Consider the following 57,483-nt stretch of genomic DNA (forward strand, 5'->3'; position numbering starts at 1 on the left):
GCGCATTCTGAGCTCAGCTGACAGAGGGGGATGGCAGGGAGTGGGAGGCCGTGAAGAAGAAGACAGGAGGTGGGGGGGCTGGGTTGGGTTTCAGCCAAGTGACATGCCGTGACATGCCATGACATGCTTTCAAGCTCAAGTATGAAGACATGGAAGGCCCAAGAACAACACTTGGACATCATATATTATCTATAAACAGACACGGACACATGCGAGGGCATTCACCCGACGCCACACAAAAACACCGGAAAATCATGGAGCTGCCGCTGTGAAGTTGTTCCTCCAACATCTAATGTTATAAGTTTTTTTTTACATTTGCGTAGAGTTCTACATGAACCTGTTTTTCAATACATAGAGATTATATAAAGTAGGTTTTGGCCTCTTTGAGCCCCACAAAAATGAGTTAAAGCTGTTCATGTTTAGGCCACCAAAAAGCTGGTTGGAGAGACTAACCCAGAAACTGGATTTCTGGACAAATATAAATAAATTTAGGTTAAAACTGATTATTTTTAGAGTGCATGTAGTCTTTGTTGACCTGTGATGGCAATCTCCTGCCTGATGGAGCCACCAGCCTCCCTCACAGTGGAGTTCAACACACTCCACTCACATTAACATTATTTTAAAGAATAATTTCACCATTTCCAGTTTCATCAAATGGAAGCGGTTCAGTAAAGTTCGACCTGGGTGTTGTTTGAGAAACGACACCCAGTCTTATCTCTTTACTAAAAAAAACATCAGAGTTTTTGACACAGTTTTGTATTAAAACTAGAATAAATCTGAACACGGTCCACAGGTTTAGTCATAGCTTTTGGACTTGAAATTTATTTGGTTTTAGTGACAACTTAATCCAGAAATAGGTCAACTGAAACTTCCCACATATCAGTCGACAAAATTTATTGTAGATTTAGTTGATTAGAATACAAAGTCAATGTGGGAACGCATTTAGGAATCCTCTTCAATCTACACACTCAACAAAAAATGAAAAATTTCTTCTCTCTCCCCGAGTTGCAACAACCAAATGACATCACTTTCGCCTTGCAGCTTATTCTTGATGCATGTTCTGGGCCAAACCTTTTATTATTATTTTTTGTCTTGAGTGGTGTCAGAGAAATATGAAGGTGTGCTGCAGTAGGAGAGAGCTATAAAGACTTCCTAGCAGTTTTTGCAACTGAGTTCTTGTGCAGCATTAAATGTCTTGGCAAGGAAGAATGTTGTTCTTGTTCTCGCAGCCTTGGCTTAAACAACACATTTCTCTGCTCTTGCAGAATATATATCAGCATTTATATAGAGGTGAAATATTTACTCTAGAATGAATTGGATTTAGCGATGGTTTGCAATAAGTTTCAAACAACTTCGTATGAACAAAAAATATATATTAAAAAAATATATAGAAAACGTGCATTTTACATGCAAAAACACACAAAATCTTACCAAGTATTTTTGGTAAGATTTTGCAAAACAAAATGTCTTATGTCTAGCAAATGTCAAAACATAAGGCCTTTTTCCCCACTTCCCAAGTTATGGTTAAAATGTGTGTTTTTTCCACTTGCATATTATTTCACCTATAGCTAGTAGTTTCTCATCAATATTAAGGAAACGGTGACTTAAACTAAACACATATACTGAAAACTTACTAGTTTTGTCTTATTTCAAGTGTACTAAGATATTTGCACAGAAACGACCAAAAATACTTAATAGGACTGTGTTTTTCAGTGTAAACAAATTAAAGACAAATAATATTTGCATTAATCTGCAAAATACACACATTCTTCTTTAAATTAAAAAGTCTGAAGGGAATGCCTAAGCAGCATCCGTCTGAAATGCAGGTCCTGTTGACACGTAAACGCCAGGACGGCAAAATGCTAAATGTTTTTTTTTTCCATATTGGCTTCCCGTTTACACCGCAACAGTGTTTTGGCCAGACGAAGACGCAAAGGTTTAACAACAAGACCCAGAAAGAAACTTTTTTAGAAACGCAATGCGAATCCATGCAAATGCAAACCACAAACATTTGGAAATGATGTCATCTTGTGCACCTGGGCTCAGTTTTTGCACAGAACAACAACAACAATGGAGGACATCTGTGTTCTGTCTGAGCTTCTTCACCTCGTCAGGTTATTTGGCGCGTGAAAGTAAAATCTTGTGGTTGCGGAACATTTATGGCATTGGAGAACACTTTAAATGACTCTACTCAGTTACGAAAATACGACAATGGATCAGGAAATTTGCAAAGTTTCACCGCCTCCTACAGGCCTGGCATGCGCACTGCATTTAGAAAAACGTTGGGGATTTTCGACATGGAGATAAAAATGATACATTTTCAATAAGAAAATATGTGCATCCACACACATATTTTCGTGGCATCACAGAGAACGCTGCAGTGAGCATGCCGGGCCTGTCGGTGGTGCTGTAGCGCTGCCACAGAACGACGCTAGAACTATGCGCCATGTTGTTTTGTGGCAGTAAGACACAGGTGGGTTACGGAAAGAAATGGAGCCACAACATCATTGTTTAAAAAAAATAATAACAAAAGAAGAAGATACATAAAACGTAAAACTGTCCTTTTGAATTTTGTCCTTTGCAGATAATCTAATCTTATTTCTGTGCGGACAGGGCCTTTGTCTGGGAATCAGCTCCATAAAAACTCCACAGACTGGAATGGTGGTAGCTATCAGCTACTTCTCCGGTTGACCACATGACCACAGCAAGGAAGCTGTGTCTCCATCCAAAACCCTGGAAAAACTCCCTGGTGGCTTGAGATTTAATGTTACTTTGAATTTATTCAGCTCAACCACTGAAGAAGAGAAGTGTCATTGCTTACTTTTCCATCTCATAATCACGTTTTTGAGAACAAACTTTTTTTTTTGTGAAAAAGTATGACAAAAAAAAAATCAAACACACAAAAAAAAAAACTTCAGCAGCATAATTAACAAGTATCCAACTTCTCCTCCAATAGCATAAAAATCCCTGTATTCAGGTTAAAGACATAACCACAATGATGCCATTTAGGCTATGAGCTGGTCGGACTCCGATGGGGCTAAAGAGAGAGAAGGATGGACTCCATGCAACCATGTCCCGTAACTCTCTGGACTGGGGTCAAAAGGCATTTGGCCGTAAAAGCCCGGACAGCAACCGAGACAGACCCTCTGACCAAACAGGCCCCGTTCCACTCTCTCTCTGTGCAGCCTCTAATGTCAGCTGGGGGAAGAGGCCTCGGCTGTTTAATTTTACAGCACAGTGTCATTCTGTGTCGCGGGCAGAGCCGCACAATGCACGTATTCATCCGGCATGAACAGGACAGTAATGGACCATTTTTAGCACATGAAGCAAGAAAGCCCAAAATGTCTCATCACAAAATAATCGGTTCTTTCAGTCCCCAGCACTGACAGCGGTTATTATTTTTATTTTTTTAGCATTGTTATCACACCTGCTATGACTTCTTCAACCGGATGATCTCATAGCATGCCACAGCTTATAGCAGTAATTAGGAGCGGTGACAGCCAAGATGCCATTTTTGCTGCAGAACGTGTTCGACGAGCTCAACAAGAATATAATACTCCATTGCCAACACGAGAGGTCTGTTGCTTCACAGACAAAAGGCCCAGTGCTGCATGGAAACCAAACAACCGAAGGCTAACGCTACAAAAAAACTGCCAGGTTGTTTCTTTAACACTTGGCTTACGCTGCGAGGGACAGACGTTGGGTAGAGTCAAGAATGGGGCACCGAGACTCATCATTCCTACACAGAATGCCATAATAAACTACATACAATGATCAAACCAGAGTTCACTGAGTCTCTTCTACATAATGAATCAATAATAGATGATAAGATTATGCATTATAACAATGTTAGTGTGTCGTGCGTATCACAAGCTATGGCTAGCTCAGACATCATCTGATGTGAATGTGAAACATAGCTAGCTAGCTAGCTATGTTTCACATTCACACTTTCACCTAAGAAACTGTTATTACCAAAATACATTTTTTTATGTCAATAAAAATCTTAGACATTATGAGAAGGCTATCTTTATTGTCACATAATTCATTTTTACCTGCAAGGTGGTACGGTTGTTAGCGCTGCTGCTTTTTCTTTGAGTATTGAGTATAAAATGATGTGCTATAACAATGTTAATGTCAGTAGTTTGCAGTGTAGCAAGCTGTAGCTAGCTATCTTTAAGATTCACAGTTTCATATAAGAAACTAGCATTACCAAAATACTTTTTTTGAACAAATGTTTTAGACATTTTGATAACACCATCTTTATTTATGCACCTTTCAATAGCACTCATTCCTATCGGCTAGATATGCAAACAAGTGGTAGGCATGTGGTAAGGAAGCAATTGACAACCTTTTTGTCTGCCTTATGTTGCCCCCAGGCAACGACGCCCTTGGCATAACGCCATATTGCCCAAAAAAAGACTCCCTCCCCTTCCCCCCCAAAAAAGACCAGTGGCAGTTACAATTGTGATGAAATTTTAATTGCAATCTGCTTCGTGAGCTGTGAAACACCCCATGTTCTGGATGTGTGAGACAGAAACTGTTTTCGTTTGACGATTTTCAAGTAGTTTTACCTTTTCCATTCATGCTCTGCAACGATTTTTTTCAGCTGTTTCAGCCATGCTGAGGGGAGCTGAATGAAACGGTCTGGGCGGTACCATTATGATTTAGGGGACACTCGTGTTACAAAGTCCGAACATACGCGGCTCCATCGTACAAGAAGACATCGGGATTGTTGTCTGGTGTTTCTGTTTGATGAATATGTCATTTAATTCGGTGTAGGTGTGATTTAAGCGGCAGAGGTCGGTACTGACACGCCACCTTTCTTACCCCCTCCCTTTGTCGGGTTGGTCTGCGCCAAGATGATGTCTGAGCAGCCCTTTAAAGCCGCTGCACTTCCGAGATGAACCGAGGAGGAGCTGCGCCACTCAGTGAGGAGGACAGACAGCCAGACAATCTCTTCTAAAGAAAGAAAGAGAGAGAGAGAAAAAAAGCTGAATCTTTTAGCCTCTTGACAGGCTATGCTGACACAACACATCTGGAATCTGGGATGTTTTCCAACTTGGAATCAAAGGAGATTTCTTTTCGTCTCGATCTATGCGGGACGCTGCGTCTGCAACGAAGCAGCACCCTAAATTAGATCTTCCATCAAAAAAAAGTTCTTGTCTTTATTCTTTTTGAAAGCAAGCGTAAAGAAAACAAGTGCAACCGGGACTACTGCCGTAAAACAGGAATGGTTTATCCTCCCGAAGGTTTATTCTATATCGAAATGGATCAAGCACCACCAGGTAAGTCAGGGTTAAACTACAGGCAGCCATTGTCTTGGCTGCGCTGCGGCTTCCCTAAAAAAAAAAAAAAAAAAAAGCCATCCCTCTCTTCCCGTCCTTCTCCTTTTCTCGAAGCATCGTCTTCTGTCATATCTGTAATAGAGATGATTAAATGCTGCACATGCAGGCGGGTTTAATGACCGTCTCCCGGGTGCCGCTGCGCTCCCCCAGCGGCGTTGCCCGGGCATGCATAGCGCAATTCACTTGGCAATTACGTAATACCCTCTTCGGAGGATCGGGCGCAGGGAGCGAGCTCGCGAGCTTGCTCTCTTTTTCTTTTGTCTCGGCGCGCGCTCGCCGGGCTCGCGGTGACGGAGTCGATTCAGTAGGCTGCGGTCGGCTTTGCTTCGGCATTAGCCAGAAAAAGAAAACAAAAGAAAGGGGGAAAAAAAAAATAAATGTGAGGAAAAGAAGTGGACTCAGGGTGCGTTAATGAGCGACTCCATGAAACGAGTGCTTTGTCCTCCTCCGCAGCCAGCCGTGCTTAATTTGTCCGCCTGCTCCCCTGAAAGTAGGCTACAGGCGAGAAGCGCAGACTGATAGGTCTCGTGACGAACAGGTCCGCTTTGTGGTTTTATTATTTGTTTTTAACCATATGACTATTAATGCGTCATTGCACTTTTATGACAGTGACAATGGCTGTGATTAAAAGTTAAATATTATAGGCCATTACAAACATTACAAATCCACGTTTGTTGAAATTGTCCAAAGGCTCGCATCATTTTTAGCCGCAGTTAATGAGGCGGCTTTTGATGTGCGCGACATGTCTCACCACCCAGGGTGGTGAGGACCCAGGGGGCGGCAGAAGAACACAAGATCAACAAAAAGAAATAGATAATAAAGATGTGGGGTTTTTTTTTTGGTATGTTTTATTTGTGCCTTCCTATTCAGTGAAATGCACATAGAGAATTCAACATTCAAAGTCATGCCAGTTCAAATTCGGTGCAAAGTCAAAGTTGGAACTGGTAGATTTGTAACACTTGTGGATAAAATAAATAAATAAATTATTGAATTTCATATGCACATGCTATCCAACACTAACCCAATCATTACTTTTTCCAGTTCATCATTTTGACATTATATATATTTATATTTTAATTTTACTGATTATGTATGTAAAGGCGCCTACATATATGTGTGTGGAGGAAGGGGCATAGGTTGGGACTTGAGGAAAACTACCAGGGAAGGAAAAAAAAAAAGCTTAGTATGGGTCATACTTAATACTTAATTATGAGACATTGCATTGCCCTCTCTGATCCATTAGCAGGGATGTTGATTTTGGCAGTCGGGGGCTTAGCGTTCTGGCAAGGGATCAGAAAAGAGACAAAGACGGACGAGGTGGTTGCGCAGAAGAAAATTTTTCAGACTTCCAGAGTCTCACCACATTCGTGCCTCCTGCACCTGCCTTTTGCTTATTTTAAGGTCAGAAAAAGAGGTGAGCGGATGCTGCGCGACCGCCACATTTTCTCCCCCCCGACCGCCTCATGAAAGGCACTTTTGTCCAGCCGTGAAATATACCGCCCTTCAACTCCTCTTGATGTGGTTCGCCCTACTTTTTATACGTGTAATGTGTTTATTTTAAAGAAATGCTGACTCTTAGATTTTTTCCCCCCTCTCTCTCTTATATACCTTGAAAATGTACACTATGTAAACTTAATGGATAGGAGGGCTAGTCTGAATTATAATCCAGAGGTTTTCCACACCTGTCGGGACAGCTGAAGTCAGCTTCCAAGAAGCAAAATTAAAGGAGAAAAAAAATGCTGTTTTAGTCTAGTAATAATTACTGTTCCCACGTTTTGTGCAATTAAAAATTCCCGGTTTATCACCACCACTTCTGAAGAGATAATGACCCCCACTCAGAGTCTTCCTAATGATTTGGCCTCCTGACATCTGTTGGAAACATGCCTGGGCTTGCCCTCAGATCCTAACCAGTTTCATCATATGAGGGTGTTTTAAAGAAGTGGGTGTGTGTGGTGGTGTGAACCGGAGGAGTTAATCTTATGGTAATTCCTTTCACCATACATATAAAATGTAACTTTTTTTCGTGTGTGTGTGTGTGTGTGTAGCTCTTCCTCCCCGGTCCACAAAGCCAGCGATGAACAACAACAACAGCTGCCTTTCTCCACCCGTATGTTCGCTTCAGGACGCCGAATGGTACTGGGGAGATATAACAAGGTAATGCAACTTTTTCGGGATGAAAAATGTATTATTATTTTTTATTTATTTATCCAGATTTACTGAATCTGGTTTGTTGGAAAGTAAGACCTATGTCTTCTGATTTATCCACAGGGACGAGGTGAACGAGAAGCTTCGCGACACACCTGATGGCTCCTTCCTGGTGCGGGACGCGTCCACGAAGCTGCAAGGAGATTTTACTTTGACTTTACGGTATGTTAAAGAAAGGGGAGGAAAAGATGGAGAGAAATCTGTCCAATCTGACCGTGACTCTCCAATCTAACTCTCTGCCTTCCAAATTTTTTTTTTCCACCATCGCAGGAAAGACGGACACAACAAGCTAATCAAAATCTACCACCGTGACGGGAAGTACGGCTTCTCGGACCCCTTCACATTCACGTCGGTGGTGGAGCTCATCTGGTATTACCAGCACCACTCGCTGGTGGAGTACAACGCCATGCTGGACCTGATGCTCATGCATCCCGTTTCCCGTTTCCAACAGGTCAGCAAGGTCTGCCACCGTTAATACGTCCTACCATACAGACGTTTAAAAAAAACTGAAGTGAGTGTAAGTTGTACGTCTTTTGATTGGCTGCCGTTTTGGACTTCAGGTGAAAGAAGACAGTGTTGACGTTGCTGGCAGAAAGCTCAAAGAGGTCCACAATCAGTACCAAGAGAAGTCGAAAGAGTTTGACCGTCTTTATGAAGCCTTCACCAAAACCTCGCAGGTAACAGGCTGGTTTTTAGGAGTCGGCATCTTTCGTTAGGACGACAGTGTTAGGGCCATGCAAAGAGCAAACGGAGAATTTAAAAATAACATTACGAGGATAAAGTCAAGATAAAATTAGAATAAAATAATATTTAGAGAATAAAGCCAATGCTACAAGAAAGACGTCGTACAGGAACCAAGTTGAAATGGTACAAGAATAAAGTTGAAATACTTTGAGAGTAAACTCATAAAACTACCAGAATAAAGTCATAATATTACAAGAACAAAGACAGTATTACGAGAGAAAAGTCATAAAAGAATAAAGTTATAGTAGCCTATTACAAAAATGAAGTAATAAAATTCTAAAAATATTTTATTCTCATTGTATTTCGACTCTGTTCTCGTATTATTTTGACTTTATTCTGGTAATTTTTGTTTCCTAATGTGGCTCTAATACTCTGCGGTACATTACAAATGTTTTTTTTTATCTCATAAATCTTTCTTCCTGCCTTTCAGGAGATCCAGATGAAGCGCACGGCAATAGAGGCCTTCAACGAGGCGATGCTGATCTTCGAGGAGCAGTGTCGCGAGCAGGAGCGATACGGAGAGGAGTTCGAGAGGAACAGTCTATCGGAGGGAGCCGACAATGATTTGGAGAGGTACTTAAAACATGATGCGGCTTTAAAAAAAAAATGTAAATGCTGCTCCCTCATATTCATCTTAGTTGGATCCGTGACATTTGCTTCCTTCCTCCCTCCGTAGCTTTCTGATCAATTACGAAAAGCTGAAGTGCCGACTTGGAGAGATTTACGACAGCAAGCTGCACCTGGAGGAGGACTTGAGGACGCAGGTGGAGGACTACAGAGAGACGGACAGGAAGATCAGCAACTTGCGGCCTGACCTCATCCAGCTTCGCAACATCCGAGACCTGTATCTCAAGTGAGTACTTTGTCCCTGGCTACCCATGGAAGCCCTTAAGACAAACCAGTTTGAGTTTTGCTGACGTTGTAGATTTAATTGGGGAAAAAAAATCCTATGTTCTTCCAGCTGGCTTAATCACAAAGGAGTACGGCAGAAACGCATAAACGACTGGCTTGGGATACACAACGACAGCCTCGATGAGTAAGTTTCAACAAATGCTCTTACAGCCAGAAAGTTGTGCTTCACTTTTAGACATATATATTTATATATAGTACAATTCTTGGTCTTCCAGCACATACGTATTGAAGGGAGATGAGAAGAACCTACCACATCAAGACGAGGCGAGTTGGTTCGTCGGGGAACTGAGTCGAACGCAGGCGGAGGAGATGCTTCAAGGCAAAGTTTCCGGAACGTTCCTGATCCGGGAGAGCAGCAAGCAGGGATGCTACGCCTGCTCTGTTGTGTGAGTATTCAGCAGCTGTGGCTACTTTTGATAAGATCCTCACTATGGGTGGAATGAGATTTAATGCCATGAGAAATCACAATGCTAATTTCAATGATTTCTAAGAACTAGCTAACAGCTAGCAACCCCCAAAAATTTGCAGCTAATCTAAAGGCCTGTCAGGCTTTTTTTAATTTTTTTTAGGCTCAGTTCAAAAAACCTGGTCTGACACTTAAAGACTCATGGAAAACCTAGTTTGAGATTAAGAAAGCATTTAATTTGACTTGTGAACACAGAGAAAATGGCATTGCTCAGAGGTCTTTTATTTATAAGCTCCACCCTGAACACATAACACTGCAAAAACACAACATTTTTGGTGTAGTTTCCAGTGCAAATATCTTAGTACATTTAAAATAAGAAAACTAACTTGCATTTAACTTTTTAGTAAAAAAAAAAAAAAACAAGAGCTTGTTTTAAACTAATAATTTATTATCAAAAAAGTACTAGCTACACAGGCAGATTATTTCACTATGACATTTTTTCCTTTGTGTAGGTGAAATCTGCCAATGGAACTTGTACTATTTTGTCAATATTACGGAATTATTTACTTTAAACAATCTTGCTGAAAAGTTATGTGTAGGTTAGTTTCGTCTTCTTTTTTTTTTCAAAGTGTAATGATATGTTTGCACAAGAAACTAGACCCAAATCACTTTATATGCATTGTATAACCACACCTGTAGAAATCAGCCATGTTCCAGACGGCTGTTGCTCAGTGACGCTTTCTGTTTTCTGCAGCGTGAACGAAGAGGTGAAGCACTGCATGATCTACAGTACTTCCCACGGCTACGGCTTTGCCGAGCCCTACGACGCCCACTGCTCGCTCAAAGACCTCGTCCTGCACTACCACCTCCACTCCCTAGCGCAGCACAACGACGCCCTGGACGTCCGGCTGCTGCACCCCGTGCACGCCAAGGCGGCGGACCCTGCTTCCCAGCACTCCGACGAACACAAACTGTTACAGACTCCAAAACACATGCCACCGGGACTCCCGCCCGCAGCCCCGGAGATGTGATCGAGCGGCAAGAGACTTTCCGTCGCGTACCCTGTGAGAAGGACTGCGTTATAAAACGGTGCATCGTGTAGAAGAATTGCACTACCGGTGATTCCATCAGCTTTCGCCAGTGGGATCTTGCAGATTTGAAGTGGGACCGGAACTTGAATGTCAACTTGACTGTTTCAAACTGATTTTCTACTTCAGCGTTTCAGCGCCGTTTGTTCAAAGGCCCTCCCCGGGGCCACCCTTTCTGTCGGGTTGTGGGGCTGTGGGGAGGGGGAAATCCTCGACCAAGAGTTCGTCCACTGGCGTCGGGGGCGCTGTGCCCTCCCAGTTGCTGGAAATGTCCATTTCCGACATTGGAAATCGATTCAGCACTTCAGATTTAACCAATATCCCAGATGTATTGGGGTTGCGACTATAAAGTGCATTTGTGAGGGGGGACAAAAAAAAAAGACACGAGGTCGGTATCAGTTAGGTGGGTTAAAATAAAATGCCACATGTGAATATGTTAAAAAGAAAAAAAAAAAGAAGTCATGGTGCATCTTAACTACTTGCCACCCCCCCTTTTTTTATATAAAACTATTCATATACAATGGATAATTATGTAGCATTAACATACTGTAGAAAACCATTGTAAAGGCATACTCAATGTTATTACCCATTGACCAAAGCACTTAATAGTGAGCAAAAACGACATCCCTGTTTTAGTGTGTGGTAACTGCATTTTGGCAAGGGTAGGGCGCCGTATGTACACCTGCTGACGTGCTGATCGAAACATAATCTGAAGTACTGTATGTTATATTCTGTTACTCAAAGAAGTATAAGCTTTTTGTATTCTATATATATTTTTTCTATAAACACGCCACAAGATGAAAGCTTGAAGAAAGTGCAATCCAACAGTATTTCTATTGTTGCAATGTGTGACGAGAATGACGGAGGTGGCCGACGGTGTCGCTAGTTGGCAAGAGGTTGACATCTGCCACAAAAAAAAAAAAAAAAAAAATGCACTCTACCCCCCTGACCCCTGGTGGTTTTTGTTTTATTTTATTTTTTAAATTTTGTTTATTTTTTTTCGGGATTGCGCGGCCTCCGATGTTTGTGTGAACTGCCAGAGGTCCGGAAGTATCCTGCCTCCATTACTTGAATTGTGGCGTTGCTCCAGCTATGAATGTTCCTTTATTTTTTTGTTTTCTTAACACGCAGCCTACATAGCTTAAGAGGAAAGGAATCCATGTTAAACTCGGCACATTTTTATTGTTTTTGTTGGGGTTTTTTCCAAGGTAAAGGACAACTTTGTATAGAGATGCCATAACATGTGTTGCTCATGTTGGTTGGTGGGGAGGAGGTTGATGACGGATCCTCTTGAGAAATTATGGAGGACTGAGGAAACATCCTCGAGGAAAAAGCTAAGCAATGTGAGATCCTGGCCTTTATCTTGCTGAGAGACAATAAACTGAGAAAAGTTTTGTCAACTTACGGAGTCGTCTGTGTTTTCTTTCAAAGAGTCGTTGCGCGCTTTGTGATTAAAATTGACATTGCAGAAAGAGCTTCAGCGCTCTACGCCAGATGTGTTCAAATGTCAGCCCGTTGAACAACAGTACAAATTTTGACAATTATTTTTTTGTCAAAAAAATTCATTGACTTTTTGGTTTTGTTAATGAAATTTGTGATTTTTTTTTTATGGACTAATTTTACTGAATGTTCTTGTTGCTAGGTGAAGACTAGCAAACCCTTTTATGGACTTACAGTGGTTAGTTCTTTTAAATTAAATATTCCATGTTTTATCTTTTACTGAGCAGTAACTCACAATAAAAATATTCTTTCTATGTTATGGCCCCTCACAATTTTGCAAAATGTTTGGACACCACTGCATTACATTGCAGGAATTTACATAAGTCAGAGGGGGAAATTATGAGGAACCAATAAGACTGCTTTAATTTGTCACATGACTGTTTGTGGATATCTACTCAAATCCCCTTTTGGGGGATTACATCTTTGATAGCTTAGTGAAATTTTATGGCGACAGTGAATCATTATGGAGTCATGTTATTTCAGAAGTACATTAAGGGTTATATATAATACACGTGGTCCATTCATCATGATTTCCCTTTGATCAGTTAAAGGTACATTTCATGTTGGCTGTGATAAAGTAGACGTCAGGCTCTTAGGTTTTTATGCACTGAAGAGGACAAATGTAGAAATCACACTCCATGTTCAGTATCAGGATGAGGATAAAGAGGGTGAAATGCAGTAAAAGGTGCTGTAATAGCCCGAAATTCACTGTAACCAACATTTAATGTCTCTTTGTTAAGCTGTAAATATCTACACTAAATGATGAAGAATAGCTCTACAAGAGACAGTGTTCTTGTTTTCACAGCAGAACGATGTTGCCTTCAGGAAACATTCTGACAAGAACATGCTTCTATGTTTGAATTTTTTTTTTTTTTTTTTTACAAAAAAAGCTAATTGTTTTCTGTTGTGCATTATGTTACAATGTTACCTGCTTTAACAAACCCCACAAAAACTTTTCAAAAGATCTATAATGTCTTTAGACTATGCCCTATTAGTCTATTTTAAAACACAAAAGCACTCAAGACATTTTAATAATGCATACCGTAGATGGTTAACACATTGTCTAAAGTTTGCCGTTTCTCTTTCAGACATCCACTGAAGTCTGAAAACCTTTTTTTCTTGCCCACAAGAGTTCAGAAGGCTTTGTGGGCAGCGGAGGACACTCTGTGGACAGATGTGTGGGTTTTGGGGGGGTGGGGAGAAAGAGAGGAAGTGATGAAGACAATGGCAGGATGTGTGTGAGGTCTCTGTACTCTAGGTGCCATTAAGTCACCGGAAAAATATGTATACCCAGCTAGCTGTGCGAGGAATGCCATATCTTGAAAAATAACTTTCACTTAAACGCTTCGCTGAAAGGAATGCAGGAATGTCATTTTCCACATTGCCAGCTTTAGAACATCCCGGGCTTCCGTCCCACGTTGTGTATTCAGCAGTCGGCCCCATTGTTACCTGATAACAGTTAAACTGTTCCGAGTTTACAGACCGGGCCTCTGCGTCTCAGAAGAGGCCCGGTCTGTAACCCATTGCAGAGATTGCTGTCGATGACCCTAGATGACACTACTACAGGTCCTGAGTGACCTCAACAACAGGTGGCCTCTTTCAAGCATCACATGAGGTCTGCATTCGGTGAGGATTAATGAGGCACAGTTCCAGGGCACGGATTACTCCTCGTTACCTGTGTCAGCTTGGAAGGCTCTGTTGGGATTGACCATATGCACCGAAGATAGATGGACAGGACAAAATGTACCAAAGGTGAGTCATCCTCGGGCTGCGTGAGAGTCCAAACTGACAAATAGGGAGTGGGTGGAGGGACAGGAAAGAGGAGGGACAGGAAAAAATATGTTCGGGGAATAGATTTCACACGTATTTGCCGAAGTCAACTTGCTTAATAAAAAGCCAGGCGTATTTTAGTGGGAGGCTGGTATTTTCTAGGGTTGAGTTTTGTAGCTGTTTGGGCTAGCTTCTAGCATCTACTGCTACATGTGCTAGAAGAAAAAGGTCCACATTTGCAGGGTGTAAATTTTACATCAGACAAGTGTGGATCAGGAAAACTGTAGTGGAAAACTGTAAGCTCTTTAAACTGCTCACCAGAGCTGTCCAGTACTGCATACTTTTGCATTGATCCGGTACAAAGTAAATTACTGATACAAGTACTTTTTATTCAAGTTTTATTTAAGTTATCCTTTGAATGGTTTTGTTCAAACCTACAACAGAATATGGACAAAGTTTATCGACATCCAAAAATTTTTTTAATAATATACTGACATGATTTGTGTGCATTTTTCCTGAACAAACAACTGGGTTTCCCACTATCACCCCTACCACTTGGTTTAGCAGGTTTTCTGGAGGAAACCCAGCACAAAGTGAAAAAACTTATCATTTGAGACCAAATCCAAACTAATTTCATTTTTCTGATAGGTTTGAGAAACTACAGCAAAAAATTTAAAACAAATTCAGGAGGCAATCTAAAACTAAAGCATTGATCTTACCACAGTAATACCCGATACTGATACTGACTTGATATCGATACATTGATAGAAGTGCAAAGCTGGTGGAGACATACCCCAAGGACTTGCAGTCATACATCCCAGAGCAAGGCATGACTCTGGGGGGTCTGAATACAAAAGGATACCTCACTTTTCAGACTTTTATTTGTAAAAAACATGGTAACCAGTGTAGACAAAATCGGCCCTTGGCAGATAGAGGCTTGTCATCTACCATTTTACTAGATATAGAAGAAAACTGATGTGGTTGTTGCGTAACAGCTCTGCTAAACAAACGACTCTTGATGATGTGGTTTGCAGCACCATTCTGCTGTACCGAGCTCGACCCAAAGTTGACTCTGGAATTTATCCTGGCTTCAGTAATGGAAATAAGGGGATCGAAACAACACACCCCCCACGTCACAGAGCCCTCCAAAATAAACACGCCGTTGAATCAACTAGCATTTGTTGTAATTATGGTGGGGATTCTTCCTCTGTGGTCCCCAATAGTTGGCGAACTGATCTCTTAAAGGCCTGCAGTTAGATTAAATATTGTTCTACCAACATTTCAAACAAGACTGGTGTATCATTTTTGTTTGGAAGGGAAGCCAGGGGGAGGGTTAGTGGAAAAAGAAAATAAACCATATGCAAATGTTTGGGAGCAGAGATTTTAACTATCAGAACACTTTTGCCAAGGTCTGAGTTCATTTATATTTGCTCTTTATAGGGTTATAAAACAATCTAAATCTGACCTCAAATTGAGCTAAACACACATTAGATTCCACAGTCATTATTTAGGAAAAAAAAAATCTGAAGCCAAAAAGAAACTATGTGTGAACAACTAATTACATCCTTTCTGCCTTAACAGCAGAAGCTAAATATCACTAATCAATTGGTCATTAGAAACTGAGACGGTATCCAAGGGGGTTTGGCAGTGTGAAGGTCAGGACTCATACTGGTGTTATGTTCAGCATAAGAAAATTTTTTTCTTTCTGAAACAGGAAAGTTTGTCACCGTTTGTGCCCTTCGTCTACATGGAAACAGTGTTTTAGGAGATTCTACGCGTTTGGGATTTCTTCAAACAGGCTCCTCATTGAAAACTTTACCCTGGTGTATTCATGTAGACAGTGAAAACGCCTCTTTTGTGAAAACCAGACGTATTAGCTCTAACTTGACCTATGACCTGAAACGCGTCATAAGCATCGTAATGAGAGATTGCATGTTTGTAGATTCCCTGATTGATTAACTTCACAAAATTATCTGTACGCTGTGCTATTTGACTGAAAAGAGAAGGCTGACAAGTGACATATTTCATGTTTGCATTTTTGTTTTGTTGTTGTATTTACTACTAACTTTGTGTGGAGTCTCTTTACTAATGTCCTATACTTCATGTTTACTGACTATACAGGTGTAGGGAGAGAAAAAAAGCGTTTTGGACAGTTCTCTGTGTTTTGGTGTGGATGAAAACATTTCTGGAAACGACCGTTAGTGTTTCTGAAACTGGCAACTGTTTCCTTGTGGACATGGTCTGAAAGGGAGGGAAGGTATAAGCAAATAACCTCAGAGAAGCAATTCTTGCTACCTATCAATCCGAGAATGACTAAAGTATTTCAAGTTATGGATGGCCCAACAATTTCACCCAGAGGTTGTACCGTGCAATACCCAAACAAACTTGGGTGTTTTCACGCCAGTATACTGGGTTCGATTGGGGACCAAACTTGCAACATTTGTTACATTTTCAACTGGTGTGGTTCACTTTCACGCTGCAATATTTCAAACTAACCTGAAAAACTGTTCCTTCACCTCACCTGTGGTGGGACTGCATCAAGGACCACTGAAGGAAACGACACAAAAATCAATAAAGAAGATACTGAGCGCAACCTCCTTCTTTAAGAAATGTAAACAAAAATCGAAGTGGAATCATATTTTAGAGGTCATAAGATTTCACGTTTGTCGTTGGTAAAAACACGAGGCATTTCTCCTGCTAGCGCTAGAGTCGTGAGTTTGTTTTGGTTCTATTTACCCAGAATGCCCTGTGCAACAGTTCGCTTCTTGCTTTTAGAGCGTCCACTTGGCGTTCACTATGCATTTAAACTGAACTTAGGTTTTTAGGCAGACCAGAGTTCGCTTTTTTTGGAGTTCCATTGCACATTCACACCTCTCAAAACGAACCGGACTTTCTAGATAAACGAACCAGAGTTTGCCTGAAGCGAACTATGACTGGTGTGAAGGGACCCGGAAAAAAAATATCCAAGAGGTCTCGTTGGTAAGTTCATTGTCAATGTTCGTAATACTGGTATTAGAAAAGCACAGAATAAATATGGTTTGTTTGCAAGGGTTGCCTGGGGGTGGGGGAGATTACTGCTAAACTACTACTAAAGTTGGAACAAAAATGACTTCTAGAAAAGTCTCTTAATTCCACCCTCTGTGTCTGAATTCATTATAAAAGGTCTTGTATTAGTCATTCATTCAGTTCTCTCCTTTAACCCTTTTCTCCCTCCCAGCCCGCACGGCCCCCCGTCAGCGAGCTTCCTCCTTTAAAATCCTCACATTTTTGCCTCACAGCTCTCGATTTAAATTGGTTCTGACTGACAAAGAACGGGGGGTAGCAGGACGAATTACCTTTGGAGTCACGCCTATAACACAAACACACACGACCAACTGTCTCGCAGGCTTTTAGAAAAATAGCTTTTCGTTTTCAGTTCGGAGGAGCCAATCGAGCTTCTCCTCTCCTCTGTCTCTGTCCGACTCCACACTTTCACGCTCCGGGATCAACCAATGGGAGTCAGAGAACGCGCTGCCCCCTCGGCCAATCAGCAAGCAGTTGCTATGTTAAAGGCAGAATCGATAAGGATTTTTTTTTCCCCCTCTTTTTTTTACAGGCTCACGTTATACCGGGCTTATAGGCTGAGGGCAGGAGATCCTGTTGCTTGCCAACCACCATGTAGGGTGCAGACTAGACCCATTAAACACTGCAGCAGAGCCACAGCTCTTTTGTATCACCACAAATAAAACTTTTCTGCTGGCTGTGTGTAATAGTTTAAGCTGTTCGTGGAAAAAAAAAGTTAGGAGGGATATTAGATTCCAGTTTGTTTGTGCTTACAACAGTGCTTACAAGAGTTGAAATTTTGACCGAATGTGAAATAACCCTCATTCATCAGCTGCAAAAAAAAGATCATTTAAATGAAACTATATATGAGTGCCTAATGTTAATATCCTAAAGTCATCTGTATTTGTACACATTTTCAGCAACACTTTATATCATAAAAACATCATAAAGTCGACAATTAGTGTCGTCAAGTTATGTTAAACATTACGTTCTACATTACAGCACCTTGTGAAAATATTTACACCCTTTCAGCTTCACTTTTTAATTAACAACTGTGTATACTTTAAAGTATTTTATGTGACGGGGAACGCCAAGTAAAGCGTAACTGTAAAAAGTGGATGGAAAATAATTCAATGTTTCTAAAATACTTTACAAATAGGTGTGGCATGCATGTGTATTCATCCTGTTAACATAAATAAAACCCAGTGTACCAACTGTCTTCAGAGATCATCTAAGTAAATAAAGTACACTTACTGTGTAATTTTAATAGGTGTAAATCAAGCTATCAAAGACCAAACTACATCGGGAAGGACACTGGAGTATGGCACAGCCACTAAGACATCGTCATCCACCGTGACACACCCTGGCCATTGTCTTCCTACTTAATTCCACTAGATTCACATCTCCATTCAGTTATCCGTCTGCATTTTCTCCCATTGACTTGAATCCCCTTTGGTGGAATTTCAACCGGGCCAATCAGTGAACAGAAGGAGAAGTTGTAACCCTCACGTTGATTTTCTGCGTCATTTTAGAATTGTAATCAGCCTGTTGTTTTAGCAATGACAGTGGAGAAAGTGAACGAAGTTGTTCAGTCCATCTTAGCCACGCTTCCAAATATTGAGTTAATATTAATAGCCATGTTATTCAGCTCGATACTTCTGCCTTCGCAGTTGAGGATGGTTGTTTTCAGCGCAGGCAATTTCCGTTAAGCTACACATGGTCGAACTGACATCATGGTTAAACATTAACGATTGGGTAAAATTTAAAACCTCAACACAGTTCACGTCTTGAGCAAGTAATTGTTTCTCAATAGACCGTCTGTACGAAGCGAAGAGTAGAACAAGGGGGTTGGTTTTTACAAATCTGACCTTCATGGAAAATTAGGAAGAAGAAAGCTATTGCTGAACAAAAGGCATGGCAAGTTTGCAGTTTGCCACAAGCCGTTTAGACTATAAAGGAAACGTGGATGAAGGTACTTTAGTCAGATGAGTGAAATTCATAGTCTGCATACAAAATGTGTTGAAAAACTGAACCCACTATGAAACATGAATGGAAAAAATGGTAGATGGGGCTAAATACACGGCAACCCTATAGATGAACACGATTGAGAATCTGGCTAGATTTGGAAAACTGATGTTTAAAGATACTGTCCATCCAATCTGACAGAGCTTGAAGTATTTAAAATTAAGACATACTGACGTTTGTGGTGAGAAAAGATGAAAAGTTCAAAAAAGATTAATTAAATCAAGTACATTCACTGGCATTTCATCGTATTCTCTCGGTTACTTCAGAGGACAAGGAAATAGGCCACATTGATTTCACTGACTTTGATTTCAGTAACAAGCTCACATCTGTCTGAGATGGCATAATGCCGTCTGTTGTCAAACCATAAAGAGAAACGTCAATCCAGATCTAGCACAACCCAACCAGATTTGCAGGCACCAGCTTACAGGCAGGGACAGGAGCCCGATCCCACACTTTCAGAAACCACGGAGACCAGGACATCACCAGCTACGGCTTGCACGATTCCCTCCTAATTCAGTAAAAAAAACAAACAAAAAAACACTGTGTCCTATTTCTCAAGAAGGGACAGCAAGGAGTAAGAGGATGAGGAGAAGGAGGGGTTCTAAGCAATGACTTCAACAGAGCATCTCACCGTCCCTCAAGCTCTGAGGACAATCTCATTGTGGGAATTCAGCTTTTAGATAGATTAAAAAAGACCCAGCGGGCACGTGGCCGGGAAACTAATGTTTCCAGCGCCAGTGCGGGAGAGCAAGTCGCAACTTTCGAAGCACAAACACCTCAGCCGCTTGCTTGTTGGTGTGTGCCGGTGAAAGAGTCCGTCAAAAACGAGGATGGGTTCAGGATTTTACATGTCGAGGGCCAGAAGACTGTTCTGACAACAGAATATTTACACCGATGCTGGGTTTTGCACAAATTCTCTCTCTTAGTGGTTTAATCTGACGTGGACAGATTTCACTTCCGCCTATCCGAATTCTCTCTCAGGCAGTTTTATCTACTATCCGGTCGTTCCTGTAAAACTCACTTTAGATTGTCATCTGTGGAACATCTGATTGAAACGTAAAGTAGTTAAAAGAATGTAATGATGTGCATTTGCATACATAAGATGTTTAATCTCATATTCAAACATACACTTATTAGAATTGGCACTTCTTTTTTTCTTCAGGGCACTTCAAAAAATATTTTGTATGCTTTGAAATCCTATAGTCAATATGGAAATACCTATTGCTGTGTTTTATTAACCATGTAGCTACATTTGTTGGTGGAAAAACGAGCAATCCTTTGAATAGTACCTATAAATATATATATTTCCCTCTCTGGTTGAAATAGCCAGCTAAACGGAAAACCATGTGATGCGAAGCTCAAGTATACCCTATACTAAAAAAAAAAAAAAGAAAAAGACCAGTAATTGTGGTAGCTGATTTCCTTAAGATGACCCTGACGCTGTTTACTTTGTCTCCCATTGAATGAGAAGTTCTGGGAGCGAGACGAGCGATCACCACAACGGAGAGACTTAATGACCGGTGATAATATTATTACGTGTCTGACCATAAAAAAAAAAGCTCTGCAGTGAAAGAACACACACACACACACACACACACACACACACCCCACACACACACACACACACACACACACACTTAGTCCATGTCTACATAACTTTAAAACCATTAGTGTGTGCAAACATTTTCAATCTGAAGCTACTTTTCAACTTTAGCATCAGTGGTAGAAAATCTGGGCATTTGAATGAAACGTCTGTCAACTTCAGGCGGCCGTGCTGACATGTCAGGCTTGCTGTGATCATGCATGTAACATGTGGCACTGCGCGCTGAATGGAACCGGCGGTCACGCTTCAATGAACCACTGATGAGGTTCTTGAATTGCAAAGCAGGGGCCGATCACGTCACGACTGCTAAAAATAAGTTGCTCAATTAACACACAAGCATGCAGAAATCATGTAAAAAAAAAAAAAAGAAGAAGAAGAAGAAGAAGAAAAAGTAGTTGACCGGGAGATAAGAAATAGGTTGGAGTTATGTAATGTTTTTCCTTTGTCACTTTAAAATTAGCCGATTATAAGTAACGGTTATTATCGATTGATCAAAACCTCACCGTTTTTAAACCCCATATAAGAAAAGAAATTCGACCACGATAAATTGTTTCAAAAGCAAAAAAAAAAAAGACTAATTCAAATTTTTTAAAATTTATTTTTCATTATTTTTGTGACTGTTCTTCTAATTTCCCCCTTTTCCTTAAAAGTGTCTTCTTTGTTGCATGAACTGGTAGTAAGCGATCATGCTTTTAATTAAAAAGAAAAAAGAAAAAGAAGGAAACTAAATAACCAAAGGAATATCAACCACTTTTAGAGTAAATCTGTTCTCACTGCAAGGCAACCACACAAAACTGTCCTGTTTCTCCCCCAGGCTACCAGTACATAATATGGTTTTAAAAATAATAAATAATAGTGACAGACAGTAGGTAAATGTTTTAGACCTAAAATGCCCTTGGAATATGTGCTTTTGCAAAGCAGAAAAAACCCAAAATAAAAGATGTCAACATTGCATTTATTCAAGTCTAATCAGGTCAAAGAAAAAGTCTGAATTTGTTCAGGATTAGCAGACAAACTTGAAGTTAATTCCAGCGATGGGTGTAGTTCCCTGGGTGGCCAAACCAACATTTGCGTTTTTATTGGCTGGCCCTGGTGCCACCAGATATCCTCTTGTGTGCCAGTGGCTGTCTGGTGACACACTGAAAAAAAAGAAAAAAAAAAAAAAAGCTGGCAACACAAGTGAAGTGACAGATGTTACAGGACTTGTATTTCAGGTGTGTGACTGCTCATCCCCGTGAGTGTTACAATCTTTTCTTTTTTTTTCTTCACCTTAAAGATGAGATTTCAGAGTGTACCAAGCAGCACTTGAGAGTGTCGTGTAGCAAGTTTCCAACATAATTCAAAGTAATTTGATAAAAACTAACCAAAAAAACCCTTAGTTGTGTCGCAGTAGGCGAGTGTTATATCAGTGTGTTCAGTAAGGAGGTGCAGCTGGAGGGAGGGGGGATACAGCCAACGCCAGAGAATAACTTCTTCTTAAATTACCATTCTGCTGGGGGCCAGAAAGGCAAGAATAACCTGATAATTTACATGTTAGGTTCCTGTGGGTTGTTCTCAAGGATTTTCTTTTCTCCAGCAGGTTTTGGAAGGGAAACACTGCCACCTGGCGTTGGATTCTCTTATAATCTTTTTAAAATCTTTTTTCAAAGTTTTTCCATTGATTCCCAACGAGATTAACAAGTCATCAATATTTTAGTCTATTTTGATCACTTACTTCGGGGATGTCCAAAGTGTGGCCCAGTGGCCATTTTGCAGCCCTTGACATTATTTTGTTTGGCTCCAGACCAGAAGTTAAGAATGGTAAAGAATAAAATAAAATAAAATAAAATAAAATAAAATAAAATAAAATAAAATAGGTCAACAAAATAGAAAACAAAATTAGAAAAATGTCTATTTTTCTTTTAATAGTTCAACAGAATAAAGTCCTTTTTATGTTTTTGTAGCTGTAGTTATGTACAGATTTCATTAAAATGTTGTTGGTAAAATAAAATAATAATAAAAAAAACCAGAAGTGTATTTTGCATTCTTAACTGAATAAATTTTGTGGCTCCTTAGCGGTTAGAATTTTGACCCACAGCCAAACGTTTTCCAGCGTCTAGAACAAAAAGTTAAAACTGGGTTCAAAGCTCTTCCACGTTTGCTCTGTCTCCTACTTGCCTTTTTTCTTTGTGGGAAACACTGCCACCTGGTGTTGGCTTTGTATCACAAACCATAACATACCAGGATAACTAAAACAAAACAAATAGTAACATTTAGGCATGCTTATTTCAAGAAGTTGAACAACGATTAGTTTACTGTAGTGGGCAAAGGTTTTGTAGTTGTTGTTGTTTTTTTTTTTAACAAACTATGTTGCTCATTTTTACAAAAACAGTTAAAAATTAATTTAGGTTGCTGCTAAATGTGATCAGAAATATATGTTACTAAATCAAACAGTTCCATTTCCTCTAACATAAAATTGCCTATGAGCATAATTTGACTGATTTTATTATCTTAAAGGGAAATGATAAAGACAGCAATTATGATATTTGTCACTTTGTTGAAATTAGAAGTCCAAAATTGTAGCGTTATAAAGGAGCACTGCTGAAAGTTATTCTTCTTTCGTGAACTATGGTAAACCCTTCAACAACCTTTTGACCCTTAGAAAATTAATAGAATAGAATAGAATAGAATAGAATAGAGAAATCGGTCGTTGACCCACATTGGGAAAATTAAGCTATGAAAACATCAAGGTAAGTGTGGGCGCATGCATAACAACAAATTAAACAACAACAACAACAACAACAACAACAATAATAATAATAATAATAATAATAATAATAATAATAATAATAATAATAATAAATAATTAATAATAATAACGGCACATTTACAAGATAAAAAATACTGTAGCGTTATTAAAAATAGCATACTCAGATTAAAATAGCATATTTTTTAAAAAAAAAGCTGAAACGTGCTTGTTTTTTAGCACGTTTGTATAAAATGTTCGTGTATTTCAAAACAAAAGCCGTCGGAACGATTGTTTTGTTTTTATTTTTTTTAATTATTAAACATAAATAGACTGAAGAAATTTAAATGTGCTAATGTATTCGAAGTATTGCAGTTCATAAAAAGTCGTGGTTTCCGTATGGTTTCGGTCAGCGTCAAGGCTGTTTGCTAAGTCTCGATGTTAGCGGGTTTGATTAGTGATGCCTAGAGACTCAGACCGGCGCAGAGGAACCCGGAGGAAGCGGATTGACAGTCTGCAGGGCGGCGGAAGTTCTCCGCATCCTCAGCTGTAAACACACCGGTGAGTTTCAGCGCAGAAACGAGAAACTACATGTCTTCCTTTTGAGTCAGACTCCTTATTTTCATTCGGGTGATATTCTCGTCTGTCGGTGTTCGGCTGTCGAAGCGGTGTCCTGTTAGCTAAATCCTCGACTGCTGAATAGAATTATGTAAACACACACTGGTAGGTTGGTTTATCTGTTAGCATGCCTGGCTAAAAGCAGAGACAAGTGTCATTTATTTTTTTTAAATGTGCAGCAGTGGGACAGAAAGTGACATACCGAGCCTTGCAAAGGCATTCGGACCTTTTAACATTTTAAATCTTGTCACGTTGCAACCACTGGCTTATTATATTGGGATATCACGTGATTTCGTTAATACATAATTGTGAGATTTAAGGAAGAAAGAGGGGGAAAAAAACAGAAAAATGTGATGCATATTCAACACTTTTGCTGCGTTATCTGAATTGGATCTAGATCTGGACTTTAAGCTTTTTTTTAGCACTTGAGTGTGCTTCCATACAACCATTCCACTGTTGCCAAGGCGGCATATTTAGGGTCAATTCTGGAAGCTGAACCTCCACTTCTGCAGCCTCTAACAGGTTTTCTTTTAGAGGTTGGCATGTATTTAATTTCATCAACTCTTACCACCTTCCCTGTCATTGCTGGGGAAAAAAACCCCATCCCTACACCATGATACTGCCACCACCACGGGGACGGTACTTTTATGTCAGACACAGCGTTATGCCACAACTCTTGCTACTTTGTGTTGCTCTTTTGCATAAAAAGGCAGTAAAGTTAGGTGGTGACATGACAAAATGTTTAGCTTTTGATGAAACAGACAAAAATGTAACGGTCTACCTGGTGGCAGAGTGTGGCTTGTCTGTTTCTCCTTTTTTTTTTCTTCATTAATTTGCCAATTAGTGCCTACAAAACAAACATTCCAGACTAACAGATGCAAGTGAACAAACAGCAGCAACAAAAATATGCATAAAAAGATTAATGGACACATTTAGGACAAAGACGAAACATAACCAAGTGGTATCACAACAAAAATGGAGTCCTTTAACAAATATGGGTTAGAACTTAGAATTATTACTATTTTTAAATGTTGGTAGTTATTTTCAGATTTAAAAAAGTTATTTTCTTGTTCTCATTAGTGTAGGTAGGGTCACACATACATTTTGGATAGAAGTGGGAAAGAAAAACAACAACAACAAAAAAACAAAAAACAGAAGACAGAATAAATAAGGAAACAAATTACGGAGAACCAAAATCACGTTTTGTGATTTTGTCAGCGTCGCATGTTTCTCCTTGACAGAGATGTGTTTTCCTTCCTGCTCCTGCTGGTATCGCGTAGAGACTCCTCGGACAGGAGGACGCCTGTCTCCATGGTAACGCAGCAGCCTCAGCTGCCATGTCCTCCGTCTCCGTGTCAACGTCGGCCGTTTGCGGCCAGGACGATGCTGCCACCGCCGCCGCCGTCCTGGCCTCCGAGCGCTACGCCAGCCTCATCCTGGCCCAGATGAACAAGATGCGTCTCCGCTGCGATTTCTGCGACGTGGGGCTCAAAGTGGGCGGACGCGTCTTCAGGGTCCACCGGCTGGTGCTCGCCGCCAGCAGCCCCTACTTCTCCGCCTTGTTCTCCGGCGGGATGCTGGAGGCGGAAAAAGACGAGGTGCAGATCATCGGCGTGGACACGGAAATCTTTGAGATTCTGCTGGACTTCATATACACAGGTATGTCTCTATTTTTTTTATTTATTTATTTTTTTGTTTTCCTTTTCTCGAGCATTCGAGGTTGGGTTTTGTTTTGTTTTGCGACGTTATCTGATCTGTTCCTTTCCTTTTTGTTTGTTTGTTTGTTTTTCTTTAGGGGCGATCAGCGTCAGCGTGGAGAACGTTCAGGAGCTCATGGTGGCTGCCGACATGCTGCAGCTGATCGAGGTGGTGTCGATATGCGGCGAGTTCCTCAAGGGCCACATGGACCCCTTCAACTGCGTGGGCATCTTTCAGTTTCTGGAGCAGATCGCCTGCATGGAAATGCTGGAATTTACTGAGAACTACATCCACGTTCACTTCCTGGAGGTATGGGGATCGTCCATCCACTGTCTGTCTCAGGGTTTTCTAAAACAACAACATGCCCAAAATCTAATTTAGTTTTCCCCAGCAATTACAAACTCTATGTCAATAATCCTGGTATCAAAATAAAGCTAACATTTTATTAAACTTACTAAGCTTAGTAAACATATTCTTGCATGTCTAAAATTCCTTGATTTAATTTTTTTTTTTAAATGCCCGCATACCCATTAATGCACTCACTCACTCACTCTCTCACTCTTTGGTTACCTAGCAACAACCTGTTGAGTAGCCGGCACGGCAACGGTTTCAGGTTTCGCCTCATAACTGCTTAAGAATAAACAAACAACAACGGCGTGGAGGGGAAAATGGATAAAACAGAAAAGATCACGCCACCAGTTTGTTAGTATTTCTGATATTTAAAACAAAAATTGAAGCAGTAGTTATCTATCGACCGATATGAAACCTGTATTTATCCTCCAGCCCTATCAAACGTCACTTTACTCGATCCAGTCCAACAAATATAAAATAAAAAAGTAAGACATTTACGTTCTTAAATGTTTTTTTTTTTTTTCTTTCCGACCGTGCGTGCGTATCGCCCGTGTCCACCGCCTCCTTCAGGTGTGCGTCACGGACGAGTTCAGAGGCCTGTCGAAGGATCAGTTGGTGAGGCTTCTGCGGAGCGAGGAGCTGAGGATCGAGGACGAGTACCAAGTGTTCACGGCGGCCATGGACTGGGTCCTGCACGACGTGGCCAAGAGGAAAAAGCACGTCGTTGAGGTGCTGGAGGCCGTCCGCTTCCCTCTACTCTCCCCTCAGAGACTCTTCAAGTACATAGAAGGTGAGGAAAGTAGGTCATCAGCACGTAAAGATGATTTTTGTTTGCAATACGGCTTCAGTGAAGCTGGAAGGTTTAGTGCTTTCATTAGTTTATCCTTATAAAATGATGACCTCATTCTTGTTATTTTATTTATTTATTTTTATTACTATGGCCCCTATTACTCCGTCGTACCTTAGATCACTGTAACAAGTCCGATTTTCTTGAAACAGATCCCTCTCCCCTGAAAAATGCCCATTTCTTCTCGTTTCTGAACGAAGGTATTACCGACTTCAGCCTGCGGGTGGCACTGCAGACCCTGTTGAAGGAATATACCGAGGTCACAAAGTCTCCCAAAGAAAATAAGCTGCACAGTCAGCTCCAACCAGCAAAGACGAGACCCAGAAGAAAAGCCAGGAAGTACCTCTACGCAATAGGTCGAGATCTATAAACAGTACCAAAACCACACAGCCCACAATAACACTGAAATAAGACGAAACCCAGAAGTGAAACCGTGAATTGCTTCTTCCTGCCAGGCGGCTACACCCGGCTGCAGGGCGGCCGCTGGAGTGACAGCCGGGCCCTGAGCTGCGTGGAGCGCTTTGACACCTTCAACCAGTACTGGACCACCGTGTCGTCTCTGCACCAGGCCCGCAGCGGGCTGGGCGTGGCCGTCATGGAGGGCATGATCTACGTGGTGGGAGGTGAAAGGGCCGTGCTCGCTCTCTAAAGTCAACTTCAGAAAATGTGCATTTATCTTATTTTTTTAAATGTTTTTTGCCTACAGGAGAGAAAGACTCAATGATTTTTGACTGCACAGAACGATACGACCCGGTGACGAAGCAGTGGGCCGCCGTGGCGTCTCTGAATTTCCCTCGATGTGGAGTTGGCGTGTGTCCCTGCCACGGGGCGCTGTACGCACTCGGTAAAACGCCACGTTACTGCTGGGAGCACACGGCGGCTACAAGGGTCGTTTTAGATGGAATCTGTCAAATTATTCAAAATATTATGAACGACACAAAACGCTGACAGACACCACAGCTGACAAAGCAAAATGGCAACAAAAACCATTCATTTATCTTATTGTATCGTTTTATAGGGCGGAGTAAGACACAGGTTAGTGGATGACTGTGAAGTGGGCAGAAAATGGTACAAGGCTTTCAAAATTTCTTACAGAAAAAAAATGTCTGGAAGTGTGGCTTGCATTTGTTTCTGTTTATTTCAATGCCCCTAAATAAATGGAAATCTTAAATTAGCACAATATTTTTAAAAGCCACGTACAATTTTCCTTGTACTTCACAATTTTGCTCTAGTTCGTGTTCGTCTGGTGCCTTAAATCTCAACATAATACATTAATGTTTGGTGTAAACAAGACAAAAGGTTAAAAAAAAGTACAAACTTTTGGACGGCACAGCGAATGGATGAACCTTAACCGATTGTAGTTTTCTGGCCGTTACTGATTGGCTTTTGAGTGAAAGTTGCTAAATGTAGCAACAGTAGGGTGACATCATATAGGACAGCTGCTGACTTTTAGGTAGATAAGATCGTTTTCACAAGTATCGGTCGATTGCTGATCTCCCAAATTGAAGGGATCGGGGCCGATTTATTGGTGCACCCAGATCTTAACCGGCTGAAAATGCCGTCTGCTTGCAGGTGGTTGGATCGGTTCGGAGATTGGAAAAACCATGGAGCGATACGATCCGGAGGAAAACAAGTGGGAGGTCATCGGCAGCATGGCGGTTCCCCGATATTACTTTGGCTGCTGTGAGCTACAGGGTCTGTTTATCATTTTATTTTTTTCTCTGCTTTTAGCTGAAATTAGATCCTTTTTTTACATGATTTGGAATAAAATGCGAGAAAACTTATTATTATTATTATTATTATTCTCAGGGTTAATCTATGTGATTGGTGGGATCAGCGATGAAGGAATGGAGCTGCGCTCAGCAGAGGTTTACGACCCCATCTCGCGTCGATGGAGCGCCCTGCCGGTGATGAGCCAGCGTCGAGCCTACGTGGGCGTGGCCTGCCTCAACAACTGCATATACGCAGTAGGAGGCTGGAACGAGGCGTTGGGCGCTCTGGAGACGGTGGAGAAATACTGTCCTGAGGAGGTGAGGCGGGATTTCCTACTCGCCGTCTCATATCTCTGAGGGCTTTTCTCACCGCGTTGTGATGTGTTTTCCCCCAACCGCTGCAGGAGAAATGGGTGGAGGCGGCCCCGATGTCCACGCCACGCGCAGGCCTGTCGTTGTCGGCCGTCAACGGGCTGCTTTACGCCGTGGGTGGACGCGCCGCCAGCAGGGACTTCTCAGCGCCCGTGACGATGGACTCTGTGGAGATCTACGACCCGCACCTGGACACGTGGACCGAGATCGGCAACATGATCACCAGCCGTTGTGACGGCGGGCTGGCCGTCCTCTGACGGCCGCCGCTTTGAACTGTGAACATCGTGGGAGGCGAAGGAAACCGTGGAAACGTTGCACCTTAAAACTCCAAAAAAAGAGGGTTGATGTTGTTTCTACGTGTCTCCTTTTTTTAACTGCACAGCTCTGGAAAGTGCCAAACCGCTCTTTCTATCTTCAGTAGGAGTAAATCATTTTACTTGAAACAGAGTGACATCAAGCGTGTTGTACAAACTTTAGACAGGGCTGACGGGGGCAGTTGCCCAGGGCAACAGGTTTTGGGGGCACCCCAAAGATTTAGGATGTTTTTGTAATGAATGCATGTTTTACAAGCATTGTACCTTATGTAAAACTGAAAGGCCCATTTGAAGTGCAGAGTTTTAATCTTGTTACAATTTTATTGATGTATACAATAGTCGAATATTTCAAAATTTTGAAGTTACAGTCCATCTTTTTGTGACATTTTAAACCATCTACTCATGCACCTATTAATGTACTGTAATCTGCATGAGTAAAATTGTTCCCCTTTTTTTTTTTTGGATAAGGCACCAAAACTAGCCCTAACCCAGGGGCCCTGAGCCTTCTAAATCCGCCCCTGCTGATCAGATGAAGCAGTTTTTCTTTCATTAGCTCCTTTGTCTCAGACTTGGAGGTCATCACCACTTTGTGGTTTCTGTTGTATGCAGTGCTTCTACGATGGCCGACAGTGAAACCATTGGTTGTTCTTAGTGTCAGATTCATTTATTACTGGAAACTTGATGGAGGATGGTCTCTCTATTTTCACTGGATGATTATTTGTACATAATGCTGCTGTAAATATTTATTATTTATGTTTACTCCAGTCGTAGGTGGGCGCTGTTACATTTCAACTCTGATTCTGAAATACCCATTAAAACTTTTCCCACAATCTGTCACCTTAGAACCACAAAACCTTGGTGTGTTTTATTTGGGTTTTTCTGGAAATGAAAGGAGAGGTTGCATGCACATGTAGAGACTGACATTTTTACAAAAATGGCTCCAATTCAGCCAGATTGGGTGGAAAGCATCTATGAACTAAAAATTTTCCAAGTCTTGCCGCATATCGTTTCAGTTGGATTTATGTCCAGGATTTGACTAGGGCATGAAATGGATTTGTTCTAAACCCTTCTGTTGTTACTCTGCCTCCATGTTGTGGATTTCCTGCCAGAAGGTGAAGATTCACACGACCAATTTTATCCAGCTTCTTGTTCCTGCTGAAAAAAGGCAACCGCTCGCTCCTCAAGCCGAGCACAGATTACGTTTAAAACATTTAGTCCATTATATCAGGTTTTCAGGTTTGATATTTATTTTGCGATTATTAATGAGCCTCTCATGAACACAGCGGTGGTTGATTAGTTAATTTTAAGCTCCTGCTCTGCTAGTTATTTTAGTAATTGAACCGAAACGCACAGAATTGCGCAACACCTTGATGAAACAATAATCACTGAGATTATTATTTTTGTTGGGTCATTAATTTGAAAACGTTTTGTTGACTTTTTGTTGTTGTTGTTCTTTAATAAAGTTACGAACGTTTTCATAAGCCAATCAGAGGAGGACGTGCTGGTCTCAGCCTCCTGGCGGCGTTCAGTTTGCCACCTAATGCCGAGATCGACGTGTTGCAGCCCTGCTCTAGCAAAGCAGGAACAGTTCAGAAACAATATGAAATGGAGGGAGTGAGCTATTTATTAACTGATTAAGTCGTGTTTTGGATTGTTCTTGAAAAACTAATCAGTCACGGCTGCACAGTGAACTCATTGATTTTTTTTTTACAGCAGACAGCCGCTGCGTACCCTCGCTAAATCTTTTAGGGGCACGCAGTACCCTGCCATACCCTCTTACCTTCACCCCTGATTACCAGACACAAAGAATATTTGACAGCACGGAATAAAAATGTTACAATTTTTATTACTTTTTTTTATTAAAGTTGCTCACAATTTGCATTTACACTAAAATTGTCAAATTCTGCTTTCAAAAATGATATAGATTTGTGATTGTTTATTAATAGTTTCTGACTGCCTGCTAAGGCCATTTCAAAAAATTAATTGCATGATAAGTTAAAATGAGCTTGACAATTTCCATGATTAGTAATATTTTTGATGGGGAATTTTATTCATAGAGAAATTATAATCCATTTTATGTATGTTTTCAGTTGTGTGTGGTTTTTATTTCTGTTGTATTTACCATTTTTGATTGTATTTAATTTTGGATATTTAAAATATCTTCCAGTTCCTGTGTTAAGTGTTCTTAACAAAATTAAAGTTTATTAGTCTTTGAGAGGGCAAACTTGCATTATTATGCCATTATCGATATATTACCTAAAAATAGTCTCAAAACAATATTATTGTGTATCACAATAATTTCTGAGACTATATGTCATACAGAAAGTATTTAATTTTATATGTTCAATTAAAAAAAAAAAAACTCCCATTATTCACTTCTCCACCTCCTTAAGTTTCCTCTCTATGCAGACTTTTTTGAGTATCAACGTGGCAACAAGCGAGAAGGTGGCGACCAGAGTGAGGATGGTCCTCATGGCTCTGAACCAGGCGGGGTAGCCCGGCAGCAGGGTCAGGTCATAATGCAGCGACAGGCCCAGTCCCATTATAACCACCAAGGCTCCCTCTGTAACATTGTCCCTGCAGAGCAGTGCCAGCCAAGCCAGGAGCGACGGCACCACGCTATTCCCCAGATTCATCCAGTCTGGCTTGGCAGGGCTGCCGGCAGGGATGGCAAAGCCCCATCGGGCCCCTCCGAGGAACGACACTATGGAGGCTCCGTACACCATCTGAGCGTAGGCTACTTCCGGGTAGAAGGACTGGGTGGCAGCCATGAACAGTGGGGCGGAGAGAAACGGGATGAGGCCTGAGAATCCTAGGTAAAGAGCCGGTTTGGGTGCCTGAGCGAGGGCCCTCATGTTTTTCGCCGAGGCGTCTCTTGAATCCCTGTGACACAGACGAGAGGTCACCCAGCTCGCGGGCCTGACGCTCCGACATCCGCTGCCGGATGTGGGCCCGAATGGCGTAAACAAAGCGGTGGATGGGGAAGGAACTAGCAGTGGGGTCCCTGTTGTGTAGCTAGGTGGCCTGAGTGTCAGCTGGATGCATCTCCACACTGGAAGCTAGGTGGTAGGGCACAGAAAAAACATCAACACCACTCCTGTTTCACAAGTTACCACATGTTGTGATATGTGTCGCTAAGACCAACACGCCACTATTTACAGCACCTTCCAAAAGAAGTCAGACTTCACTTCATTTTCCCTCAGTGTGTTATAAGCCTGACGGCCCGCCAGGCCGTACTTGCGCCCCCACCGGGCTACATGTTTTTGTTTTTTTTTATATTTTAAATAGGGTTTTGTTATACACCAATAACAGTATAGAAGGATTAAGCTAGGTTTCTATTTGACGCACTGAAATGGGCTCAAGGGAGTGCATCGTCCCTCCACCAGTCCAATAGCCTCGTGCACTTTTATTTCCAAGTTGTGACGCCGGCTCAGGCACGTCCAAATTTTTGTAACCGTTAACATTTTTAAAAATACAAAATCATAGTGAACTGCGAGCACCCCTACCAGCAGGTTCTGTAGGGGAAAACCTGGACTTGTTAAACTTTTTACATTAAATCTGCCAGCTTTCAGTGGAACAACACTAAACATGCAGAAGGAGCTACTATAGGAAGGTCTATATCAGAACATATTCATGGAATATTCTCCAGAAACAGTCAGACCTCTTTGCTCTTCAAATCTGGCTTTGTTTGAGGTATTCTGTAATAGAAATATCCCTTGCTGGAAGTGGTAGGGACATATCTGAAAGACTTATGGGGTGTAAATGCTTCAAAATAGGATTCTACATAATATAGATGCTGGAACTGAATACAAATTATCCTCACACTATTGTGGTTCCCTTCTATTATTTTCCACTTTCCACTTGAGAATTAGTCTATCAAATTAAATCCTAATAAAAATACGTAGACAAAATATGGAAAAGTCCATTGCTATTTTTAGAAGGCACTGCATGAAAACATAAGCAAGCCTCATTATCTTACCCCAAATATCATCTTCCTTCCGGATGAAAACCGCAGCATTTCGACCTACAAATTATAAGAAAATTTGTAACAAAAACAGCACATCTAGATTATCTAGATTATTAGCCAACATAAATCTGTTGTTTTGCTCACCTAGCATTCAACCTCTGATGCAATACAAAGCTATTCAAGTGCAATAACTTTCAGAATAAAGCATAGGCGTCACAGTTACCCAATTGTAACTCTGTATCTTCGCTGCCTCCTACCGGTTTACCCTGGCCAATTTAACGACTGTAAAAAAACGACTTAAAAGGGCCAAAGTTAACGTGAACTAGCTAAACCAGAGGTCATTTTCACCCCGCCACCCCGTCGGTGCTCGATTAAAAGCCTTTCTTAATTCTGACATCGATTTGTCTGACTGTAGACTGGCTCGTTGAGCTGCATTCAAAGCTACACATTTCCACTGTCCCTATCATCAGCGCTTTGCTTTTTGAATGCTTTTGGGAACACTAGTATAATTTTTCCGGCACAGTTATGCGTTTGTTCCATTAGATAAGTACGAATGCATTTTTAAAAGTAGCGTCACTCAGAAAGTTCCGTTGACGAGCCGTTTAAAACTTCCGCCCGTTGCATACTGACGAGAGTTCTTGAACGCAACACATTTGAGGCTGTTCGAATCCCTTCAGTGCCAGCGCCAGTCGTAAGCGCACCTAAAACCCAAACAAACGTAGACAGCCCGATTTTCGAAAAAGTTTGCAGATACAGAAAGAAGTTGCGTTTGTTGTGTTCACAGAATTCATGTGTATGGGAATTCCTCTCTACTTGAGACTACCTTGCTCCTAAGAAGGTAGGCGCTATCGTCATAAAACACTGCAAGTTAGCTCGCTAGCACTTAGCAAGCTGATAAATGTGTGGTGCTGCTGCTAAGGTAGCCATTTTGAAACTGTGTTGTTCCAACCAAGCCAGGTCTGTTTACCTCTTTTGTATGCCAGTGACAGTTGCTCAAATTGGTGGTTTTATGCATTATTGCAATAGTAAGTACATTTTAAGTCGACTAAGCCAGCTAACCCCACCTACTCCTGCTAAATACTTCATTGTTTTCACGGGCGACTAAACAGGCTAGTTAATGCCAGCTCTTTGCTAACAATTGCTATGCTAACGTGAACCTTAGTTTTGTAGACAGCTTGCTAGCTGCGGAGGTGGGACATAAATGACGGCGCTATATTCCTGTGGTTATTATCAACTAGTTAATGAACGCTGTGGAATATTTATCCCTCTGAAATATGCCACAGCACTTTAAATCATTTAATTTAGCCAGTTAGCTCGGTGAAACGTGCGCGTTAACTGTTGAATTGGGCTGCTGCTGCAGCTCCGTGGGCACATTGGGTTTGTTTACGACGAGGTGCTGTTAGCTCAACTATTTTTCTAACTGTGAAACTGACGCAAGTGCATTTTGACCGATAATAAAGTGAATGTATGAGTTGCAAAGTGCTGTCCGCCTGTCCGCGGCCAACTCATTGATGATGAGCTCTTACGTAATGGCTTAGTGTGGATACGTTAGCAAGTCCAGGCTCTCCCTGCGCGTGAAGCTCACCGTGGACATGGCTTCACGAAAATTCAATGAAAGAGACCTTAAATTTGGAGACGAATTCGAGGTTAAGCAGTCGGGTTTCTTCTAAATGAAAACTTCACAGATGATGGCAGAAGTCTTTGAACGTCTGTTTCCTTGAGCACGTCTTAAATTAGAGTCTTTTGGTAAATGTCACACATTTAGGCTGTTTGTAGCAGCTCTAGGGACTTAATAGGAATCTAAATGCTTGATTAAAACCTGCATTTTCGATTTAAAGAGCTGCAATATATTCTCAGCTCCACATTTTATTTCATAGTAGTAGCTGCTTGCTAATGGTTATCTTAGATGTAATTTTATGCTTCTGGTGCTTCTTATTTGACTTTCTTAGGTATTTTTGTTGAACAAGAATTTGGGTGACACATTTTGAATTGTTTATTTATTTTTTCTATTGTAAACACAGGACTCAAAATTATTCATGCTCACTAATATGATATGATATGACACCAATCTGATATGTGTTTGGGGGACCGTTGGCTCTTTAAAAAAATTGTACATTACTCTTTAACTTTGAAAGTCTCACCTTGACTTTTTGTTGGCTGTTTCTCACTGTGGCCAAGTATTTACTGTACATTTTGTCTGGTTTTGTCCACATGCTAAAGTTTCAGTCAAACTTTTAAGGTGACTGAAAAGTTTGTGCTTGAAATCATTGAAAATACTTGGATTTCAATTAGATGTTTTCACAGTTTGCAAAGGGTTTGATTTCTGTATGAAATCCTTGAAAGTGGTTGATATTCAAACGGCAGAGTTTTGCAATAAAGTTCAATACAACGCTCGATTAAAAGCCTAAATTTGGAAATAATCGTTTGCAGTTGAAACAAGATATTTTTGTATACAACTAAAATACATTTTTGTTTAATCTACGTCTGAAGTTAAATCAGACTAAACTGTTCCTGTTTTATTTCAGCTACAATTGCCAAATGACAGAAAATGTAACTTTTTTTTTTTTTTTATAAGGTTTTTGTTTTTTTGTGTGTGTGTAAATTTAATTTGAGCAGGAAGGTCAATAGCCTTAACACAATTTGTTTGGATTGTTTCAATGTAATAAATATTCATTATTCCTAATGGCTCAGAAGACTTATTGATCTGTGTAAATGAAATTAAGGTTGGCTTATATTTTATATGTTAAGCAAAATTATTGAGATTGGTGGATTTATTTTTATTTATTTATTTATTTATTTTTGGTTAAATTACTCAGCCCAGTTAGGTGTTCAGGTTGTGTGAGAGAAATACATTTCAGAACATAACATTTTGTCACATTTTAATTTACCTTGCCCATCTTGTAGAATATAGAATACTATCACAAAATATTATTAAAAACAGTGATAAATGATAAGTGTCTTTTCATTTTAGTTCTGTTTTTTATCTCCAGAGTTTTTAAAACTTATCTTGAAAGTGCTTGATGTTGCTCCAATTGTTCTGTGGCGAAATTTGAACAAACCCTGATTTAAAATTTCAAGATTCCCATCAGAAACTGACAATCTGTAACTCCAAGAATAAATTCTTCCTCTCAAAACGTCACATTTTTCATGAAGTTAAATTTTTCATTTTCATCAATTGCAGCCAAACTAAGAACATGTGCTTGGATGGACTTTTTGGAGTTCATTTCTAGCAGATAAAGATTTAGCGACATATGAAACTGAAAATAAATTGTCAGTCGGATCGTTGCATCTCTAACCTCTGCCGACATAATAAATGATCCTGGGTTTGTTTTTGTTTTTCAGATCCAGTCTGTTCCCGTGAGCAGTCGGCAAGAAGAAACTTTCCCCGAAGCATCTCAGGCGCTCGGAGCTCCGCCTTCCAAACATCAAACACGTCGCTGTTTTCCCAGCATTCTCTTCCTCTAACAGAGAAAGCCGGCGATCAAGCCTTTGTCAGGCTTCGTTCTCGGATGAGTCCCAGTTCCCGCTCGGCGACTTTCATGAAGGCTTTCTGACTTTGCGTGTCTATGAAATCAGGCCGAAGTCCTGCGTGTCCTCCAGTCAGAACAGCACACCTAACCACACGGGCATCTTCCAGATGTGATTACATGAGCGCCAAAGCTAAATCCGGCGTTACGATGACTCGCTCAGCGACGTCTCAAATTCACTAACCCGAACTGAAAATCATAGCGATGTAACTTCGCGCCTATACTTTTTTTTTTACCTCCTCTATTTGTCATGTGACTTTGAACGTCTGCTGAATCTTTTTCTTTCGAGCGTCTTTTTTCCGCCAGTTTAATGAGGTGAACGGCGGCTTCCAGCGACCTCCATTCCTAATAAGACTGTCTGCAAATCCTTTTTTTTTTTTTTTTTTTCTTTTTCTTTTTTTTTCTCCGTTGCATGCCTGCGTAGATTTTAAAAATGATCCGGTGAGAGGCTCGTCGACTCTGTAGCGAACCGGCACACGGTGTGGCAGGACATCACCGGCCTCTCTTTCCTCTGCCTGGAGTAAAGCGGGACTGCTTCACGAGCCTCGTCCATGTTCGAGGACGCACAGTTTCCACAGCAGACTCTTTCCTTCCGCAGAAAATAAGACGGGACTAGCTTCTTTTTCAACTTTTTCAACTTTTTTGGGGGGACAAATCACTTCTGGTGTCGTCTTTTTTTTTTTTGCCAATCAATTTTAAGCCCAATCAAGTTTTGAGTTTCTGTTATTTCACGACAGTAGGAGCAAGTGCTTCCAAAATTGAAGAAGTCAGTTTGTCAGCTAAAGGAAAGAGAGAGAAAAAAAAAACAAGTTACTGTGAGAGCTTTTATCAAAAGAGCGCGGAAGACGTGATTTAATTCACATTCGAAATAAAAAAAAAAAATCTCTTCCTTCTAGACTTTTTTTTCCCCTTCCTGCTCTTCTGCTGCAAAGATCCAGTCACACTGCTTGGCTAGTTTTTTTTTTTTTTTTTTTTGTTCTGGATCAGCGCTCCAGATCATTCCAGCAGAACCCCCCTTTTTTTTTGACTCCTCTCCAGCTGTTTCATCCTGGACGAAGGGATCCACGTCTGGAGAAAGGGACTGCACTGTCCTGGTCGAGGTGGAGCAGGGGGTTTCTTTGTGCCGCTTCCCATCTGTCAGCGCACGCCGTCTGTGATCAGTGCCAACAGGCCTGAAGGAACCGAGCCCAGCCAGAGAGAGTGAGAGGAGGCAGAGGACTTCAGAGCAACAGACTCTGGGGTAATGTTCAGGTTACACCTCACTAGCTGCGTTTCCTTTGACCGTAGAATTGCACAAATTGGAATTGTGAAAGTTAATCCACTTAATTGAAACACGGCAAGTTTTTGTACTGGCATGAGGTGGTTTTCTGAAATTAGCATATTTTGGAAAACAAAACTTTTTTTTGCATCTTCGACAACCCAATGTTACTATTGATGGAAACGACAAAGAAGACGACAGCAAGTGGATGGATGATGATGATGATGGCGCGGAGTGTTTCTTTTAATCACTTATTTCGTGAGCAAGCTCATTCACATGTGATTTTGATATCGTTCTTAGGACACAGTTATCAACAATATTTTGCTCACATTTGTAATGGAAACGCAGCTACTGGCGCGTGACTCCGCTCTGTAGAAACTGCCGGTTCCAGGAAACCGATTAATCAATAAAATCGATTAATCGTTTTTGAAGATTTAATTTTTGGAAAATTTGGATTTTATTTTTTTTTCTCAAGTTCCCATAGGTCAGAGTAACATTGGTTTGCCCAAGGCGGCCATCTTGTTTCACTAGATACTTTTACAGCTTCTGTTCATTCAGGTCAACTCTACGACGGAATATAAGGGGCAGACTGAGATCTTTGTTTTCTTATTTGATTGCAAGGTTACAGTCACAATATTACAAGAATGAAGTCATATTTTTATAAGACAAACAAAGAACGTTAACTATTCAGCATTTTTTGTCATTAAAACGACTTTTTTCTCTCTCATAATTTTAAGACGTTCTGGTAAAATTGCGTCTTTGTTCTGCTAATATTATGACTATATTGTCGTACGTAAAGAAAAGTTTTCGTAGCCTAGCCCTAATACAACTCACACAGGATGAATGAAATAAATAAGTGTTTTCTGTCATTTGCAGTTTCTTGGTTAGAAAGGAAATCGTATCTGGTACGAAAAAAATCAGAGATTTAATTTTTATGTCACATGGCCCGGCGCTAACCAGAAGTGGTTCAGCAGCTTTTATGTTTTCTTACTCTTCCATTTCCAATGAAAAAGACTTATTTACCACATAAGAAAATGTCTTGCATAAGTATTTTTTGGTAAAAGAATCACGGAGCTAAATTAAACCGTGTGTTTACAACCAAGCTGTCAGATTATCAACTTCACAGGCGCAGCTGCAGCACATCCCGCTTTGTTTCCTGCTAAAAATAGCTTTTGGCTTCCCCTTTTTCTGACCTTTTTCTGCAGATCATTTATTGATCCAACACAAAATTACCATCAGAGGCGTTTTGAATAAAACATGAATCTTATCTTTTCCTGAATTTAATCCCCAGAAATTGATTGTTTCTGTAGATCCTGGCCATGAGGTTTGATGCCTCCATCCACTGACCAGAAACACTGGACCTAAATGGCGCAGCATGACTTTGTCCCTGCCTGGCTTAACTTCTCCACACCCCAGCCTGCCAAGGTAGTGAAATATTTGTGCGTGCTTGTTTGTTTGTTTGTTTGTTTGTTTGTTTGTAATACCTTGTGGGGACGATTTTCCTGACATATACTACGTTGTGGGGACCTGAGCCTGGTCCCCACAAGGGGAAACCCTGTTTTTGGGTCAGGGGTCAGAGTTAGGACTAAGGTATGAATTGAGTTTTGGTTAGGGTTAGGTATGTGATGGTTAGGAAAAGGGTAAAGGTCAGGTTTAGGCTGTAGAAATGAATGGAAGTCAATGGAAAGTTCCCACAAAGATAGCAACACAAATATATGTGTGTGTGTGTGTGTGTGTGTGTGTGTGTGTGTGTGTGTGTGTGTGTGTGTGTGTGTGTGTGTGTGTGAGAGAGAGAGAGAGAGAGAGAGAGAAAGGATTGAAAGTGTTGGGGGTTTTTTTGCACACACTGCTCCAATATATCTTGGGATCTGAGTGTGTGTCTGCATTCAGAGATAAATTCCCCTCACGGTTGATGACTGCAATCAGTTTGTGGTGCAGCAGAGCCTCAAAATGGTTTTTAGTGTTTTAATAAGGGAAACATGCATACGTGTCAAATGTTGTACTCTGAGTGAAGACCTCATCAGACCAAAGTCGAGCTTGATTTGCTACTTTTGATTTCATAGATTTTTTTTTGTGTGTTTTGTGTGGCTCTTCAGACCCTCCATTGTGACTTTCAGTAATTTTGGTCAAAATGTTATAAAAACCTGTTGACATATTTGCTTATAACATGTATATAAAAGGCTAGTTAAACATAATTTTTTCTGTTTTCATGTAGAATTTCCACAACCAATTAGAACTGAATCGAATAACTGTGATTATTTGGTTATTGATTAGCTGGAGTTTAGTTTAGTCTTAAAATAGGCCTTTTACTGAAAGAACAACTCAGTCAAGAGCAGGAAATAAGACAAAACTGTAGAAATATATAAACATTTTGTATTTAAAATTAAAATTCTACACTAAAAAAATCTTGTTGTGTATCTTTTGCCGTGAAATTATTAATTTGCTTTCTACCGTCTGCAGGCTGCTCTGATGTTGGGAAAGGTTTAATTTTTGTGTTTGAATTGCCTTGATCGAGTGGTTCTGTGTCAAATAGAACAGAATGTCTTTACTGCACAGAATATGTGCGAAATAACAACATGATCTGTTTTACCAAAGGATTTGTATTAAAAAGTGTTTTCCTTGCACGGTCTGTGTGCCTAGAGGTAGACAGTGGAAGAAAACCAGGCTTTAAACTTGACTGAGTGCAAAGATTTGTTTTCTGACATGGACATGCATCAAACAGAAACTACAACAGGTTTGTTGTAGTTGTAGTTGGTGCTTTCTTGCTCTGCATGTATGGTTGCCAAATTAAAAAAAAAGTTTTAATTGTAACTTTTTGTCCTTGATGTTGACCCCTTTCACTTTATTCACCTTTATGTTACAACCACAAACCTCAGTGGATTTTATGAAGTTTATTTACATCGCAAATAAACTTAAGCAACAAAGCAGTTCAAAGTGCTTTCACCATGAAACAAGTCAAAAAGTCACCTGTTATGAAGCGAGCAATAATCATTGCATTTTGTCAAAAATGATCAAGCAAATATACATCAGATATATCGGTCAATGTTCAAATTATGATGAGTCAAAGGAAACTTTAAACAGATGAGTTTTTAGCCTTGATTTAAAAAAAAAAGAAAAAACTCAGTGTTTCGGACATTTTTCAGTTTTCTAGAGGTTTGTTCCAGATTTGCGGAGCGTCAAAGCTGTACGCTGCTTCTCCATGTTTGGTTCTGGGGATAAACGCATATTTGCGTGGTGCAACAGCTCAGTCAAAGCCCAGACAGAAATCAGATTGGGAATTTGTAGCAAGACAATAAAACTTGCAGCAAAACTGGTTCTACTAAATCTGAAATCTAATACATGCCACACCTCTCAGATTTTTAAGAGGTTTTTTTTTGTTGTTGTTTCTTTTTTACAACCTGTGTATAATTCTCTCCCACTTTACGATCACTCACTCCTTTGTGTTGGGCAATCAGACGGAGGCCTAATAAAACACGCCGAGGTTTGCGGTTGTAATTTTTACAGCATGTGAAGAAGTTCAGAGGATGAGACCGGTCGTGTGAAGCGCTGCAACTTAAAGCTGCAGGACCAGTTCTTCGGCTGCTGTTTGGTGTGGTTGGACTTCCTAAAGCCGTAATATTAGAAACAGGAAGCTGCTCTTTGTTCCCGACTGTTTGGCACTTTATTTGACCTCTGGGTCGACTTCTTCCATCCGTCTGTGTTCACATAACAAGTTGAAACTCTAGTTTACTCCTCAGAAGATGTTTTTATGTTGTGGAAGTGATCAGACGGGCGTGTGCTGAGGAACGTAATTTGAATTGACCTTCGGACTTCACAGAACAACGGGTCGATGGTTCAGCTACATCAGAGTAGTTGCGGTCCTGGCTTTCGGTGTGTGTGGTGACTTTTAGTCGTTTAATTTCCTGCTCTACTTTAGATTCCCCTAGTTACTCTTTAACTTGGTAAGTTGTTTTGAAAGAAAAGCAATTACACAGTCAGCAAAAACAAAAAAAATCTTACCAAGTATTTTTGATCTACTGCAAATATCTTAGTACAGTTGAAATAAAAAATTAATAACTTAGAAGAAGCTGTTTTAGCAAGATGGAGGAGCTTGTTTTAACTAAATAAGTTCTTAATATTGATTGAAAATGTATTAGTTCTACTGGCAGATAATTTTACTTGTAACATGGGAAAAATGTCTTAATGAAATAATGTGCAAGTGGAATTAGTACTTTTTAAAAATCAATATTAAGGAATTATTGACTTTAAACAAGCTCCTACATCTTGGTAATAAGTTACTTGCGAGTTAGTTTTGTTTTGTCTCATTTCAAATGTTCTAAGATTTTCTGTTTTTCTTTTTCTTTTTTTTTTGTTGAGATGGATCATAAACGTTTACACGCCATCAGAACCTCCTAAAGAATATTCAGAGAGGTTCACCTTCTCTGTTCTACCGTTTTTTTTACTGTATCCTGGAGAAAATGTCGTTGGATCGTGTTTCCTGGTTGACTGACGCTGCCTTTCTGTCGTCCTTCAGTCCCCTGCTGCCAACCTTGACAAGCAAGGTGAGCCTCACCACCACAGAGACGCCAGACCTGCTGTGAGCCGCCGCCGCCACAACTCCTCTGATGGATTCTTCAACAACGGCTCCCTGCGTGCTCCAGCAGGTAACCCCGTCACTGACCTTATTTCAGACTTCCATCCTGGGGTGGGCGATGTCGATGTAGTTTTATCACGGTGCTTTGCGGTGCTGTTGTGATAACGATAAAAGTGACGAGAAGAACTATTTACTTCTGTTTTAGGTCGCTGTGTGACTGTGACTGCATGTCACAGCAATTATAGCCCCACAAACACAAATATTGCTTTTGAAAAGCATTCGCATTTCAATGTAATCACGTTTAATCTGTGGCACATAAAGCAGGTAGGCGCTGCACGAGCCGCATGTGGGTGCTGCGCTAAAGCGGGTGCCAAAACAATGGGCGAAAAGTTATTTCTAGTGGCCGTTTTCTGTATACAACTGGTTGCGCCTGAGCATTTAATCATATTTTCAGATTTATTGATGCTTTCATTGACCAAATGGTGGAGAACAAAGTGCACCAATACGGACCATTTTTGAGGTTTTCAAACGGGATTAATTCAATTTATCACAGCGACAATCATAAGAAATTTATCACAATAGATGATCGACGATACTATAAATGCCCAGCCCTGCTTTCTTGTGTTAGTAGAGAACAGTCCTTTAATCAACACTTCTGAACTGGTTTAGAGGAATCCCTGCTTTGGGTGTCTTTGGAGTGTCTCTATAGCAACCAATTTTTCTCTGGAGACTAAAATTTTTGCCCATTCGTCTTGGGGAAAAGTTCCTCAATTTCAGTCAAAATCTAAGATTACTTTGTTGATCAATGCAAGTAAAAAATTATTTTTCCAAACAGCAGAGAAATAATAAAAATATTGAGTAAAAGCAAATAGTAGAAAGCATCAGACCGGATGAAGAGGATCAATTTGAAAGTTTTTCTCCATATCCTCAAATGAGCTTGGGTCTGCACTGTGACTCGGCCTTTCGAACTCATAACTTGTGGACTTTTTGAAAATAAATGTAGGAGTATCAAAATAAAGGCTAAATGGAAACGTTTTTGTAAAATCTTGTATCCGTTGCCTTCTACCTCACTTCTATGTCCAACTTTGTGTTGGTTTATTATTCTGCATGAACTTTGTACAATAAAAAAAATGTTGGATTCAGCTATGTATGTTATAAACTATAGCTGGTGGAGGTTTAAACCAGGACAGTTTGTTATTATAATGTGTTTTTGTTTGACGTATTTTCAGGTGATGGCTGGCAGCAGCCCTCGCTGCTCCTGAGGCATGACTCTGTGGACTCCGGCGTGGCCAAGGGTGGGCATGGCGGACTGGCGGGGGGCTCCTGTTGGAAGGAAGCTCCCAACTGGCACGGAGCCCCACGTGGCGGCGCCCAGGATGGCCACCACCCCCAGGGGCGCCACCCCAAGCGGGGCGGCGGCGACAGGGACAGGCAGGGGGGGCACCGGCAGCGCAACGGCAACTTCCATCCCCGCAAGGGAACCTCGTACCAGGACAAGTTCCCCAACGAGGAACGCAAAGACGGCAAGGACGACAAGCTGAACTTTGTAGAAGAGGACTTTGTGAGTTCTGGATGCCAATTTACTAGAAGCTAACTTCAATTTTTTTCTTTTTTTACCGGATGTAAAATGTTTTTTTTGTTTTTGTTTTGTTTTTTTTGCAGCCCTCCCTCAACCCTGAAACAACTGGAAAGTCTGGCACTCAGATGCGAACAGTTGCTCCCCACGCCGGGGTGTGGGGTACGAGAGCCTCTAGTCGAGACGAACTCGCAACGATCAAACGTTTCTGCTGGTAACACGAATTCTCCTGCGTCTGTTCCAGAAAACCCTCCTGTCAGCAAACAGATGGTGTCCAAAATGCTGGTCATCAAGAAGGTTTCCAAGGAGGACGCCGGCACGGCGTTCTCTGCAGGGTTCGCCACTGCTGGCACTTTGCCCACCAACGGCAGCAAAGCTCCCCTCACGGGCTCCAGCGTCTACAAGAACCTGGTCCCCAAGCCTGCTGTGGCCCCCACCAAGGTAGGGCAGAGGGGCCCCAGAAGAGGCCGACATTCTACTTGGCTTCTGACAGTTTACATGCTGTTTTCTCTCAGGATTAGTTAGTTTACTTACAAAGTTAAGCCTCTACCTTCAGGGTAAACCGGTTTTAGGTTTTAGCTCATTTGGGCCACAGGGGGCAGCAGAGATTCATCAAAACATCTCAGTAGAGGTCTTTTTCTGAACAGTGTCTGGTGTTGGGATGAAAATGGAGGAGTTAATGAAGCTCTTTTTATGTCTGGATCAAGATGCTTCATAATCCTTGTTATCAGTTATTGAGCCAGTTGAGGTTGTAATGATCCGTTTCGGAACTTATCGCTAATAATAATCTTTACAAAACATATATGGTGAGGCCTAAAGCTGACGGGAATATTTGATGTGGTGAAAATGGGGGATAAAAATAAATAAATAAAGCGACTTGTGGTCTTCTCCAGAGCACCCAGTGGAAAGCCGGTGGTAGAGAGATCACCAAGTCTGGCCTTCACATGCCAGGCCGGGATTCAGTCTTCACCAGCCCCGTCTCTGCAGCCAAACCCAGCACCCCAGTCAGCGCACCGCAGCACAACACCCAGAAAGAGGTTAGAGTTGAGCCACCTGACGCCCGACGCTTCTGAAACTGAAGCTGAGAACCGGCACACTGCGAAATGAACCGTCAGAAACGATGAGCGGCGGATATTTGTGTCATTTTGGACAAAGATGCTAAACTTTTCCTGTTACCCCCCGCAGCACCCTTCCAGCACGACTCCCCCCATAGACATCGCTCCCTCCAGGCTGAAGCTGATGCGCCGCGGTCCGGACCGGAAGAGCGAGTTCCTGCGAACTCTAAAGGACGAGGGCACCGGAGAGCTGACGACCAGCAGCAGCCCGGGAACGTCGGGAGAGGTGAGGCGGCCAGCTCAAACCTACGGGGGTTAAGAACCGTCGCTCTTTTCCTTCCATTGTAAAATTATGTGGATTTTGTGGTGATAAAAAAGTTTAAGAGATATGAATGAAAATAAGAGGCAGTATTGTGTAAAATCTGGTTTTAACAAATTTTGCTGAGTAATTGTCTCAGAAATGATTGCCATAAACAATAACCTTTTTAAACTGATGTAATGGTAAAGACATGATAATACAAGTGATGTCCTGCCAAAAATAAATACATTTTACGTCCAAAAGAACACTAAACACTAGAACTGGTAAACAAAGCAACCAGAAACAAAAAATAAGAAGGACTCTCAGTCTCCGTTAACAAAAAATGAACTTGAATAAAAACTGAACACAACATGAAACCAAAGTGGAAATAAAAACTACATTCAACCAAAAGGGTGCAGATTATGAAGTCTGTATACTATATTGCCCTTCAATAATCATTACATTTAGATAGAGATGTTCATATCCGACTGCCTGATGCAGCGGTTCACTCCTTCCTCCCACTAAGGAAATGAGGAGGTGAGCAGTCAGTGCAGTTGAGCCGTTTTTCATCCAGTGTCATCAATAGAAAAAGGCAGGAAGAAACGACAGTCGCTAAATTAAAATGAGGTCGCTAATTTTCATTTATCATGCGATTCATTGATTTATTGTTTATTGCGACAAACCTAGTTGGGGCCCAAGTTTCCAAAAAAAAATTTTTGCTCTAATGTATCACACCGTATGTATTATGTTTTGTTAACATGTTGTTTTATGCGTTTGTTTGTTTTGCTCTCCTCCCCAGGGTGAGAGCAGCACCCCGGAGCCCAAAGTGTACAGCGAGGAGGTGTGCCACGAGAACGGCCTGTCCTACTCCCTCAGTGACTCGGACACTGAACACCTGTCCAGCTCCCTGGAGGCAGAGCACAGGTGAGGAAAACCGGCCTGCTGGTTCTGAGTCGCACAAATTCTGGGCGCATCCAACTAACGCTGGGGATCGGTGCAGGTTGCTGAAGGCCATGGGCTGGCAGGAGTACCCAGAAAACGACGACAACTTCCTCCCTCTGACAGAAGATGAGCTGAGAGAGTTCCAAACTAAAACAGAACAGGTGAGGACTGGGAGAAAAAAGGAAATGCGATCAGATATTGTTCTGCTTTCCTCGTTCAGGGTTCATATGGGGGAAATCCTTCAAAATGATTGAAATTCAATTGGGGGTTTTCAAGGTTGGGAAAGTGCTTGATTTTCAAACTGTACAGTTTGGTAATAAAGTAGAATTTAATGTTGGATTAATACGGGAGCCAAGAGTGGACATTTTACATACATGCTCCCCCCGACCCCCGATAGATTTCTTGATGGTTTTCCTCAGAGTAACCATCTTAAGAGTAACTAGTATTAGTCATACTAAGAAAAAATATGACAATAAAATTATGAGATTAAAGTCCTATTACAAAAATAAACTCGAAATAATACAAAAATAGTTGTATTACAAGAACAGTCATAATATTACGGAATGAAGTTGTAGCTTTATGAGAATAAAGTTCAGCTATAACAAGAATAAAATTGTAATATTGACTTTTTATTTTCATAATGTCATGACTATTCTTGTAATATTATGATTCTGTTTTGCTAATTTTATAAAAATATATATTTTTTCTTGGCGTGACCCTAATACTCCATTGTGTATGTAGTGAACTGAAGCTGTATTTTTTTTTTAGTTTATTTGTATTTACTACACTTGGTTACAAAAAAATATTTTTTGGAAGTTTTCTGGTTTTTTCCAACTGAATTAGGATCATTTTGCACAGCTGAATCCAAAAATCACATCCATTTTTCTCAATCAGGTCAGGTTTTTATTCTGATTTGATTTAGAGAAATCCGACCTTCTGACTAAATCGATGACATTTTAGTGACATCATCAGTTCATTTCCATTAATATTTCTCATCCGAAAAAGTTTACCAAGACAGTGCATTAATGAAATGTTATAAACTAGGATTCCTGTAAATTGAATCATGAACACCGATGAGGGTAAATTGAACTTTACGTCTCCATCTCGCTGATCCCAGATTCTCAGGAAACCGTTCCAGATGTGAGAACAAGTCTTGCATTTTGATGCTTATGTTGCTCCATAGGTCAGAAAGTTGACCTGATTGAGCAAAACCAAATTGATTCACTTCATCAAAATGACCCTAAACCAGTTGAAAAACCACAGACAATTTTTTTGGATTTTTTTGGGCCGTTGACCAGTGTTATCTACAAAGTGTGGTGCTGGAAAAGTATGAAAACTTTCCTTAAAAATACTTATGCTTTTTTTGGGGGGTGGCTGTTCTTTCTACCAGCTGAAGAAGAACGGCATGCAGAGAAACGGGGTTCTCCCCAGGACGCGGGGCGTGACCCTCCACTTCACCCCCTGGAGGAGTGTGGCGGAGGCGCATGTGGAGGAGGGCTCTGAGTCCGACACCAGTAGCAGCAGCCAGACCTCGGACGACGACGACTGCACCAGATCCTAACACGGCTTTACGGAACAAAACATCCAACAAAAACAGCCAACACCACATCCCAGCAAGCAACCCCCTCTTCCTGTCTCATCTTTTCTTTTTAGAGCACCATTTTGAAATTTCTCAGTTTTTTGGGTTTTTTTTGTTGTTTTGTTTTTTTCATCATTCTTGCACAAGGGAAAAACCAATCATATCCCAGTGAAGGGGGAGATTCCTGCTCTGCCAGACGTTGTTTTCCCTGCGTTTCCTCCTTCACTGCAGTCCTTTGACCTCTGACCCTCCTCCTCCCTCTCCTCACCCTCTTCCTTTTTCTTCCTCGCTTTGTTGAACTGAAGTGTTCATCAAGAAAAGAAGGGCAATGAATGCACACTTGATTCTGCTTTAAACAGACTAACTCATTTCATTGATGATGCTGATGACACATTAATAATGATATTAATAAAAATTGGTTCCTGACAAGCTGATATGTTTCACTATGAATCTTGACTACTGTGGTGTTTCATCTCCAAGCCTCTTTACGTTGTCTAGGCCAGTTGTAAAAGGAAAAAAAAATGAAACGCTGCCTTTTTTGTGTGAGACTACAGGGTTGTTTTTAGCTCAACTTTGCAGAATGAAATGTTTTCGCTTTCTTTAATGCCTTTCTACGAAATAAAAGTGCTCCAAGAAGACACTAGAGCTAATGTTTTCTATAGGTTGGAAACTTTAGGAAGTGTACTGAAATGTACAAAAACAAGTCTGGGACGGGTTTTTTTTCTCTATCATTTTAATGTCGTCTGTCTCATTTAAAATAGATTAAGATTTGTTGCTGGAGTTATGTTTGCGTTTTTTCAGCTGTGTTTTCAGAGACGCGTCCTGTCCGATCTGAAAGGCTCCAGATTGACTGTTGTAGGTAACTGAGCTCAGTTTTGGCTCAGATCTTGTTTATAATTTTAGGTGATCTTAGCTGGAGTTTAGATCAGGCCTTATAAATCCAACACTAGCCCATAGGCATCGATCCATCCCAACTAATTAACATGAACTATAAGCCCAAGTCCAAAGTAAACCTGATAAGACTTTTTTGCTTTTATTTACAGACTATAATTTGTGTAAGCAGTGTAACTTCTCCTGTTTTCGGCTTTGGTTTTTGCATCTTCTAGCTCCATTTTGTTGCCACCGCAGGGTGAGTCCATTGTGCATCTTCTGGGATGTGTGATAAGAGCAGGGCAGTGCTGTTTTTACTTCATATCGCACGTTCTCTTTTGACTTTTCTGTACTGGATGTATTGTAGGCTTGTTAAACATTCCCCAGAAGCCAGAGCCCAAACATCTAGCAAATCTTTCTTTTGCCTGAGTTCAGCTCAGGCCATAAATCTAAACTAATCCTGGAGTTCTTGGCTCCTTTTACTTACTCAGGCTGTCAGTAAAACAAAAATGTTAATTTATCTTAGGGTTCAATGTATTTCACTGTGCTTTAGCAGACCCAACACCTAGTAGTGCAACCCTAATTATAAAATGTTAGGGGATGATTTTCATGTTTTTACAAAAAAAAAAAAAACTTGTCTGGCTAAGTGCGTATTCAGCCCCTTCTTTTGAAGCCTCTAATAAAATCCACCTACTAAAGGGCAAGTATTTAGTTGAATCTTATTGTGGTTCCAGTTTTTCTGTGGAGGTTTCAGGTATTTCTTATGTCCTGCTGTAAATTGGCTTGGTTCATTTAATTTACTGTCAAAGCTAAACTACAGGCAGACTATAATCCTAAAATGGCGCAGAAAATCAACGTCATTGTTTGCTACTTTTGCTGTTCAATGATTGGCCCACTCAAAAATCCACTGGAGACAATCCGAGCCAAGGAGAGGAAGCCCAGACTGTGCTGGAAGCGAGGTACGCCTCAGAGCTAGGGCAGGTGTATAATTAACGATTTGAACCAGGTGCGAGCCAAACATTTGGCTTCGCGATGCCTGGTTTTGAACCTCTGAATTTCACTTTCACTCAAACTACATTATTCGGAACTACGTGGGCCCATTTTCGGAGTACGGAACCAACGCGCCCGAGCCGGTCAAGGCGAACGTTCAAAAGCACGAATGTAACTCAGCCTCAGGTGTGAGAGAGAACCTAAACAAAATCTACACACACAAAAACATCATTGCATTATGTTTAATAGCTAGCATTTTACTGCTTGTTATGGCAATAAATAGCTAGAATTAGCATTTTATTGCCAATAACAGCAAAAAAAATGCTATAATTAGGATTTGGAAAAGAACCAGCATGAATTCAAGTTCTTGCGACCAGTTTACCTTTAACATGCCAGGTGTCATGTCTCTTGAAGCACCTGAGTCAAATCAGATCATTAGGAAGAAAGGTCATCCAACAGTCTTTATTAACTTTACAGGTTACAAAAAGGTTTAGAAAAACATATTTACAACAGCAGCAACACGGTGTGCGAGCTGTCCAGGAGAATGTCAACCAGTCTGGCTTCACTGCCTTAAAATGCAACAAGTGAGGAGGCTCCAGGTTCTGTGGTCGTGGTCTTTATGCAGCCAAACCTGAACACTGGAGTTCTGAACTTCAGAGATGCGTCCCCTGAGCCGAGTCTACTTCATATTCTTGGACAGTGAGAATCAAGGAAAGTGGAAGGAAGCCTAAAGACTCGTCACTTTGCCACCTCCATGTTTTCTCCGTTAGCTTTGTGGATCCTGTCGGTGTGGGGCTCCTGGTCGTCGTCCTGCTTCAACCTCTTCACTTCAGCTTCCTTTACCGGACTTTCTGGTTTCCTCTGAAAGGAAGCACAGAAAAATTAGGCCACCATACCACAGGGCATTCTGGGTAATTTATAAATAAATAGCTTGTGGTCTTTTACCAAAGACAAAAGAGAAATCCTGAATTTGACACCACTTCATCTGTTTAAAGTTTGTGAAACACCAAGTTGCGCTCGGTGTTTCCTTCAGGTTCTTGGTGCAGTTGATACAGTGCAGTTTGAAAGAGAACCACACCAGTGGAAAAAAAATGTAACAAATGTTGCAATTTTGGTCCCCAAAGGAACCAAGTCTCACCATTGGTCACAAACCCTGGATCTCTTCAGTAGGTCTGTGGAAAACATCATGTAGCCTATTGCTGGAGATCAAACTACTGTAAGGCAGCCAAAACGGCACCTGGGTTCCACTAATGCCAATTGATGCATATTCTACACATACAAGAATTGGCCAATTAGTAGCAAGAATGAGCCTATTTCTAAATTGTACATATTGTGCTAAATATGTTAATCTGCTTAATTTAATATCCACCTGACAGCAAGAAAATGCTTTAAAAAACAAATACACAAATTTAGGCAGTAAGAGGTTTACAAAATAAAAATCATATAAAAAGGCAATTTATAACTTCACTGAGTACCATCATCATTAACTGCATGTTTGAATTTGCATTATTCTTTGAAGTAACCCAAAATTCCTGTTCTAGCTCGATCTGAACTTTCGGATAGATTTCCTTTAAAAAGCTATTTTAAAGGAAGCCGACGTCCTCGACCTACACCGGGGTCACCGTCAAACATCTGAGCGCTCACCTTCTTTCTGACCAGGTGGGAGATATCAGACACTGGGACTGTGGGGGGATGTTCACTGGTGCTGTTGGTGCTTTGCAGCTGGTTGGAAAATGAGAAAAAGCCGTTAGGAAAAACAACACAAACTTCGGCAGTAAGAGACGCAACTGAAACCTTTAACTTTGCTTCGGACAAATGAGTCGAACCAGAACTAGTTCAAGTTAAAGTGAGATCATAACACTCCCCCTGCTGGCCATCTGGGGGACATTCCACAATGTTTGACCGATGAGAGTTTTGGTCCTTTCAGGAGCCTCCTCTGCATTTTGTTTGGGTTTTAATGCCTGGCCTACCTCAGAGCTTTTCGCAGTGACAGGAAGTGAGTGTTTAAGAAATCAGAAGCTTCAAATATCTTGTTTCCCAGTGTGAATGTTTTATCCATGTTATTTCAGGAGCAGACTTACTGCTGGACTGGACGAAGAGTCAGCAGGGCTGACGGTAGAATCAGGCAAAGCAGAGGAACTGGAGGCTCCGTCCTACAGGTGGGAACAAAGCAAACAAAAAACTCAGAACAGGAGCTGTGGAGCATCTGTCAGCAATAAGAATGCAAACATGAGGATTATACATCTGTGGATTGGTCTAAAATATAAAGTATTCAGAATATAAGAAACATCTTGGTAGGTTATTTCTTTGAAAGAGCTTCTGCAGGGTTTCACCAGCTCAAAGACTTTGTAAGGCTAGGAGCAGAATTTAAAATAAGTATCGGAAATAAATCGTATGCGTTGGCCTGAGAACTGGTTATAAATTTGCACTTACCCATGATAGATGTAAAAAAGCTGGCCAGCTTCACGCTAGCTAGCCTTCAATTGTGTATTAGTAGCATGTTAGCGGTAGCCACAAGTGTCTCTAATCACAGAACGCAGTAAAGACGTCTGCATGTGAATCAAAGTTTTGCATAACTGAACGGCATAAGAAAAGAAAAAAAAGCTGCATGGAATATAAAATGAAATAATTCTGGAACAAAATGTAATACCTGTGATTAATGTATTTAAGGCTAACTTGGTGAATTTAATGTAATTTTAGACACAAATTTAAGACTAAGGATGCAGGCAACCTGTACTAAAAGGAAAAACCCAGAATAAGCAGTTTGTTCATTCCCAGCTCACCTGAGCCGCCTCAGCGCTGCTCTTCATCCCTTCAGTTGCGTCCTCCACCTTCTCCTGGATCTCTGGGAGCAGAGCCTTCAGCTCCTCCATCTCCTTCCTCTCGTCTTCCAGAGCTTCTGGACCCTCGGCTTTGTCCATCATCTCCTGCAGTTTCTCTGAAAGGTCAACAACGTCAGACTAAAAGGTCAGCTCTCCGCGTGGTGATCTGCTGTGGTGGCAGGTGGGCGGCGCCTCACCCAGCCTGTTCTTGATGACCGAGATGGAGCTGTTCAGGGCCTGGATGGCCAGGGCGTACTGGAGGTTCAGGCTGTGGGCGACCCCCAGCTGATAGTGGGTCTCTGCCAGCAGGCGGCTGTCCGGGTCCAGGTGCTTCACCTGGAGCTTCAGACACTCCTGGAAGTCCTCGAGTGCCTGGTTGTAGTTTCCTGACATGAAGATTAAATATGAGCAACAATATTACAGATCATCATCCAAGAGCAAACGTCTTAAAACAGAAGTGTCCAAAGTGTGGCCCTGGGGGGCCATGTGTGGCCCTGGAATTGATTTTATGATTATGGCTTGATTTAAGGAAAAAATAAAAATGGACAGGCTGGATTTATATAACTGCAGTCGGCGGCCGCACAAAATCAGTCCAAGGGCCACAAATGATCCTGGGGCCACACTTTGGACACCCCTTACATATATAATTTTCCTCTTAGTTATTGTCACCTTCCTAAAATAATGGCCTAAGCCCAAAAAAAAAAAAAAATTGTCCCAGGTCATTAATTTAGGAAAGTGACAATATGGCCCTCCCAGCAAACGCCCTGAAAATGTAACGGTGTGTTGAAAAAGTGAGTCTTTTGGCTAAGCTCTGTACCTGACTCGACAGAAACCTCTCCCAGCTTCAGGTGGGTCTGCGCCGCCATCAGCTGGTCGTCCTTCTCCTCCTTCCTGAGTCAGACGGAAACATGAGGTCAGACCCCAGCAGGCGTCAGGATCCTGCAGGCGTCGCTGCAGCTCTACCTTCTGTAGATCACTTTAGCCACTTCCAGCATCTCCCAGGCCAGCTGCAGGTTCCCCACCTCCTCATCTTCACTGTCCTGGAGGAAGGTCACGGCACAGTGAGCCGATGTCACGCTTTCCGTCTGAAGGCGAGTGTGCGGTCAGTACCTTGTCAGCAGTGGGCTCCCCTTCACCAAGCTCCTCCACTTCAGCCTCCCTCTCTTCGTCTTCGTCGTCCTCGTCGCCTACAGAGGGAAGGTGTGGTTATGAGGGCATGGAGCTGAACCGCTCGTTTCCATTAAGCGTAAAAATTGCACAAATTGGAATTGTGCAAATAAATTTGCTTTATTGAAACACTTTTTCCATCCAAGTTACACGATTGATAACTGGATGTTACTACTGGTGGAAATGAAGAAGATGACAGGAAGTGACCTGGTGTTTAACGACTTATCACAACAAATTTATTCACGTGGGATTTTAATCGCCTTATTTGATGGGGAAACTGCAATTGTGAAATTGCCTTTTTTTTTTTTTTTGACATTTGCAGAACGTTGGCAATGTTCTGAGCACACTTGTAGTGGAAATGCAGATACTGATGCTTTACTGTAGAAATTAAACTACAAGCAATTCATTTTATCAATTAATTGAATTTCTGGTTTTTGAAGATTTAATTTTTGGAAGGAAAAAAATGTATATATATATATCACAATTTTGTCTTCTCCCCTCCCAACTAGTAACTCCTCGGGTTTCCGTAGGTCAGAGTGACGTCGCCACACCAAAGGCGGCCATCTTGTTTGACTCACGTGTTTTACAGCCATTTATTTTTACGGAGTTCGAATTCTGGACAACTCTGCAATGGAATATCGGGGTCAGGATAAGATTTTTTTTTTCCATTTTTAATTACGAGAATAAAGTCATAATATTACAAGAATTTGGTCATATTAGGAGAAATAAGTAGTAATTTTCTGAGAATCAAAATAAAAACTTTTCTCAAAATTCTAAAACATTCTTTCGGTAAAATTGCATCCTTTTTCTGCCAATATTGACATCTGAAACGTTTTGTGCCCATTTGTAACAGAAACATCTGTATAGCCTGTATAAATCAGAAGTTTACCTCCAGCTTCTTCTGGCTTATCTGTAGATTCATCCTGTTCAGCAGCTGCTTCAGATTCTCTCTCCTTCTCCTCAGCCGGTGATTCATCCTCGCCATCCTCTTCCTCCCCGTTCTCCTTTGGTGTAGCCTCTGAGCCTTCAGTCGTGCTCTCCTCCGTCGCCTCGCTCTGCTTCTCAGAGTCGTTGGTTTTCTTCTCTGCCATGGCGTCGTACACCTGAACCCTCAGCTCGTCTCTGGACTTTTCTAAAAATGCGACAGAGGACCGTTAAGCGTTAAAGCCAGCTCCCAGTGGGATTTGAGGGAGTTAGCCCCGCCCCCTCACCATCAACATTCTCTACGCTCTCAACGTTTGAGTCTTTGGGCTTTTCCTCCTCTTCCTCCTCCTCTGGGACTCCTTCCAGAGCGTTCCCCAGGACAGAGTTCTCCATCCTGTAATCACATCCCGTCGTTCACATCTGCAGACTCCGAGCGCCGTCAAGCAGCCACAGTTGAAGCTAGTTTAGTGATTTTAAACCCACCGTGCCAAATCCAGCAGTGCTTTCCCACACCAGTAGAACGCCTCCCCGCACTCATCCGCCGTGTCTCCGTACTTCTTAGCTCTGAAATTATTATTTTTCTCCTGTCAATATTATCACCAAGTTACACCGTCTGATTACATGCACCAAAATATTCCATTTCAAAATGTACTTCTGCAAAATGTTGGGAGGAGAAAATGTTTTGGCCCCTTTTACTAAATAAAATTAAATTGATTTTATTTTACCAGATAAAATAAAATTAAATACAAAACAGAAAATCTGGGAATTTTTAAAAATACATATGTTCTTTTGTACAAAGGCCATATGTGAAAAGTGACTAGACCTATTGTTCATACAGAATGGACATGTAATTGCATTGAAATATGCAGTAATACATTTTATTGCAGCTGGAGGGACCCAAATGTTTTTGTTAATTTTGTACAGGCAGTGAGTCAGTCCTCCAGTTCCCAGCTGGGTTATCATTCGAATGATTGCATTTTCCTGATGACAAAATTGGACCAATTTGTTTGACACATACGATTGAGACTGAAGATGCAGTGCAGTAAATGGATAGACATGGAAAAATACTTAACTCAATCAGGATTTCTACACGCTTTTGCTCCAAGCATTTAGAAACTCAATTGTTTGTCCCTTTAAAACGCAGTTTTGATGGTAAACTGAAGAGTTCTGAATAAATTTGAAGTCGACGTTTTTTTGTTGTTTTGTTTTGTTTATTGCCGAGTTCAGATCTCGAGGTTGTCTCACTTTTTAGCCTTAACGCTACGTTTCTAAGAGTCAGTGAGGAAAAGGTGGAGGGTTATAGCTCCTGAAAAATGGGGACCAAACATATTCTTTGAGAACATTTATAAGTGACAATTTCCACTACAATTAAAAGCAACCATTGAAACAGTCGTGAAAGCGAACAGCGTAAATGCGGACACCACTGTTTGGGCCGCATTAACTCATTTCTATTACTAGAATAACGCAGGACACCCGAATGAAACTGGCACAAAGGAGAGGATGCTTAAGTCCAGAATTTTAGACAACCAGAAATAGCCTGTTTGAAATACATAAATAGACAATTTTTCGAGATACAAAATCTGCAATACAAAATGAAGAAATTATTTGTAACTTTTCTAAAGATATATATAAATAAGATACTAATTGAGCTAGTGTTTTTGTCTGCCGGTGGACTCACAGCATGCCGCAGGCCTCCTGCAGGGCGCTCACTGCCTCCACCACCTTTCCCGTCACCAGGTACTTCTTGCCAGTCCCGACAAGCTTGTTGGCCTCCTCCATCTTGGCTTCACTGGACAGAGAAACCAAAGCAAGTGGTCACTTGAGTTAAAAACAAACAAAAAAAAGTATTTTTCTTGCAATGAAATAAGTTGCATATTTACGCTGGTAGACTTAAATAAAAAAGATTCTGAAGAGCCCTAAGAAACAGCAGACCTTGTTGAATAGTAACACTGGCAGCGAGGGGTTCAGGAGATGTGACGTGTGAGTCGCTCCTCGCGTGGACTGCCGAACTGATCTGTTGTTTCAATTTAGCGCGAAATGGGCTCGCTCCTTCCGGAGTCGTAGACAAACGCGGGAGAATTCTTAAAGGTACAGACACATTTGTTCTGGAAGACAGTACGTTGTTTTTTTTTTTTTTTTTGTTTTTTTTTGTTTTTTCCATCGATCGCTTGATTAAAAAGAAACTCTTTCATATGTTTCATTTAATCTAAAACGGCGGTGTTCACAGATGAGTCTTATGAGAATTTCTTGAAAATAAAGAGTATAAAACGATTGGAGTTTAAGGGCAAAATTGGGGGGGGGATGCTTTGTGTGAACAAATGCACCATAAAGTAGATACTGTTGGTTACCAAATACAAATAGGAACCAGTGAGGAGTTCTGACGTAGATTAATATGCCAGCCAGGGCAAGCATCCTGAGAGGAGGTGAGATTATCATTTTATGAATTGCATTATTGCAAAAACTGAACCTGAAAAAGCAGTAAGCCATAAAATTATCAAAGGTAAAAGAACATTCAAAATGTCTTTACGTTGTGTGGCAAGTAGAATAAAATCAATATTGACCTCTGCTTTAAAGATCTTAAGTGTAAATTATATAGATCAGGTTCTTATCAGGTCATGTAGATTATATCTTAATAAACTGAAAATATTCAAATATTGC

The 57,483-nt window shown here is 41.1% G+C and overlaps 5 protein-coding genes and 1 long non-coding RNA gene across 8 annotated transcripts; 3 read left to right on the forward strand and 3 right to left on the reverse strand.

Moving 5' to 3' along the window:
- Positions 1-4,872: 4,872 nt before the first annotated feature.
- Positions 4,873-12,104, forward strand: LOC106919021 (phosphatidylinositol 3-kinase regulatory subunit gamma-like). 2 transcript variants are annotated; one of them, XM_014989154.2, is made up of 10 exons: positions 4,873-5,285; positions 7,391-7,499; positions 7,614-7,712; positions 7,821-8,010; positions 8,111-8,227; positions 8,725-8,867; positions 8,971-9,147; positions 9,256-9,330; positions 9,422-9,592; positions 10,367-12,104. In XM_014989154.2, the coding sequence occupies exons 1-10, from the start codon at positions 5,231-5,233 to the stop codon at positions 10,641-10,643; spliced, it is 1,413 nt and encodes a 470-aa protein (XP_014844640.2). In that variant the 5' UTR covers positions 4,873-5,230; the 3' UTR covers positions 10,644-12,104. The 2 variants fall into 2 exon arrangements, with proteins under 2 accessions (XP_014844640.2, XP_014844641.2); XM_014989155.2 differs by having other exon boundaries at positions 7,821-8,001.
- A 13,216-nt stretch (positions 12,105-25,320) lies between these two features.
- On the forward strand, positions 25,321-30,130 carry ipp (intracisternal A particle-promoted polypeptide). Its single transcript, XM_014989148.2, has 9 exons — positions 25,321-25,642; positions 25,779-25,990; positions 26,603-26,822; positions 27,080-27,235; positions 27,335-27,502; positions 27,586-27,723; positions 28,452-28,574; positions 28,689-28,909; positions 28,996-30,130. Exons 1-9 carry the CDS (start codon positions 25,321-25,323, stop codon positions 29,218-29,220), a joined length of 1,785 nt encoding a protein of 594 aa, XP_014844634.1. The 3' UTR covers positions 29,221-30,130.
- Positions 25,650-27,117, reverse strand: LOC148154822 (uncharacterized). Its single transcript, XR_015765919.1, has 2 exons — positions 26,994-27,117; positions 25,650-26,805 (listed from the first exon to the last, which is right to left on the reverse strand). It is a non-coding gene; the product is annotated as an uncharacterized LOC148154822 (long non-coding RNA).
- Positions 30,131-31,103: 973 nt separating the features above from the next.
- LOC106919020 (transmembrane protein 69-like) lies at positions 31,104-33,630 on the reverse strand. The gene is made up of 3 exons (XM_014989152.2): positions 33,389-33,630; positions 33,257-33,301; positions 31,104-32,336 (listed from the first exon to the last, which is right to left on the reverse strand). Exons 2-3 carry the CDS (start codon positions 33,293-33,295, stop codon positions 31,650-31,652), a joined length of 726 nt encoding a protein of 241 aa, XP_014844638.1. The 5' UTR covers positions 33,296-33,301; positions 33,389-33,630; the 3' UTR covers positions 31,104-31,649.
- Positions 33,631-33,895: 265 nt separating this feature from the next.
- Positions 33,896-48,502, forward strand: gpbp1l1 (GC-rich promoter binding protein 1-like 1). 2 transcript variants are annotated; one of them, XM_014989149.2, is made up of 12 exons: positions 33,896-34,082; positions 36,587-38,011; positions 39,340-39,454; positions 42,543-42,672; positions 43,832-44,163; positions 44,265-44,340; positions 44,423-44,619; positions 45,072-45,215; positions 45,364-45,519; positions 46,331-46,455; positions 46,532-46,634; positions 47,864-48,502. In XM_014989149.2, exons 3-12 carry the CDS (start codon positions 39,395-39,397, stop codon positions 48,032-48,034), a joined length of 1,494 nt encoding a protein of 497 aa, XP_014844635.2. In that variant the 5' UTR covers positions 33,896-34,082; positions 36,587-38,011; positions 39,340-39,394; the 3' UTR covers positions 48,035-48,502. The 2 variants fall into 2 exon arrangements, with proteins under 2 accessions (XP_014844635.2, XP_014844636.2); XM_014989150.2 differs by lacking the exon at positions 33,896-34,082 and adding an exon at positions 34,185-34,269.
- A 1,845-nt stretch (positions 48,503-50,347) lies between these two features.
- LOC106919017 (histone-binding protein N1/N2-like) lies at positions 50,348-57,227 on the reverse strand. Its single transcript, XM_014989145.2, has 13 exons — positions 56,758-57,227; positions 56,504-56,614; positions 55,309-55,389; positions 55,113-55,219; positions 54,791-55,033; positions 53,845-53,921; positions 53,698-53,774; positions 53,552-53,625; positions 52,932-53,120; positions 52,696-52,850; positions 51,994-52,065; positions 51,557-51,634; positions 50,348-50,773 (listed from the first exon to the last, which is right to left on the reverse strand). Exons 2-13 carry the CDS (start codon positions 56,602-56,604, stop codon positions 50,651-50,653), a joined length of 1,377 nt encoding a protein of 458 aa, XP_014844631.2. The 5' UTR covers positions 56,605-56,614; positions 56,758-57,227; the 3' UTR covers positions 50,348-50,650.
- Positions 57,228-57,483: the final 256 nt, after the last annotated feature.

This window comes from Poecilia mexicana, unplaced genomic scaffold (assembly GCF_051168715.1).
Source record: "Poecilia mexicana isolate PSO_F unplaced genomic scaffold, ASM5116871v1 scaffold_17, whole genome shotgun sequence".
Taxonomy (NCBI): Eukaryota; Metazoa; Chordata; class Actinopteri; order Cyprinodontiformes; family Poeciliidae; genus Poecilia; species Poecilia mexicana.

What these genes read in the sequence shown, in the direction of transcription:
- LOC106919021 (XM_014989154.2), top strand. Translation starts at nt 5,231, where the DNA reads ATGGTTTATCCTCCCGAAGGTTTATTCTATATCGAAATGGATCAAGCA. An exon ending in GCCGACAATGATTTGGAGAG is followed by an intron (nt 8,868 to 8,970) that starts GTACTTAAAACA and finishes CTCCCTCCGTAG; the next exon opens with CTTTCTGATCAATTACGAAA. An exon ending in TGCTACGCCTGCTCTGTTGT is followed by an intron (nt 9,593 to 10,366) that starts GTGAGTATTCAG and finishes TGTTTTCTGCAG; the next exon opens with CGTGAACGAAGAGGTGAAGC.
- ipp (XM_014989148.2), top strand. Translation starts at nt 25,321, where the DNA reads ATGTCCTCCGTCTCCGTGTCAACGTCGGCCGTTTGCGGCCAGGACGAT. An exon ending in TCCACGTTCACTTCCTGGAG is followed by an intron (nt 25,991 to 26,602) that starts GTATGGGGATCG and finishes CGCCTCCTTCAG; the next exon opens with GTGTGCGTCACGGACGAGTT. An exon ending in ACTCTTCAAGTACATAGAAG is followed by an intron (nt 26,823 to 27,079) that starts GTGAGGAAAGTA and finishes TTCTGAACGAAG; the next exon opens with GTATTACCGACTTCAGCCTG.
- LOC106919020 (XM_014989152.2), bottom strand. Translation starts at nt 33,295, where the DNA reads ATGCTGCGGTTTTCATCCGGAAGGAAGATGATATTTGGG. An exon ending in GAAGGAAGATGATATTTGGG is followed by an intron (nt 32,337 to 33,256) that starts GTAAGATAATGA and finishes CCTACCACCTAG; the next exon opens with CTTCCAGTGTGGAGATGCAT.
- gpbp1l1 (XM_014989149.2), top strand. Translation starts at nt 39,395, where the DNA reads ATGGCGCAGCATGACTTTGTCCCTGCCTGGCTTAACTTCTCCACACCC. An exon ending in CTCCCTGCGTGCTCCAGCAG is followed by an intron (nt 42,673 to 43,831) that starts GTAACCCCGTCA and finishes ACGTATTTTCAG; the next exon opens with GTGATGGCTGGCAGCAGCCC. An exon ending in CTGCTGTGGCCCCCACCAAG is followed by an intron (nt 44,620 to 45,071) that starts GTAGGGCAGAGG and finishes GGTCTTCTCCAG; the next exon opens with AGCACCCAGTGGAAAGCCGG.
- LOC106919017 (XM_014989145.2), bottom strand. Translation starts at nt 56,604, where the DNA reads ATGGAGGAGGCCAACAAGCTTGTCGGGACTGGCAAGAAGTACCTGGTG. An exon ending in GAGCGTAGAGAATGTTGATG is followed by an intron (nt 55,034 to 55,112) that starts GTGAGGGGGCGG and finishes TCGCATTTTTAG; the next exon opens with AAAAGTCCAGAGACGAGCTG. An exon ending in AGAGGTTTCTGTCGAGTCAG is followed by an intron (nt 53,121 to 53,551) that starts GTACAGAGCTTA and finishes TCTTCATGTCAG; the next exon opens with GAAACTACAACCAGGCACTC.